The 72,089-nt window shown below is 32.4% G+C and overlaps 4 protein-coding genes and 1 long non-coding RNA gene across 6 annotated transcripts in view; all 5 read right to left on the bottom strand.

Moving 5' to 3' along the window:
* Positions 1 to 12,534: 12,534 nt before the first annotated feature.
* LOC139481755 (uncharacterized) lies at positions 12,535 to 15,837 on the bottom strand. Its single transcript, XM_071265246.1, has 3 exons — positions 15,498 to 15,837; positions 13,505 to 13,642; positions 12,535 to 12,782 (listed from the first exon to the last, which is right to left on the bottom strand). The coding sequence occupies exons 1-3, from the start codon at positions 15,712 to 15,714 to the stop codon at positions 12,574 to 12,576; spliced, it is 564 nt and encodes a 187-aa protein (XP_071121347.1). The 5' UTR covers positions 15,715 to 15,837; the 3' UTR covers positions 12,535 to 12,573.
* Positions 15,838 to 22,343: 6,506 nt separating this feature from the next.
* Positions 22,344 to 23,975, bottom strand: LOC139483206 (uncharacterized). The gene has a single exon (XM_071267238.1). It carries the CDS (start codon positions 23,973 to 23,975, stop codon positions 22,344 to 22,346), a length of 1,632 nt encoding a protein of 543 aa, XP_071123339.1.
* Positions 23,976 to 29,384: 5,409 nt separating this feature from the next.
* On the bottom strand, positions 29,385 to 45,102 carry LOC139483098 (uncharacterized). The gene is made up of 3 exons (XR_011655006.1): positions 44,842 to 45,102; positions 30,778 to 30,951; positions 29,385 to 30,124 (listed from the first exon to the last, which is right to left on the bottom strand). It is a non-coding gene; the product is annotated as an uncharacterized lncRNA (long non-coding RNA).
* Positions 45,103 to 50,082: 4,980 nt separating this feature from the next.
* Positions 50,083 to 56,702, bottom strand: LOC139481754 (uncharacterized). The gene is made up of 3 exons (XM_071265245.1): positions 56,058 to 56,702; positions 50,855 to 50,992; positions 50,083 to 50,401 (listed from the first exon to the last, which is right to left on the bottom strand). Exons 1-3 carry the CDS (start codon positions 56,275 to 56,277, stop codon positions 50,208 to 50,210), a joined length of 552 nt encoding a protein of 183 aa, XP_071121346.1. The 5' UTR covers positions 56,278 to 56,702; the 3' UTR covers positions 50,083 to 50,207.
* A 6,454-nt stretch (positions 56,703 to 63,156) lies between these two features.
* LOC139481753 (uncharacterized) overlaps positions 63,157 to 72,089 on the bottom strand; it is a 10,892-nt gene continuing 1,959 nt past the window's right edge. The window contains exons 2-3 of one of the 2 annotated variants that reach the window (XM_071265243.1): positions 67,528 to 68,026; positions 63,157 to 65,181 (exon numbers count right to left, since the gene is read on the bottom strand). In XM_071265243.1, coding sequence (XP_071121344.1) covers positions 64,580 to 65,181; positions 67,528 to 68,005 — 1,080 coding nt within the window. In that variant the 5' untranslated portion in view covers positions 68,006 to 68,026 and the 3' untranslated portion in view covers positions 63,157 to 64,579. The remainder of the gene's footprint in view (positions 65,182 to 67,527; positions 68,027 to 72,089) is intronic. The other variant, XM_071265244.1, reaches the window with a different exon arrangement.

Genomic DNA, 72,089 nt, shown 5'->3' with positions numbered 1-72,089 from the left:
CACCATTACAGGTGATCCAATGGATACAATCTGTCGTAGAATTGTCACAGAATTAGCCGTACTTATAATACAATTATATCTGTGACTGTATCCTAAATTAATTTTTAAGATCCTTTATGGTAGGTAATTCAGCTAATCTGTAATATTCCATCAGTATGTACTGTGTTACGACGCTAAGTAAAGATGAAGAGAAAAGGTAACACCCGGCCTCCGAACGCTTATTTTTTTGTCGAGACTAGGTTGTCGAGTGGTGTAGCGTGCCGGGCATAGTGCAATGCGATTGGTGCGACGATATGTTTGATTCCCGGCAAAGGGGAACAAATTTTTGCTTTCGCACATTTATAGATCTAACATTGTTGAGCTGTTATTTAGACGAATTCTATATACAGCCTGAGATATCGTGGCACCAAATCGCCTTGCACTATAAAACTATAATGCAATTTTTCATACGTTTCGGCCATTACGACCTTTTTCATTGGCATAAATTATAACAAAGAAACAACGATTACGTCGCTTGGATACATTATATTACAATTACTACTATACCGTTCATTTGTCGCGGTTTTTTTTTGGTTCTCTTTTGGGTAAAAAGTACTCTTAAATATTATTCACATTTTCTTGATGATTAACGCTACAACATACAGCAGTTATAAATTGACAAATTTGTGAACGTTTGCTCTAATTTCAAAAGACGATATATTAATTAAAACAATAAAATTGTACACGTTTATCTATAACGTCAATAAGAACAGAAAATAGTTCCCTGACGCCGCTTAATGAAAAGGGAATTATCGTAACTGTATCATTTAAACGAGAACCCTTACTTACAAAAGGAATGCCAGCAAGTAATTTCATCATATCTTAGCAATATGAGAATGACTGAATAGCTAACTACAAGCATGTTTTAAAAAAACTAACTCATTGAAATAATGAAATAACTGTAGACTTATAAACATTGTGATCGAAATTCTTGCTCACTGATAACGGAATTTTACTATTATCGGAACTTCATCAATGCGATTGATATTATGTAATGTCATGATAACTGTTGAAAACGGAACAAAAAATAAAAATATTCAATTCGATCTCTATAAATATAATTTGCCATTTTGTCTAAGTGCATATACATATCAGCGATGACTGTTACTTTTCAAGGTTTACAATGTTGATCCCAAATTAATTTTGAAATATTAGATGGATTTTTTCCTATATCATTACTGGTTATACTATTGTCTATAACAATACTTTCATTTAAACATTTGATATTTGTGATTTATGCCTTTGCATATCTGCTAAAATGGCTTTAAAATATCAACAATTTTACCGTACAGAATAATAATAAAATTGAGAATGGAAATGGGGAATGTGTCAAAGAGACAACAACCCGACCAAACAAAAAACAACAGCAGAGGGTCACCAACAGGTCTTCAATGTAGCGAGAAATTCCCGCACCCGGAGGCGTCCCTCTGCTGGCCCCTAAACAAATATATACTAGTCCAGTGATAATGAACGCCATACTAATTTTCAAATTGTACACAAGAAACTAAAATTAAAATAATACAAGACTAACAAAGGCCAGAGGCTCCTGACTTGGGACAGGCGCAAAAATGCGGCGGGGTTAAACATGTTTGTGAGATCTCAACCCTCCCCCTATACCTCTAACCAATGTAGAAAAGTAAACGCATAACAATACGCATATTAAAATTTAGTTCAAGAGAAGTCCGAATCTGATATCAAGAAGATGTAACCAAAGAAAATAAACAAAATGACAATAATACATAAATAACAACAGACTACTAGCAGTTAACTGACATGCCAGCTCCAGACTTCAATTAAACTGACTGAAAGATTATGATTTCATCATATGAACATCAGGCACAATCCTTCCCGTTATGGGTTTAGTATCATACCATCATAACATATATGAGAAGAACATAACCCGTGTCATGCCAACAACTGTTTTTAGAATAAATGTGTTTAGTTCCGATGCAAAGACCTTATCAGTGACTCAATATTAAGGCCAAAATATGCAATCTTTAATGACTTGACAACAGTATCGTAATTATATCTCTTCTTAATAAGTCTATTCAAAGGTTTTGTAAGTTTCTGAGGTGAATACTGACACCTTTGTGCTTTATAAAGAATATTTCCATAAAAAAAATGGATGTGAAATACCTGAACGTATTAGAAGTCTGCATGTTGAGCTATATTTACGAATGATGTCTTTATACCGATGATAAAATTTAGTAAATGTTTTGACTAGTTTGTGATATCGAAAACCCTAGTGTAATAATTTTTCAGTAATACATAAATTTCTCTCGTTAAAATCTAAAACATTGTTACATACACGAGCGAATCGTACAAGTTGAGATATATAAACACCGTAAGATGGCGACAAGGTAACGTCACCATCTAAAAACGGATAATTAACGATAGGAAATGAAAAATCATCCCTTTTATCATAAATTTTAGTATTCAGCTTTCCATTAGTGATATAGATATCAAGATCGAGAAAAGGGCAGTGGTCAGGATAAATTTCATTGATATACATACTGAAGTCGTCATTATTGAGAGCCAAAATATCATTCAAATATCTAAAATTTTATTAAATTTGTTCATCAGATGTTGTTTCGATGGGTCTTTGCTTATTTTTGTCATAAATTGTAACTCATAACAATACAAAAACAGGTCCGCAATAAGTGGTGCACAGTTAGTCCCCATTGGAATTCCGATAATCTGACGATATACGGAATCCCCAAAGCGAACAAAAATGTTATCTAGTAAAAATTCAAGGGCATATATAGTATCAAAGCATGTCCAATTAACATAGTTTTTTTGTTTATTGCTACTAAAAAATTACCTAAAAGAGTTTGAACATATATATTCACATTCTGATTTTAATTTTTGAATGCCCATTTAATTAGGTGTGTGAATTTTTTCTTAATGAGAATGTGAGGCAATGTGGTATACAGGGTAGAAAAATCAAAACTTTGAACAGATTCAAAATCACCAATATTAGCATGCAATTTATCAAGTACTTCCAACGTGTTCTTGACACTCCAAAAGGAATTTGTTCCACTTTTTTCGAAGGCCTTATTTGAACAATTTATTATCAGGTTTTTAATTGTACCAAGTGTGCTGGTAAGAAGAATAGACAATTTAGTAGTTGAACAATGGCTTGAAGACGAAATAAATCTATATTTGTAAGGGGTTTTGTGTAGCTTCGGAATAAGCTGATTTGTATTATTCAAGTAAGGACGAAAAAATTATAAATTATTTTTTTAAATTAAAATCGAGTGTCTCGGTACCTGCACGTTACAAATTCATACTGCCACCTTCGTGCTATTAAATGATGTGTCGTTTATTTTGCATTGCTTTATTCTGGAAGAGAGTAGGCAGTATAGGTAGTTTTAGTTGTTCTATTTGGTCTTTTTATGTATCTTTCAACATACGTGTTTGGTATCATGTCATCCTTGCTGATGAATTTAATTAATTTTGCACTGAAATTGATATTATTCATGTATATTCACATATCCTTATATTTATATACATAATAAATAAAAACCTTATATTTCATGCATCCGAAGTGCTTCTTTTGGATTAATCGTCATAATAAACGTTTAAACAAAAATTCCATTTTTAATCCATGTTTGTATATTTACGTAACAACATATGGAGCTCATAAAGGACCTTAACAAATAGCCAATTTCGACAAATGTCAATTTAGGCATGATCAAACTGTATTATAATGAACTTCAGACATTTTGTTTAATTCTTATTTTCATTCATTATTTTTTTTTTCATTTCGAATTGGAGTAAGTTTTAAGAACGTAAATTATAAGTATCTTAATTATCATATTTATTTCCCTGAATTGACTTTAAAAATTTTTTTTTTTTGTCTTCTTCTGATTTTACAAAATAACAAATGTATTTCAAAACATGTCGTTCAGCAGATATCTACTACATTTTCGTATTACAGGATGTAAAATACAATTTCCATAAAAATTAAATGTTTTAGTTCGAGTTTCTTTTCTAGTGTTGCATGCACAAATACAAATTAAAGTTTGTACTTCAATATTTATTATGTAATTGTTTAAACAATAATTCAACCTAAGATCTTCAAATTATGCAACATTGATGGGAATTTGCAGATGGCACATATCATTTGATCGGGTTTTTTTTTTTTTTTTTTCATTTTCTATGATTGCAGTGCTATTCTTTTTCATATGTTTGTTAAAACTAAAGGTACTTATTAAATCTAACCTATTTTGTAAAACGCAATAATTCTAGATAATTTTCCTTCGAAATCAATATAATATTGATTACTAATGACAAATGTTTTGTTCTGTGTATAAGCTAACATTTCATATTTAATACAACTTTCAATATTTCTTAACTTGTATATGGTTTCCAAAGTATGGATTACCCTTCACTTCCTTTTACAATATTTGCGGGATTGATATGTGATTTCGGGACCGTTATTTGAACCTCGCTTAATGTTGATATATATTTGTTTTTATCTTTATTCAAATAACTAGAATATTATAAACTGAGTTATTTCAATTCTATTTTCACAAAATCAGCCCAAGAAACAACCAAAGTGTTGATATTCAATATCGATAGTCCTGCGGTTGTACTTAGTTATATTATTATGTGCGGTACTTTGATACTGATATGATTCATAACAAATCTTTCTTAAATGAGGGTGGTAAAGGGGGAGTGCTTGCACGAAAAAAACGTAAAATAAGACATAATTTCACGTTGAACGTGAAATAATTTCTGTAATGAACGTTGCACGAAAAATAAATACTTTTATTTGAGCCTTTTGTCACTGAGTCACTGTCTTCTTGTATATATTAACTCTTTGTTTTACTTGATATTCCCGATTTAGTATAACGTGACGGTACCCAAATTGCACCTATTTTGACAGTTTTTTCATCTACGTTTTTTTATGATGAGGACAAAAATGTCCATTCTGTGTTTATTTTGTAGCCCTATCCTTCTTTATTATAAAGGTACACCAATTTGATTTTTATTCCATATGGAATCATAGAAAAATTGGTCTAAACTGACCTCCAAACCATCAATGATTCTGAAATTAGGAGTACCCAAATTGCATCCATGCTTAAATTCACATAGTCAAAAGTCTAATAACAGAGCTTTTGTTTAATTTCTTTAAATATTTTGAACAATTGGATATTAGTCCATGCTTACTCTTCATTATTTTTTAAATGGATACTTGTAACATATTGTATTTGCTCATTTTGAAAAGATGACGTTTTGATGACGTCGCATGGCGACGTTTCAGTACATTTTGCTTTTTCAGTAAATACTTCATCTGTTGATAGATGGGTCGTTTTAAAAAAATGTCGAATTTTCAGTACACCCAACTTTTTTATTTCTAATGGAAATTTCAGTTGTAATGGTTTAAATGAAAGCTTGTCGGATTTGTGATTCAGAACATTAATAATAAACACACCTTACATCTATTTTGATAAGATTAAACTGCATTTAAGACCCATTTTGGGGGTATTTGTCTGCGTACAGTGTCAGAAAAACACATTTCAAATGATTTTTTTGCGATTTTCTGATCGCCTTGATATCTGCAAAAGGGACTTTTTAAGAACGTTTAATATTACTCTAACGAAAAATCGTAGCTTCTATATCATTGTATGTAACATATTATCTACAAACTAAATTGAATCTGCGTACAGGAGGTTCATGTCTTTCCTGTTACCGCTACTTAAATCAGCCGTGAAAATTTTCTCCCTATGAATATTGAATCAGTCAGTGTTGATCTCAAAAGTGCAAAGTAATCTTTACATTTAAAACGCCTCGTTTCTTGAACGACAGTGTAGAGAACAGAAATTTCAAGAATTTAGTGAAAAAAATATAGCGTACTTTTTTTCATGTCTATGCTGTTACCACCAATTTTGATTAAATACACCAACAGTATACTTGTAAAAAGTGCAATAACGTGTTGGAAACAAAATTCACAATAGAAAAACGTAATCACTTCACCAAAGGGAGTAGTTATTTCACAACAGCAATCAAAAACGAAGAAATTTGTCTATCCTGTTATGTCTATCCTGTTACTATGGTTGATATGGTTACAGTAACAGGATAGACAATTGTAGACAAAAACGTCGTTATTTTTTTTATCTTAACATATAGGTGCAAAACGAATGAAATATTTCGTTGTTTGAAGTCATCTTAAGGTTATAACGTATTAATCTTCCCAATTAAGCATTCGCAGGTGCAATACTGATATCGGTAACAGGATAGACAAAAAGGTAACAGGATAGACTTTTATATAGTAATACATCAGAAACGTACGTTCCTGTTACCAATGGAATATAGAGAAAGGTAAACTAACTTATGAGGGATTTACTTGATGTTGGGTTCATTTGAAAGGGTGAAAAAATGCCGAACAATATATATTGCTATCTTAGACTTGCATTACTGGTGGTAATTTTTACAACCTTTGAAAACCAATTTTTAGAGGCATTTTTCAGTACAACCTTTTAAATTGGCAAATAATCTATTATATTACAGAATGAATATATATAGAAGTTTATTCTCTTGAAAACGATCTAATTGTCTACTTAAAAAAAGCTTAACATTTTATCTAAACCTTTTCTTAATAACCCAAAATTTCTTTTGAAAATGGTAACAGGATAGACAAAATAATGTACCACCGATCAAAAAATGTTTCAACATATTTTTGTATGACATCATTAAGATTGCATCTTTTAATATGTTGTTCTTAAAGTACTGTTTGTTTTGATTTGCTTATGTAGAGGGTTGTTTGAACAAGTAACTTTTAATAATTTTTTCAATTTCAAAATTCGACATTTTTTGAAAATGACCCAGATACTGTGAACGTTTTGTGCATATCTAAATAGTTTTACCTATGTTGAAAGATGTGATTAGTATCAAATCATAAAAAAAACAAATTGTTTAGTCTCTAGAAAATCTTGTAAGATTTTCGCTGCTAGTTTTGCTAAATAGGTGCAATTTGGGTACTCGGTGCAATTTGGGTACCGTTACGTTACACATTTATGATATAATTGATTTACGGCTTTTAAAAAAGTATTTCTTGATGATCCCTGCCAAGTGTTTGAATTTTATTTGAAAAATACCGAGCACGCAAAATAAGACTGAAAATCACGATGCACGTAAAATTAAATAAGCAGAACACGTTGAACGAGGCACCCGTCTTGCACGACTGAACGTCAAATAAAAAAGTAAAAACACGTTGAACGTGAAATAAAAATCGGCGATCACGTTGCACGAAAATAACCCTTTACCACCCTCTTAAATTGTCCGTTGATTAATTTAGAAATTATTGAGAAACTAAATTGTTTCAGTTCCCTCATACAATTGACCGTAGATGGGTGTGTCTATTATATTGAGATCCATTTTGGTCATATAGCTCTTCAACTGTTTCAGTTTTTTTCATCCTTGGCTTTCAAATATACGACTAGGGGTAAATCCAGAAACGGAATAAGGGTGCATGAATTTATAAAGTGCTTTCTTTATTGATTTTCATCACAAAGTGTGAATATTTGACCCGTTTAAATGTTTAAATGTTTGCACTTCTTTTTAATCTGTCGAAGTAGTAAGTTCTAAATAATGTTTAACCATGGATGTTCATAGGTAAACTAAACTTTCTTTACCTTAACTTTGGTAATGTGATATTACAAATTAAATTTATTTCTCAAAGATATAAATTTAAACCAGATGTTATATGTTTAGTTATTAACACATTAGTATAAAACTATTAAAAGAAATACACATTATTATACATTACATATATACACATATATACACATATTCTCCATATTTTTATAGTATATACATATATATTTTTATATCATTTATACATACATACACATATATATTTTTTTTCACCCTTAAGCAGCATCATTTGAAACTACACCTCATTTAACCGTAAGACGGAAAATTTAAAACTATAATTGTGTTATCATGAATCCAATCAGAGACAAATACCGTTTCGATTCCTAACATCAATGAACAGACATTAATTATCGAAATCCGGATATGGTGTACCAATGTTTGCACCTCATGTTTGCGGTATACCATCTTTTCGTCAAATTTATTGTTTTCTGTTTGGTATTAAATTAATAATTAAGATATATATTTTGTAACATCTGGTGATCCGTCTATTTGGCAATCGACATTGTAGTCAGCAGGGTTTAAGAACATTCGTTGTTCGATCGGATAGTCAAATCCGCTTTGTTAAAATATTTTTTTGACTGTTTTGGTCATTTGGAAAATGTTGTTTGTGCTGTATTTATACCCCTCTACCAAGAAATTTGTTGTGCATGCACACGTATAAAAATTGAATTTTTTATCCAACGCAATCATATGTTTGAACGTTGTTTTCAATTTAGATTTGTCTATATTTTATCGTTTGGTCTTATATTATATTTGCCTCCATGATTATTTGATCCGTCCATCCTATTTCGCCTCTTAAAAATTCAAAAGTCTATCCTAAATTGTGGTTAATGATATGGCTTTCCAAATACTGTTTTAATTCCTAATATCACTGACGAGACATTAATTGTCGAAATACGGATATGATGTACCAATTTTTTACCTCATGTTTGCGGTACATCATCTTTTCCGCAAGTTTATTGTTTTCTGTTTGGTATTAAATTAATAATCAAGATCCATTTTGTAAAATCTGATGATCGTTTATTTGGCAATCGTCATGGCAGTCAGCAGGGTTTAAGAACATCCGTTGTTCGACCGGTTAGTCAAATGCGTTTTGTTAAAATACACTTTTTCACATTTTTTATCTTTTAGAAAATCTTGTGTATGCTGTATTTAAGACCCCTCTACCAAGAAAATTTGTTTTGGTATGCACATATTCACAAATTGTGGTTCTCATCCAACGCAATCATAGGTTTGAACGCTGTTTTCAATTAATTTAGATTTGTTTATATTTTTTTGTTTGGGCTTGTATTATATGTTCCTTCGGGTTTATATAATCCGTTCATCCTATTTTGACTCTTCAAAATTCAAGAGTCTATCCTAAATTGAGGTAAATTAAATGGCCTTCCAAATATCGTTTCGATTCGTAACAACACTGAAAAGACATTAATTGTCGAATTCCGGATATGGTGTAACAATTTTTGCACCTCGTGTTTGAGGTTTACCATCTTTTCCGCAAGTGTATTGTTTTCTGTTTAGTATTAAATTAATAATTACAGGTTGGTGTATCTTTGATGTTATACTTGCACTCAATGGTACTAGAATAGAAAAATAGAGGAATATGAGTATCCATCCATGACACAAAATCAGTACATGAAAGGCAAAAAACACATAATAATTAAAGGTAGATTTTATAGCTGGTCTTCATCTCAAAGTCACAGTGAGGCCTTCAACACAAACCCCAAAGAAGCCTCTCAACTCACTACAAGTTTAAGACGTCCCCTAGTACTGGTTTGAGCGGAATTCTTTGCAAAATGATTTGGATAGACTTTGTAAGAAGTAGCACCACCAAATCGGACCCGTCAAAAATAACATACTTGAACGTAGTTCATTTTTAAAACAAAATAGTTCCTATGCGTAGATGTAAATATAAAACAATATAAAATATGTTAAGTTATTTTAGGTATCAAAAATATGAATGAATTCTAAAATTGAGGGCATATATTGCCTGTTTCTCAGACATGAATGACACCGGGTTTGATGTATACAAAGTTCTGGTAACCAGCACGGTCTGGTGTATAAATAACGGTATATTGATCCCTTCACAAAATTTTTTTTTTTACTTTTGTACAATCACAATACAAGTTAAATTCTGACACATTTCTGATTGGAAATTTCTCAAACTCATGAGCATAATGCTTAAGTGTTTATTCGACCTCTATATATAGATTTCACGTAAATATAATGCTCTTATCACGCTGTAAAAATCATACGTTATTTACTCTAAGTATATGATAATATCAGATTTGTACTAGGTATTTTTCGTATCAAATGTATTATCAGCCCAAGCTTCAATATCAGTCCTTGAGCCGAAGGCTCGAGGGCTGATGATACATCTGAAATGAAAAAGACGTGTTATGATTTTTTTTATCATATATATTCTTCAACAAAGGAGAAAAATAACAGTTTATATTTACGCATGGTCCTCAGGTAAAAGTTCAAAAAGTGAAAAGTTTACGGATAACGAACGCCAAAGGTAATACTTCGGATATGAAATCTTTCTATCATATGCCTCAACAGAGGAGAAAGACAACAGTATAATATATTTTTATATTGACGATAAAAAAATCAACAAAAAAAAATGAACACTGTTTGGAAAAGTCAACATTTGTAATGTAACTTGCCTAATTATGCTGGAAACTTTGAAAAATGCATTTATTGTATCCTTTGATTTGTATTTTACATATTGTCCTGTTTCCTGTATTTGTTTTGTATCGTACTTTGTTATATTTTTCACTGATTGTGGTGGTTTTTAACGACCTTGTCTATCCATGAGGGTCTTGCACTGTCGTTTTTTCACCATTGAGGTGTTTTTCTTTGAATTTGCCGAGTAACGTTGGAATGCCATGCGATAACATTACGGAAAGGCATGTGAAAAAAACGGAAACAGTTGATAATGTGTCATATCAGCCCGCTAAGCATCTTTCGGAAAATATTGAATTCACATATAAATGTAATGCTATTACCATACTAGTTGTAAAAGTCATAAGTTATTTACTCTAAGTTTATGATAAACTATCTTATTTCATATAACAGTTATCTACGGACATGATTGATATTTCAAAATTAAGATATATATATTTATTAGTTTAATAATATGTATAATTTATTCACAAATCTTAGATTTGAAACGACTTAATTTTTGACACGTTTTATAGACACATGTGTACATGTAGTGTTGAAAATTGTGTGTTGTCCATCTTGATGTTTTTTGGGGTTATTTTTGTTGGATGCAAGCTTTCTTATTAACTTTCTCCCTTGATTCCCTAGTATTATATACGGCTGTATCAGCCAGCAGTAAAACAAATTGTGCAAAGTCAGGAGACTGTAATTACATGGTTGTCGTTTATGGCTGTATATCATATTTGAATTTATTTCATTGTTTTTACATGAATCAGGCCGTTAGTTTTCTCATTTGAATTGTTTTACATTTGTCATTTCGGGGTCTTTTATAGCTGACTATATGCGGTATGGGTTTTGCTCATTGTTGACGGCCTTACAGTAACCTATAGTTATTAACTTCTATGTCATTTTGCTCTCTGGTTGAGAGTTGTCTCGTTGGCAATTACATCTTTACATGTTATACTGAAGTAAGACATGCGGTTTGTTAATTATCGTTATTACTTAAGAATTGAATGCTCTTTTTTGTAAATTTATTGGGGTGTAAAAGCGTTGACCGAAGTACATTTTGTATGAAGCGCGGAAGCGCTTCATATTTAAAATGTGCGCACGGTCAACGCTTTTACAACCCTATAAAGTTACAAAAAAAAGCATTCAATACTTATAATTACATTTTTACCTATAGGATCAAGAAAACACGCCTTTTATCAAGTTTTTATTTCATTTACCTGAGTGTGCACTTTATTGTGAGACCTCGTGTCATTATGAATGAGAAGTTTTAATGAGTGATACAACTGCTTAAGGAATAAGGATGTGCCGTTAGCCAATCAGAATAACGTATAGTAATGAATCATACATCTAATGTAATTATAAATGTATATAATCATTTTATGAGTTTTTAATTGTGCGAGATGATGATTTGAGTTATTTCTCTTAGAATAAAGAAATAATTGTCTTTGATCTGTGTATTGCAGTGTTGCTTTTTGTTTTGAAGCGAAAACTTAATGACATCAGACTCGGACTTCTCTTGGACTGAATTTTAATGTGCGTAGTGTTATGCGTTTACTTTTCTACGTTGGCTAGAGGTATAGGGGGAGTGTTGAGATCTCACAAACATATTTTACCCCGCCGCATTTTTGCGCCTGTCCCAAGTCAGGAGCCTCTGGCCTTTGTTAGTCTTGTATTTTTTTAATTTTAGTTTCTTGTGTACAATTTGGAAATTAGTATGGCGTTCATTATCACTGCACTAGTATATATTTGTTTAGGGGCCAGCTGAAGGACGCCTCCGGGTGCGGGAATTTCTCGCTACATTGAGGACCTGTTGGTGACCTTCTGCTGTTGTTTTTTTCTATGGTTGGGTTGTTGTCTCTTTGGAACATTCCCCATTTCCATTCTCAATTTTAAGTCTGGTAACAGATCTTTTTTAGTTATTTCTTGCATATAAAATGGCAATCTTTAAGGTCAAGGTACAGTAAATGGGCTATGTCACGGATTGTGCTAAAATGTTGCATACAACACTTGCTCGTTGAACTATAAATGAAAATCAATAAAATAATGCATTCTTTTCTTTTATCATCTGAAATATTTCCATCAACAGCATATAGTTTTATACGAAGAATCTATGGATCAGAATCTAGAGAAAATATATGTTTTACAAACTACAACAATCAAGTGTTTCAAATATAGATATTTTATTTGTGTGCTAAATCAGCTCTAAACAGCATTAATAATATAATAGTCTTCGCCTTTTCGTACGGTGACTGCTCCTGTGACAATAGCCGCTGCCATAGCCAGTAGTCCCGAAAAGATGCAAAGTCCAAATCCAGGACCTGTTGTTTGTTGACCTTTATTTTCATTTACAGTAGTTACAAGTTTGGTATGCATCACAGCAAAAATGATAGAACCAGCTAATATGAAAATACCTGGTTTATTGAAGAAAAAAAACCACATTACTAATAATTACATTTTCCATGAATGTGACCAACAAAGTTAGACTTATCACAGGGTTTGTACTAATATGAGCAACAAGATGCCTGCTACATGTACAACAGGATTTGCTTATCCTCCCAAGGCACCCGATATCACACCGGTTTCTGATGGTGTTCGTGTGACTCAGTCTGTAGCTTTGTATTACTATTGTCTGTCTTATGCTCCCTTTCTTTTTTTTTTCCTTTTTTTTTGCCATGGCATTGTCAGTTATTATTTTACTTATTGGCTTGCATGTATCATAGGTATCTTTTGCCTATCTTTTTATATTGATGTAAGGAGCGAACATGTTTATCAAATGATTTTTGAATGATAAAAATAATAAAAACATACATGCATTGTAAGTTGTAATACTGTAAAATATTTATGTTAAAAACTGTTAATGTACATGCGTTTATAGTTCTTTCAATGTTTCTTGGTTGTGTGTGTGTGTGTTTGTGTTTAAGACGCTTATTTGTGCTGAAACTTCGGTGCAAAAATATAAACTGAACCCTGCATGTTATTTTTTTTTTATTAGACTTATTTCGATTCAGTTATGATACATATGTAATGATAAACCTTTATATAAATTGAGATGTCAGCCTACACATTTTCAAAATTAACTTCAATATTTAGTACTATGTTAGACTTAATACTTTAATTATTAAGAAACACTTACTAGCAGCAGCAAGTGCATATATGGCTACAGACCGAATGTCGAAGTTTCTGGTTGGAAAAAATGCTATGTGAACAATGGTAGATAACAAACAAAGTATCACTCCAAACAATTCAAAGATCCTTGTCATGAACAACCATTCTGAAAGAAAAATGACAAATGACAATTTCATATCATGCACTGGTTTTTTATGTACTTCTTGTCAAATAAAAAAGGGTTAACTTTCGTTATGCATACAAAACAATGCTGTACCTGTTACGAATGAGTAGAGATTATTAATTAAAGAGATTTTGTGTACTTTCTCTTCGACCGTTTTAGTTTTACGGTTGATTTGAGGTTTCGTCAATGGTGTTGCTAAAAGATGGAAGTGTGTGTCTATTTCATCACAGGGTAACATAATGTTTGGGGAACTATAGCAGAACATCTATTTCTATTCGAGTTGCTGGGTTATTGATAAATATCATTTTTTTGTTAGGTCGATATTTTATATATTTTGTCGTAATGAAAGCTGTTTATGTGCTTCGTGTCGATCTGATTGGTCAAGCCAAATGCACACTGGTCTTTACAGTTTGTTTTTATGCTGTGCTGTTAAAGCACTGTTCTACAAAATAGGGAGTCAAATACCACGAAACAGATGTACAAATGAAAAAAAAAACAAGTACAAGTACACACATAAAGAGTACAAAAAAAGGCTTACTTAAAGACCGGTAATGGATCAATTTTAGTTTTGAATTACAATTTGCTTTATATTTAAATGTTGTGTATATTAAATGTTTTACATAATATAATCCGGGGGAAATACTAATACAAGTCTTCCTCCTTTTTGCAGTCTAATATTTTTCAAACAAACTGATAAAAAATCAAAATAGTAAAGGTCAAGGTCAAACCCTCAGGATATACTTCAAGCGTGCAGTTTATATTTGTTTCCTCGTGTAATACTATTCAATCAATATACTTTTCACATTAAATTTACAATTGAATTTGACTATTCGTTCTGAAAATAACTATTCGACAACTAGATTGCATACCTGCCAACATTTCAAAATGCCCAAGGGGGTTTTAAGTGCAAGATGGCTGTCAAAGTTCTACAAAACCTTTACAGGGGCCATCAAATTAATTTTGATGATGTTTATTATCTTCTTCGATCTTTTACAATCACATAACCACAGTACATTGATAGTTTGGACAAAATTGCTCTAATTGGGATCATCCATGGGGTAAAACCTCTGCAAATAGTGACAGTTAGCGAGTATGAGATTGAAGAAAATAATTATTTTGAAAAATAAAGACCAACATTGAAGTCACTTTCAACACTCTTATTGATATCGTGGCAACAAGATTGTGTATGCTGGAAAATTGATAACCGTAGTCATTAAGATTATAGAATTTGAACTCACCTGCCACGAGATCAAGGCTGATCCGTGTGTGATAGCTGTACATTAACTACTTAGACCACTTGGCCAATTAGAGGAGTGAAAAAAAATATTTTCAGATAATGTTTGTCATGTTATGCAGGCATCACCAACCATGTGAATCAATACATTTAGTGTTTGCTCATTATTGAAGGCCGAACCATAGTTGTTTAAAATTTCTATGTCTTTTTGTTGTCCTGTGGAGAGTGAATTGTATCATTGCCACACCTCTTTTTTGTATCTAAACATCTAAGACTACGACAACATGTCGCTAATTAGACTGGTTCTCTGTCCTTTATCTGTTTGGCTCTGTCATAACCGTATTTTGCAAAGAAGAGGACCAGCCTAGTCGCTAGTGAGCTGAGTGACAAACATCGGTTCATCAATTGTCGACAAAAGTGCTGGATCAAACCTTGTTATAGAAAATGTTAATGAAAACGTGGAATGTTTCAAAGAGACAAAATCCCGACCAGAAACGGCCCAAGGTCACAAATAGGTCTTCAACGCACCTAAAAAATCCTGCTCCCGGTAAAAACAAACTTAAAATGAATTATCTCAAAAATATCCCTGGAAAATCATCATACCTGTACCATTATCAACGTCAACAAAAGTTTTGTCACATCTTGTGAACTGGTCGCACCCGTCTGACTTTAGTATTCCAATTATTAATGTCCTTCCGTCAAAATATTCGAATGTCCACCAATTCGGAATACCAAATCCCACTAATTGTACTATTGTAGCCATAATGGTCAAACAAAAAGCTGCTAAATCTACGTGTCTGATCTTTGGTTTTGGTGCCATGCTATTTTAACTTTTGTATGATATTTCTTAATAAAGAATGCTGATTTTTGTATCCTTCACAAATGATATCTAAATACTATTATAATATATGCCAATTTGGAAGAGAAAGTACTTCCTCAATTCAAATTAAATTTCAGATTATTTTTTTTAAACCGGGAATCAACTGAGGCTATAAACGGTATAAATTGCATATATTAGGTGATTTGATTAGAAAACAGATTTTTTTTTTTTATAATGTGATGTCAGTATTTTAATTCTGATCTGTACAATAAATTTGGACATCACAGCAAAATCAATTGTCATTTTCAATTTTTATGTTATTATAGGATTAATTAAAACGCCTTTTTAAAGGAATTCATTGGTGTATAAACTCGACCAATTCACTTGACAAATTCACTTACAAACAGGTTTTTTATGATGTTTGCGAGTGACTTGGTCCAGTTTATGCACCAATAAATTCCTTTAAAAAGGGACTTTTATTTGTTTGTGAGTGAATTAGTCGAGTTTATACACCAATAAATTCCTTTAAAAAGGCGTTTAATCCTTATAATTCTTTAAAATTGGAGACAGGGAATATATTTTTCCACACTCGTTACCTCTATCACACGTAAATTGTATATTTATGTCCATTGAATAGGCCTCGTCGTCTATCGAAAAATAACCAACCGTCAAGATCAACTACCGAAAGTCCTCTCGACCAATCATATCAACGTATTCCCTAATATGCAAATCATATTAGAATTATTTTCTATTATTCAGATGGTTTAAAATGGCAAAGAAAAATAATAATCATTACGTTAAGATCATACGCTTGACTATGTATATATATTGATAACTGTACATGTTGCCGTGCATGTATTGATGTATATTTGAGTTTTGTTTTGTCGTTTGGTTGCTGTCTAATTGGTAAATACCTTTCATCGAATTGTATTCATCTTAATGTTAAAATGTCTTATTACCATATGCAGATTCGGACATGTCTCCACTTCCCCACCGCCAAATTTACAGGTAAAATTAAAGCCATTTTTTTTAATCAAATTGTTATGATCATGATCACCTCTAAACACCTTCCCCAAATCTTACCCGTGAGCCACGCCTGACTACCGACAGATAGAAAGATTTGAATTTAGATTAAAGCATGAAAATCCCATTTGCACCATCATAAATTAACATATATGTATACATACGAGGAAATAAAGCTTTAAATATACACTGGATGTAGGTACTTTATATTAGTAGAACAAAATTAACATCTGGTTACTTTAATAGCACTAGAAATTCATAATCGTATATACTTAGTAAGAGGCACTTAGTGTCATATATATGACGTAATTCGAAAGAAGAAATTATGATTAAAAGATTTTTTGATTTTTTTTAGCTTTAATATGAATTAAATATACAATGTTTTTGAATAGAAATAAAGGATCAGCAAACCAAAATCAACTATACGTTATTTTTACTACCCCAGTTCAATAAGTATACACTATAGTTTTAACCTTTTTTGGTGTAGTGGGTCCTCTATATGCTATTCAGCTCAATTCGAACTTTATTTGGCCTTTTATTTTTTTGATATTCGAGCATCATTGATGAGTCTTTTGAAGACAAACTGTGCGTTTGGTTTAAAACAATCTGATCCTGGTATCTATGATAAGTTTTCCTAGATTGATTCCTTGTTGAAGAATGAAGGGGGGAAATCCGAAACGTTTTAATTTGCCAAATACAGATAAAATAATCTATAAAAGTCAATTGTTAAACAATTATGTATTTTATAAATTATCGATTATGCCATAATTGAAAAGTAAAACCAATAACAACAAAAACGATCAGCAAGGGGTCAAAGAAATAAACCACTTCCATGTATGAATAAAGAACTGAGAGGGGCCATATATAGAAAACAAATGCTTTATTCACAATATACTAAAAACCGGAGTGACAAAAATTGGGAGAAATTTAGAAAACAAAGAAATTTGGTAACAAAGATACAGAGAAAATCAATAAAAGTATACTTTTTAGAACGTTGCTCCGGTGAGTCAAAATCTTGCGATTTTTGGAAAACAGTCAAACCATTTTTCTCAAAAAAGGGGAACTGTGGAGAGCAAAAAATTTTATTATGTGAAAATGACAAAATTGTAAATTGTTCAAATGAAGTTTCAAATGTTTTTAATAATTTTTTCTCCACAGTAGCAGACAAAATTGGAGCAGATGTTGTATATGACCCCTCAAATCACCCTAGTATAAAAGAAATTTTGGATAACAGAAAGCATAATTCTGATTTTAAATTTAAAAAAGTATCAAATGTACATGTTGAAAAAATTTTGAATAAAATAAACATAAAGAAGGCTACAGGAGCTGATGGTATTCCAGCAAAAATAGTGAAAAATTGTAAATCTTATATTGCACCACAACTGACAACTCTTGTAAATTTGTCAATTGATAATAATTGTTTCCCCGATAAACTTAAAGAAGCCCAAGTGACCCCCCTTCATAAAAAAAGTGACCCATTATTAAAAACAAATTATAGACCAGTTTAGTGTCTTACCCATATTTTCTAAAATCTTTGAAAAAATATATGAAATTCAATTAACTGATTATTTTGATAAAATATTTAATCCATTTTTGTGTGCATTTAGACAAGGACATGGATGTCAGACCACACTTCTCAGAGTGTTAGAAGACTGGCGAGAAGCTCTTGATAAAAACCAGTACATTGCAGCAGTAATAATGGATCTTTCTAAGGCTTTTGACTGCCTGCCTCACAATATTATGCTAGATAAATTATCAGCATATGGTTTAACCCCCAATGCAGTTGCTCTTTTAAAGTCCTATTTATCTAATCGAAAACAGCAAATTAAAGTCAACAATGTTCTGAGTGGTTGGGCTGACATCCATAAAGGCGTACCACAGGGTTCGATACTAGGGCCATTGTTGTTTAATATATTTATAAATGATATTTTTCTTTTTGTTAAAAATGGTAGTTTATATAACTATGCAGATGACAATACTTTATCTTTTTGTACTCCAGATTTCGATTTATTAATTTCAACTTTGGAATCTAATTCAAAAATACTTATTGAGTGGTTCAGGGTAAATAAAATGCAAGCAAATCCTGACAAATTTCAAGTTTTGGCTGTTGGCAAAAAGACCTTTGAAAAGAACCCATCTATACATATTCAAAATTCGAACCTCACATGTGAAAAAACAGTAAAATTATTAGGCATTGAAATAGACTACCAGCTAAATTTTGATGTTCATATCAGCTCAATCTGTAGGAAGGCATCACAGCAATTAAATGTTTTAAAACGTTTAGGCTCATTTTTGGATAGACTTAGTAAACTTACTATATTTCATACTTTTATTCTTAGTAATTTTAATTTTTGCCCTTTGGCATGGCATTTTTGCACTGAGAAAAATTCCAAAAAACTAGAAAAGGTGCAGGAAAGAGCACTCCGTTTTGTTTATGAGGATTTTACCAGCTCCTACGAGGACCTCTTACTTAAAGCTAAGGTGCCTTCCTTGCAGATCAGACGGATAAGAACAATGGCTCTAGAAACTTTTAAAATTATAAACAACATCGCTCCTGTGTGCTTACAAAATTTGGTGAATGTCAAAAAATCTAAATATTCTTTCAGGTATGTAAATATTCTTGAAATTCCACAGGTAAAGTCAACCCGTTACGGTAAAAAATCGTTCAAATTTGCTGCTGCTACTTTATGGAACAATCTTCCAAACCATTTCAGGACTGAAAACAGTTTTTCACATTTTAAAAGTCTTGTTCAGTCCTGGAACGGTTTGGAATGTCACTGTTCTGCTTGCAGATAATTCTTAAACTGTTTTATTATTTATGCTGCTTTTGGTTGCTCTGGTCAAGCATGTTTTTTACTTCATTCTAAATTTGTTGATTATTTTTATTGCATGCTATGTATTGTGAGATTTCAACTTTGTATTACAGGTTGTTTTATATGTCAAAATGCAATGTTTTTATGTTATTTATATGTTTTTATATTCGGTCAAAAGCTCCTTAGAGCTTGTGTTGCTTATTTGTACTCATGCCGAATCAAAATAAAGTTTTCTTATCTTCTTATCGTAGGTCTACGAAGAAATAAGGTGGCACCTAACACTTCAGGGAAATAACTCTAAAGGTCGGCTAAATGTTTTAATCACGCTGTATTGTTAATGATATATTAAGCTTCTCAATGATCTTCTTCTTCTGGTATTCTTTTTCCGTCCACGTTGGGACAACCTCAATTGAGTACAATTTTCCTTCTTCACTATCTACAGACAACAGTAATCCGTCATCACAATAATGTCAATAATATCCATCACCACATTTATATACACTATATATATACAACATATATATACACAATATCGATCACGGTAATTATCACCAATTATGGAATAAATTCAAAGAAGGTAGTAATAAAACAATAGATGATAATGTACCAAGCAAAATCACTAAATCTAGGTACACCAACCCTTGGGCAAATAGGGATATAGACCATTTATGTAAAAAACAACGTAAAGCTTACAACAAAGCTAACAAAAACTGGTAAACAAGAACATAAAGATAAATATAAAAAGCTAAAAGCTACTGCTCAAAGAGAAATAAGAAGAGCCCAGAGCACATATATGCAAGAAATAATTAGCCCCCAGTTAGAAGAAAAACCTTAATCTTTCTGGCAATTTATTAAAAGCAAAAAAAACAGAAACATCTGGAGTGTCACCATTAAGAGGAAAGGATGGTTTATTGTATAGTGAGCCAAATACACAAGCTAACATCCTAAATGAACAATTTAAAAAGGCTTTTACTACCGAAGATACATCCTCTATGCCAAATAAAGGTACAAGTCCCCACCCCACTATGCCAGACATATTTATTAGTAATAATGGCTTATTAAAGTTACTTAAAAACTTAAATCCACATAAAGCCACTGGCCCTGATAATCTGCCAGCATATTTTTTACATAATTTTGCAGAAGAATTGTCTCCATTTTTGACATTCTTTTTCCAAAAATCTATTGATACTGGTAAAATCCCAAATGATTGGAAGCAGGCTAATGTTGTACCTATATTTAAAAAAGGTGACAAGCATAACGCTATTAATTATAGACCAGTTTCATTAACTGCAATATGTTGCAAAATTTTAGAACATATTTTAACAAGCAACATAAGGAAACACCTTGCAATTAATAACATATTAAATGATAGTCAGCATGGGTTTAGAAGCAAAAGGTCTTGTGAGACCCAACTTATCATCAGCATACAAGACCTTGCTAAATCATTGGGATATGGTAACCAAATAGATGTCATACTTTTAGATTTTTCCAAAGCTTTCGATAAAGTCCCCCATAAAAGATTAGCCCAGAAATTAGAATTTTATGGTATAAGAAATCAAAATTTAAATTGGATAAATGACTTTTTAGCTGACAGGCAACAGCAAGTACTACTAAACGGTGTAAAATCTTCAAAATTAGCAGTTGATTCTGGTGTCCCTCAGGGAACAGTTGTAGGCCCAACATTATTTTTACTCTTTATAAATGACCTACCCGAACATGTAACTTGCAATGCAAGACTTTTTGCAGATGACTGTTTATTGTATAGAAATGTAAATAATAGTTCTGATGCACAATTACTCCAAAAAGATTTGTCTAGTTTAGTAAAATGGGAAGAGGATTGGCAAATGAATTTTAATCCTGAGAAGTGTTATGTAATTCATATTTCTAAAAAAAGTAAACCTTCCACTTTTGATTATATATTGCATAATCATATTTTAGAAGCAGTAAAAGACAGTAAATATTTAGGTGTAACTATAAGCCATGATCTTGATTGGGGAACACATATAAACAATATTACTTGTAAGGCAAATAAAACCTTAGGTTTTCTTCGTAGGAACTTAGAAAACTGCACACGTAAGGTTAAAAAAAAACCTTACGTACACATCACTTGTCCGTTCGGTCGTCGAATACTCTTCCCCTGTCTGGGATCCGTACAAAAAACAACACATCACTCAGGTTGAGCAGGTACAGCGTAAGGCAGCCAGGTTTGTCTTCAATGATTATAAAGACAGATCACCTGGAGCAGTTTCAAATTTAATAAAATCATTGGAATGGGAAAATTTAGAATTAAGAAGGAAAAAGGCTAGATTAACTATGCTGTATAAAATAAATTGGGGGTTAGTTGAAGTTCCTAAGGACAACTTAACAATATCTGATAAACGCACTAGGGGGAAACATAAATTTAGGCAAATATCAACAAATAAAGATTTTTATAAATTTTCATTTTATCCTCGCACTATTTCGGACTGGAACTCACTACCTGAAGCAATAGTTATGTCAGACACCCTGGAATCCTTCAAAAGTGGCATATCCACTCTAACATTTGAAGGATCCACAGCAACTTATTAAACTTTAAAGCCACTGTACATAATGTATATATGTTATTGATAACGATTTTTCTTGTCATATTATTTTTAAATTAAGTCCATATGTACATAGCACACAAGTTCCGGGAAGTTTTACACTCCTACCTAGGAGTCTACTCCCGTATTCGGAAGAAGAAGAAGAAGAAAATTAGCACTAAATGTTCCCGGCACACTAACAATATACTTATTTCCTGTTAAAGACGCACAATTATCTCTTCTTAATGTCCAACGTTCTATACCTAGCAACGTGAAGAGCATAAATCAACTGTCTTGATAAATCTTCTATCCTTTGAAGTACTGTATTATCACTTGTATACCGAGAAAGTAACACGGTGCAGTCCAAGATAATTTGTAGTTGGTCATCAGTTGGTATGTCCCTCATTCTAAAGTTCAAGAAATCAGAGATAATTTCATCGATTTGGTTAAGATATCTTTCTCTAATGCATTGGAGTATTTTACATGTAAGCAAAAAATGAGAACGATCTTCGATATCTGTATCACATAATTTACAAGTAGGAGTTTCATTTAGATTATATCTTGATCTATGAGATTGTAAAATGTACGTATCAGTAATAAACTTTAGTTTCACAGATATTCGGACAGCTTCTCTAGTTGGGTCACTTGTATTTCCAATGGATAATAATGTATGGCATTTTCCCGGTGAAATGTTCGAGGTCCCAAGATATTTCAGCGATTTATAAGTACAGCTCTTTTGTATTAATGCATTTTTCCAGTAATGGTCAATTGCTAAACGAACGGATTTCTTCCAAGAATATTTTGTTGGTGGGTCGTTTAGAAGTATGATTGGTGATTGTATATCGTATTTGAATAGTACCCTCTTGATCGCTATGAACCAGCTATTACTTTCTTGATTTTTTGCTATTAATAGCCTCCTAGCTATTTTCTTTTCTAAATGATCTTCATTTTGGTTACAGATGTTGTTGAATAAATTTAATGATTTTTGATCAATTTGAGCTTCTATAGGTACAATGCCAGACATGATGTAAACACTAGGATCAGGAGCTGATATAGGAACGGATAAAATTTGTTTTAATATTTTCTTCTGAAATGTTTCCAATTTAAGTAGGTTTTTTGAAGTTGGTAGTATGACTTCGAGACCATAGGTTAAGATGGGTTGTACGAAGGTTTTGAATAGTTGAATAGCAGTATTAGGATCAAGTCCATTTTCTCCATGCATACCGGCTGACATTAAGCTGTACGCGGCTCTTCTTGATTTGGTGATGTTCTGTTCAACGGTAGCATCTTGTGTTTTTTGACTGGTTGTTGATCTTAAAATGCCCAAGTGTGGAGATTTATCTGAAATTGGCATTGCATTGTTGTTTATAAATATTCTTACTGGATCCTCAGATTTTTTCCGGTTTGAGGGTTGTACTTGTATAACTACGCTTTTTTGTGGCTGTAAGAGATAATGATGGTCTTCACTGTATTGTGCAGCAATATTCACAAGGTATTGTGATTCATGTGGGTTTTCACTAACAATTGCTACGTCGTCAGCACATGCTACTGCATTAATTAGCGTTTCACCTACCTCACATCCAGATGTAGTATTTTCAAATGTATTAAGAAGATCTTCGATATATACCTTATATAGATCTGCGCTCAATAAACCTCCTTGTTTAACTCCTAGTAGAACTGAGATTTCGGTTGACCATTTTATTCGAGATTCTGTGTTCTTATGGATTTCATCAATCAGTAGCCAAGATGATGGATCAGTGCCTGATATATATACTTTTCTTAACAACATTTTTAGAACAACAACATCAAAAGCTGACTTTGCATCCAATAGTACTATAATATAGAAAGGTAATTTTTTGTCCATATATTCCCTATACACTTCTTCTAAAATAATAGCAGCCAGATCTTAGGTCTATACGTAAAATAAATTCAATGATCTTCAAAAGTATGGGAAGGACTGTTATTCCACGATAATATTTGGCATCGTTTTTGTCTCCCTTGTTTTTAAATACTGGTGATAATAACCCTGTTTTGATGATGTCAGGAAGTACCCTATCTTGGAACATTCGATTTATCAGTTTATGCAAAAATAATTTAAATTGTTGTCCGGCATATAACACATTTTCAATAGATATACCAAATACATCTTCAGCTTTTCCTTTATTGATTGATTTTATAGCTTTCTCGATAGTGTCTAAATCTACATATCTGGTAGCATAATGTTCACTTATCCTTTTTATAGAGACATAGATATAGGAAGATGTGGTGTGAGTGCCAATGAGACAACTCTCCATACAAATAACAATTTAAAAAGTAAACCATTATAGGTTAAAGTACGGCCTTCAACACGGAGCCTTGGCTCACACCGAACAACAAGCTATAAAGGGCCCCAAAATTACTAGTGTAAAACCATTCAAACGGGAAAACCAACGGTCTAATCTATACATAATCCATTTCACATAGTGCTAAATGTTGATAGTTAAAGTCAGGATGTTCAGATGGAATTGCAAGTTTACTAAAATGTTGGTTCCAGCCTTTTAATATATATCATTTCTCTCAAATATTTCATTTTCAACGTGTAGATCATTGATGAAAGTGTTACCATTTTGCCTCTGTTTCCGTATTAATTTAAAAAATTTCTGTTTATCATTTTGATTGTAATTAATAATGTCATTTCTTTCGTTATGCTTTCTTCTGATTTCTTCATTTCTAATGGCTGTCCTGAAGTTTTTTCTAGTGAGTTTCTTTTCCGTTAAAAGTAAATTATCAATATTTGGGGGTCTACCGGCTGATTTCCAGTTTTTATATGCTAATTTATTTGCTTCTAATTATTCCGAAATTTCTTTGTTCCACACATTGAGTTTTAATTTATTTTTCCCATACGTTTTCTTCTGGTCCAGCTGTTTTGCAGTATCAGACAAGAGGTCCATTGCTTGAAGGGTAATCACTTCTATATCAACCTTATCGGAGTTTACCCTTTCTATAAAATCTCCCATATTTCTACTGATAGTCTCTTCATATCTAGATTTGTCTACCTTATTCCATCTAATTTTGTGTTTTTGTTTTTCAGAATTCCTTGATTGTTGTTCTCGAGTTATGTTACATTTGATTCTCATTGATATAGGATGATGGTCTGATACATTAGATGGTAAATCAATCAGTCTTTTCGATGGTTCACACTTCGGATCAGTATATAGAAAATAGTCAATTTCAGATGTATCAATACCATTTACATTTATAAATGTGAGGCCTTTAGAGTTAGTTTTCAGATTACATTCCACCATTAAATCGTTGAGTTTATGTTTGCGTCTGCTGTTATTGGATGGATTGTTTAGATCTTCATTAAGGTCTCCTCCGATTATAATTTCATGGGTCCCACCATACTTTTGTACAATTTCGTCAATCTGGTCTAAACTGTCTAAAAATATGTCGTAGCTATCATTTGAGGATTTTGTAGGAAGGTATGCTGATATAATTATCTGTGGTTTATCTATGGCTAATTCGATACATTGTAATCTACTTGATCCGTCAGGCAGTGGTTTAATATAACGGTCTATTGATTTTTTCCAAAGCACTGCTACACCACCATATCCACGAGGCACATGAGAGGCCGCAATTGGGTTATCTGAATCTACTGCTTTTCCGACACCTACTAATTTCGGGTGTAGTTCTTTTAATTGTTCTAGTTCGAAATGAAATAGCCAGTGTTCTTGAACTAATATAATATCTATGGATTTCTCTATTTCTTGGAAGAATTGACCTGTAGTTTTTATGACGATAGAATGTTTAGAGTATCTTGATTGTTGTTGTTGCACTCTATATTTCTTTCTCGGTGACTAGAGGTTAGGTCAGTCTGTTTACCATGCGACTCATCTCTAAAAAAGAATTGGTAGTTGTCGTTAGGTAATCATGACTTGCATGAGAGTTGGTCATGGTTTGAGCAGGTTGGGGCTGTATATTTTGTTTCTTTAGAGGATGGTTAATGTTCGGAGGCGGATGGTTGATGTTCGGAGGTGGTTGGAAATATATTGGTTGTCCCATTATATGAAGTGTTTCTGGTCTTTGAATATTAAAAGGGCCGGTATATTGTGGTAGATGGCCATTTCTAGGTAGTATGGGAGTGTTGTGCTCCTCAAAGTTCATATCTGTATCAATTTGGACAGATGGTTTAGCTTTATTTTGCTATGGTATATGTACATTTTGGTTTTGACCTGATGATGGTGCCTGTGTAGCCTTAGGTTGTGATTTATCAAGCTTTTCATTTTCAAAGTTAAAATTTTCTTCCATTTTGGATAACTGTGTATCTATTTGACGTAAAATATAAAGTTGGAGACTCTGTCTTGCAAGTTGTTTAATAGGTAATTATTATCCTTTGGGGTACTTCTAACATGTTGATCATCTTGGTTAGTGTGTACTATTGACGGGTTGCTGCTTTCCGTTCTATGTATTAATTGTACATCTTTTCGTAATATCTCTTTTGATCTCTCGAGCTCTTTGATTCTAGTTTCTAATTTATGTATGTGAGATTGAAACCATGTTCTTTCATTCTTCGTCTCTTCTAACATTCTTTCTCTAAGTTTTACCTCTTCCTCACGCTTACGTAATTTTGTCTCTCTTTGCCTCAATTCAGCTTGTTTAATTTCCTTTGGATCTACGATGTTCTCTTTCTGTGTTACAGCTGTGTTGTTGCTACTGTATGTATTTTTCACAGTTGTATTTTCTTCATCATCATTCCTTATAGAATTAGCATTTAGCGGAGTAGCTGGAGTACTATAATATCAACAACATCTTGTTCATTAGTGTTTGACGAGTCAGTTCTTTGATCCATATTGCCTATACAGTTGGTACATATGCTTGTATCATCGCTCTCGTTGTTACGTGTACTACACATTTGGTGACAGGGTAAGGTACATACTTCACAGTTGATAATAACACCATTTATCTGTAGATTACATATGCAGCAATCCAATTGTAGCTCTTCGTTTAGAATGTCCCTTGCAGAGTGTAAACATTCAATTTCTGGAGGTGGCTTTAACATCAGATTTGGTGTTCTATTTTTACTAACACATGGTTCTGTACATTTTTTACATGTGTAGGTATTGTCACTAGTATTATTTTCTATTTTGTGAATGTCATCTTCGTTTAAATAGTCACATCTGTAGTGAATCCAGTGTTTACCAGTAGTACAAAGAACCCCTCTTGTCTGAACGTTACGTCCGCATTTTACACATTTAATAGAATGCAGGTGCGGGTTGTTTGAAAACACAGCAGCCACGACAAATTGTAATAGAAACATAAATATGCCGTGTGTTCTCGTTCGTTTCTCAACCTAATATAAAGTATTAAATCCTAAAACCGCAACACTTATAGGCTAATACATAAAAAACACCATTATCAATTTGGGGTCAGTTCGCTAGTTGTTCAGCTAACTATAGTAGATTTATTAAACAAGCATAGTCTTAGATACATTATTTTTCTCATTAGTTTTTATTGGCTTTGAACTAGCTATCAAAAACTACGAGTTTTCAAAGGTCGGTAATTAGTGTCTTCTTGTTTTTCAGATGTATAAGTACCCGTTAACGTCCACTGTGTGTTTTTGTTAGATGTATTTCTATTTGTATCCATCTGCGTTTTTCATTAGATTGATAGTTTGGTTCTTATGTTGTTTTGTTACACGTACCACTGTCCCAGATAAGGAAAGAATTGAGCGCTCCCAAACCTTTCTCAATTTAATTGTTTCATACTTTTCATGTCGGGTTCTTTTATAGAAAAAATAAAAAAAATCTCAAAAATCCAAGGAAAATTCAAAACGGAAAATCCATAATCAAATGGAAAATCAAAAGCTTAACCTCATCAAACGAATGGATAACAACTGTCATATTCCTGACTTCGTAAAAGCATGTTCTTATATAGATAATGACGGATTACACCTGGTTCTATAGCAAGACGAACCTCTCACTTGTATGACAGTCGCACCAAAGAGCTGACCATATGGTATGGGTTTTTCTCGTTGTTGAATCCAAACGGGTACCCATAATTGCTTAGGCAGCAACCATTTGATTTTCGGGGGGGGGGGGGGGGCTATTGATTTTTTTTCTGGACAAACTTTTTTTTTCGGCGAAAAACAAAAACAATCTATTTTTTTGGCGAGAAGTCAAAAACAACTTTTTTCTTTCAATTTTAGCATTACACATAGTGGCAGCTGAGGGTGAAACAAACAAATTTTTTTTCTCAGGATCAGAAACAAATTTTTTTTCTCTCCCAAAACTGCAAAAGTGGAAACAAACTTTTTTTTCCAAAAAAATCCATAGTGAAAATCAAATGGTTGCTGCCTTACATCCACTTCATTTGAACTTTGGTGGATAGTTGTCTCATTGGTAATCATATCAAATCCCCTAACGTTTATGTTTTATATGCAAATAATTACATTGCATATATGTATTATGATGATATGTTATTTTGATTGGCATACAGCAATCTCGCCTCCTTCTGAAATTGACATTCATTACACAATAAAATATAACATTCATGATGACACGAGGTCCCACAATAAAGTTGACACGAGGTCCCACAATAAAGTGCACAGGTAAATTATAGAAAAACTTGATAGAAATAGTGTTTTCATGCTCCTAGTTAAAAAGACGTAATTATAAGGATTGAATGCTTCCTTTTGTTAATCCATAGGGTTGTAAAAGCGTTGACAGTATGCACAGATTTAACACGAAGCGCTTCCGCGCTATATACCAAATGTACGTCGGTCAACGCTTTTACAAAAAGAAGCATTCAATTATTAAATATAACGCGAAAAAATCGTAACATATGACATCTGTACTGACCGCTGCCGTGATAAAATATCTACGAAGACAAAACAGAAACAGTCAACATACAAATAAATGAAAACAATGTAAACATTCTCCATTTCAATAGTTATGAAGGCTCGGTTAGCTGCACTGAAAACTGAGGTGCTATGTAACGTCAATTAAAAGAACTTTACCTTTTTTAATGTTGGTATAATTATTCCCTTGGACAAAAGAAACACTGCAATTTTTTTATGTTTATTTTATGTTTTTTTTCACAGACTTAATTTATTTTGGATGTAAACGTTTTCGTCACTTTTAAAAGAGTGGATACATAATATACATGTACCATTCTTTCCATATATTTTATGATGGTATGATACTAAACCGCTTACGTGAGGGATTGTACAACTAGTGTTACCCTAATTTGCATTACTGTACTTAGATTGATTTTTTCTGATCGTTCAGAATAGTCAATATTTATTTAGTATTCCTTTGAGTCCTTATTTGAATTTAGCAAAACCATCTGGAATTTTCGGTCCTCATTGCGGTTCAACTTCATACATTTTTTGGTCTTTTTTTTATTCGAGAGTCACAGATGAATCTTTGAATAATTTGTAGACGAAACGTGCGTCTGGCGTAAATATAAAGTTCAATCCTGGTATCTCTGATGAGACAATTTGATAGAGAATCCGACGCATGCAGATCTTCTTCATTCGAAAGCAATAGCGCGAAAGTGAAGTTTTCTTTTTTATTTTGTCATAATGCAAATTTTATTGACACTGAAATAAATGTTCGTGCTTTTGAAGTAATATGCATCGCTTTATCGGTTTTTAAATGTTTGTGCATTTAAAAAATCTACATCATTTTTATTGATTTTGCCTACAATATACCAAATGAGCTGTCGGTATTTTTTTTTAATAATTGGGTGTGGGAAGGGGGGATTTTTTTTTTTGCAAATTTAGTATGTGTCAATTTAGTAATATGTTTTTCTACGCTTGGAGTACTATCTCGCAAACAAAGTGTTTTTCTTCCCGAAAGTTACAACTTCTGTCCCTCAGTCTAGTCGATTTAAGTATACCACATGAAGCATCACTGTCCTGTGTGTATTCGGCGTCGTTGTTATTCAATGATACAGATATGTTATATACATTCATAAAGATATCTCCTGTCATCCATTGTCGTTGTCGGAGACCAATCCAAACTTGGTCGGTTTCTGAAATAATTGTGGTTCCATATATACATGAATACTAATTTCACAGATAATGAATGCATATTATTTCATTTGAAAAAAATGATATATAGATAAAGGATTTTTTCAACTTGAATATTTTTGTTGTTGTTGGGGTTGTAATTGTTTGGGGTGCTTTACAATTGCGGGCAAACGTCATTTAAAATTGCGCATAGCTTTTGATTACATTCGCGCGCCTTTCTGTCGAGGTAGATTATACTTATTTATTAATTTCTAACTAAAATTTTCCAGCATGAAAAGTCCTCGAAATGTTTACAAGTAAAATTAGTAAATCTAAAGATTATATGTAGGGATTTTACATGTAGTAACGTGCACAAATTTAAATACATGGATAAGCTAAAAAAAAACCGGTCTTTTGTAGTAATCATTATGTTTCCGGGCCATTTGTAGTACTAAAAAATTCTACTGACGGTAGTGATGCTTAAAGACATTTAAGAAATAGGGAATTTGTTGTAGTACCTTTACAATTATTTACAGTGCATCGGCATGAAATATCCGCCGAATTCTGTCGATACGGAAAGTAAATCCATCGTACACAAATGGTTATTCTCCTGATTTGTTTCCTTTGTGCCTTGACGCAATTTTACGAACTTACTTAAATGTAACTAATCGCATACCTCTTATAAAATCCAGCATATAATCCATCTTCTCCACAGTTTTTATACTGGCCAAATCCCCGCCGTTTTCCAAGCATATTGTTCTTGCATTCACCCATGTCATTCCTGGTGATTCTATTAACCTCAAGCATGCATCAGCTTTCGTATGATATATATATCCGTCATGTTCGCATTCTTAAACACAACAAAAATATGTAAAAATCGTTAAATATAACTAAAGGATAACACAAAGTAATATCTGAAACTGTAAGCCGATGATTCAAAAACTATGCAGTTAAGGCTAGTATAGGTCGAACGTCGAAATTGGGCCTTTGTTTTGTGGGAATTAGGGATTGAGCCTTTAGTTTCAGGAATGGTCAGGATTTACACTTATCAAGACTCGGGAATTTGTTTATCAGAATCCTTCGGAAAAAAATATTTTGTTTGGGGGTGGGTGGAAATTCGGGATGATATCCCTTCCTATACGTACCGCCCCTCTTCACATACCTCTTATAAAATCCAGTATACAATCAATCACTAACCAAAGAGGAAATCCTGGATAACCACATGTCTGTTCTATGTTCCTTTGAAATTTCAACCAAAGATGAAGAACTAGATCTTCCATCACTGCATTGGATACCTAAACTACACAAGTGGCGAGGTAGATTATACTTCATGTTGATATATGATATATTATACATATGTGTATATTCCATAACGGTCAACCAACAAAAAAAACAATGATATATACACATAATGTATACCATAGGTGTTTTTGTTGTTGTTGTTACATTACTTTATATACCTCTATTGTTTACATGTGCGGTGACTGAAGGCAGATTTTTTGGAATTTAATCTCCCCGACGAACACACACCTACATAATATATCATTGGAAAGAGGAAATCGTGTACTATAATAATATGCCTGTCGTCAGGACTTGATATGGTCACATTTTTTTTAAATTGAGGTCAAAGGTCATATGTAAAAATTTGTGAAAATTTGGGTGGGTTTCAATTTTGACATTTTTTTCTATTTCTAAACTCTACCTAAATACAAATGATACTGTTTTGGCTTTAGTAATGTTTGTTATTATACATAAACCTTAATCATTGAGATTTTTTTATCAAAAAAAATCCTAAAACGACGTTATATAAACAAAACTTCAAAAATCAAGTTTTCAACCTATAAAATGTTGAGAGCACCTTAATCTTATGAAAAATATCAATTTCAGGTAAAAATCAAGTGTCATGCAGGACAATACTTTAAAATTATTTTTTAAACTATCATATTGGGTGAGGTATCAAACCAAAGCCATAGAACACTACAGTCAAATATGACCTCAAATTGAATTTGTGGATACTTCAAGTTTTTTATAGACTACTCGTTGCTATTTGGTTTTTTTTCACAATTATTACAGCTACCATAGTATTATCTTTTGTTTGTATTTAACTCTGGTTAATATCTATTACATTATAGGTTTTGTAACTTTATCCCCCCCCCCCTTTTTTCCCTTGCAACGTATACCACAAACTTCAAAAGTATTCCATATAAAAAAAGAAGATGTGATATGATTGCAAATGAGACAACTCTCCAAATGAGACCAAATGAGACACAAAACAATTATAGGTCCCGTACGGGTTTCAACAATGAGTAAAAGTCATACTGCAAAGTCTTCAATTCCCGAAACGAATAATGTAAAACAAACAAAAAATCTAACGGCCTGATTAATGTACAAAATAAATAATAAAGAAACTAATATAGTATATAGAAACAAACGACAAACACAGCATTACCGTCTCGTAACTTAAAACTGACACATACAGATAGTGGCGGGGTTTAACTTTTTTAAGGGCACGCCAACAATCCCCTAACCTCGGGACTGGATTCGTGTGTACCAGTGCAACAAGCTTTATACCAAATCAACCCTTATCTCCATCATGTTCATTTTCATCAACTGTCACAATGACAATAACGGTACCATTTTTTCTGCACCAGATGCGCATTTCGACAATACATGTCTCTTCAGTGATGCTCGTGGCAAAAATATGTGAAATCCAAAGCTTATATTAAAGATGAAGAGTTATAATCCAAAAGTTCCAAAAAGTATAGCCAAATCTGTGAAATGAATCAGAGCTTTGCATGAGGGAGATACATTCCTTAATTTATAATAATATCTAACATTTTGACATGTTTTAATATTTCTACACATTTCACTCATGGCCACAGGTCTGCACATGAAAGGTTCTGCTCAAAGCAAACACGTTATTTTGAGTTTTTCTTTACAAGTACAGACAAGGTATTGTAGGAAGTCCGAAGACATTTGTTCCTAAAAAATACCAGCTTCAAACCATCCCTATCAATTCATGCAAGATTTAACAGAGATCTATAAGGGGGTTTAGGAAGGTGGGATGACATCCATATGCTTGTCTGCAAAGATGCTGGGAAAACATCATACGAGAAGTACACACTATCTTGAATTCGCTCAATTTCATGGTTAGTAACACATTATATAGCGTCGCACTTTATTTTAAGAAGCATACAATCCATTGGCATTCAATGTTTCAACAAGGTGTTTTGAACCAAACTCACGGTACATTTGTAAAGCCAATCCTAAATAAAAAGGAGTAAAACAAAAATGATTGCCTCAACAAATTGCTTAGCATTTCCACAATTTCTCTGGTGCCATTTCCTGAGAATAGTCTTGGCTGTATGCAGTTTCATTGAGTAAGCATAGAATGAATTGCAATAAATACGAAGACATTGACTGAATTAAGAAGGAAGAAACAATTCATCCAAAGTTGGGTAGTCTTCTTTAGAGTTTCGATGTCTTTTCTAAGTAAACTTGCAGCGGAATTAAATATCTGTCTTTTTTGGTGTCTATTACAGTTGACATTGAGATTTTGAGGTCAGTTTTTAATTGACTAGAAGCTTATACATGTTATATGGCATCTAAAATAGTTAATTTGCTACTAAATAATATGTTATATTTGCCTTGAACTTGTTAAAGTTGTTTGACAACTGAATTTCTATAAAAATAAATGAGTTTAGACTGCATTTTACATGTAGACTATTTTAAATTAGAATCAGCCTGAAGAAATGATCTATATTTATCAAGTAACGGTTCCATGAGGAATGACCATGCATTAAATTGTTGTCAATAGCCAAAATATAATTAGTAAAAGCAGTATCGTGTTCTGAAATATCTGCTTCCACGGGTTTGGATTTATTATTTTTCGTTTTTAGCAAATATTTTGTAATGCAACCAAAATGACAGAGTGCTTGAAGTTGAAAAGATGGACGGGAAACTATTTCAACTTTAACTTTATCTGACACGGATAAAACATTTTTAATGCGCTCATCTGATTTAAACTTGAGTAATTTTTTATCTTTCTAAAATGTTTTGTTGCAACAAAATATACAAGCGCTCCAGATGAACGACTGCATTCTAGAACGTGTACACTGAATACCCGAAACTGAGGGACAACAGTCAGATAATTGTATGTCGTCAAACTTCCTGCACGGCGTTCTTCAAATTAACAGCTATCGCATGAAACATCTTGATGTTCCCCTCATCCAATCTTTTATGCAATGCAGATACAAAAGTCGACTTCCCTAAACTGGGTAAATTGACTCAAAATTTCAATCGAGGTTTTTTTCAGCATATTTTTTATTCACTGCATAAAATTTAACGACTTTTGTCTGTTCTTTGGACTTAATCTAGCAAGTTGCAAAGGACTTGACATATCACGGAATATTTACTGAAACTATCCGTCAATTATTCTGATTTTACAATAAGACTTTTCTGACAAAGTATATTTGATGTTTTATAACGAAAAAACATAGAATATAAACATATATAAAGTATGTGGCATATATCAGTGCACTTTGATTGAAAACATGTGTATATAATAGCGAAAAAGGTAGTAATTTCATATATCATTTGAGAGCAAATTATAATGACTAATACACAAAATGGGACGGAAGGCAAGTGATTGAGTTCCGTGTTGAAATTGAAGATTTTTACTCCATTCTTTTTCCATTGATTTCTTAAGGTTTTTTTCATATTTTGGTTCCGAAATTTTTATCACTTATTAGTTTTATTAAATACTATATGCTTAAAATATTATGGGATAATTTTTATTACTACCATGAAGAAGAAACTAAAGTTTGAGTCTGAATTTGCAATTAAAATTACCTCAATTTTAAATAGTCTAAACTTCACAAATTTTATAGATTAGAAGAAAATAAAATACTGAATAGCATATTTTGACATGTAAAAATAGCTTCAGGAAAAACTATTTCAATTAAATGTAAGCAAACATACCCATTTTTTTCATTTTGAAAAGGGGGGTGTAAACTCTCCAATATACTACCAGTCATTAAAACGACTTTTTAGAAAAAAGTGACCGTACGAAATTCTGACGACAGGGCAAAAACTAAAGAAGACATATTTGTCTTTAAGTTAAGACCATTTTTAGCCGTGTGTTATTTGGGGAGATTAAACTCGCGATCTAGACGACTTTTTACACTTCTGTCACCGCACTAATAGTAGATTAATTATTTTTTATTCATATTGTTAACATTGTATGTAGAGAGCCTTATTGAAAATTGGTTTAATCCAAATGAGTTACTCTCTTTAAATAAAGATATTATTATTATCATTATTATTATTATTAAGTGTCCTTACAAACAACGGTATATTGATGGGTCTTCCAAGTGCCCCTAGAAATTTCTTTCTAAATTATTAACATCTATTTTATCAGCAATTAAAGACGGGCTGGAACGTTATTGTGAAACTGCATTTTCTACAGGTGGTGTGAATTAGATGTGCAGGGATACTAAAAATTAGAAGATCTTTTAAAGTACATTAAATCTAAGACTCTTTCATCTTGCAAAAGTATTAAAACATTTGACTTTTCTACACTTTACACAAGTATTCCCCATTCCAAAATTTCAAAACAAAACTTTACGACAAAGGAGATGATGTCAGCTTTCCAATTGTGAACTTTCCATTCCTATGTAGCAACATTCCAGTAGCGCCTAGATACGCAGTATGTATCTCCCAATTGATACGATATACCCGGGCTTGTATTTCCTATCATGATTTCCTTGATAGAGGATTGCTACTCACAAGGAAGCTATTAAACCAAGAGTTCCAAATTGTGAAGTTGAAATCATCCCTTCGTACATTTTACGGACGCCATCACGAGTTGGTTGACCGTTATGGAATAACCGTTTCACAGATGATATCGGATATGTTCCTTATGTCGTTACTACAATACCCTTCCCTTTCCACGAATGTGACCTACCAAATTAGACAATTTACTGGATTTGTAACAACATGAGCAACACGACGGGTGCCACGTGTGGAGCAGGATCTGCTTACCCTTCCGGAGCACATTCGATCACCCCCAGTTTTTGGTGGGGTTCGTGTTGCATAGTTTTTAGTTTTCCATGTTGTGTCATCTGTTCATGTACTATTATTTGTCTGTCTGTCTTTTCATTTTTAGCCATGGCGTTGTCAGTTTATTTTTTATGTATGAGTTTGACTCTCCCTCTTGAATCTTGCATCCCTCTTTCATGTGGTTTGGCAAAATACAAGTATATGACATGTTGACCACAAAAAATCAAATGTTTTTCTATCTTTCGTTCAATATTTAGATTTTCCCGCCTTTTTTTCTATTTTTATCTTGAAATTGCTTGTTTTCAAAAGTATGGTATTTAAACTATGGAAAAAAAAACGGTGATGAATAGGTACTTAAACGGTTTTTGTGTGTATTTTGGATAGCCAATACGTAGGGTGGACTTTCAAATTTTCTGATGAACGTATCAGCTAAGCTATATGATATGATATAATTGTGTACTATAGGTGGCGCTCCACTGTCGAAGCTTAGCAACCCTATATCTCCGATACGCTTGTATAATGCCTTATTGTCCCCTTTAGAACCTCAAATTCCTTGTTCCAACATGGTTCTCTTAAATGTGTTTGTTCCTTTTCAAATTCACCGGATGTTTGACAAGATCCGTCTTTTGTGTTTAACATGAACCAGTACTGTATATGTATGTACAGTCTTGTTGGACCGATCGAACAAACACTCAAATCTAAAACAAATCTCAATATGCTAACTGTAATTATAGTAGTTCTATTGGAAAAGTCATTAAACAGCGTAACAGTACCTATCGTCTTTTTGTTTCTACTTTTCTATTCATGAAAACAAAATTTAAGTTTAATCAATTATATCGACTGTCGTATTATTTTGAAACAATTCACATGTATTTGATTAAAATGGATACTTTAACATTCCAGCAGCACCTGCATACGGGGTATATATCTCCCAATTGATACGATATTCCCGTGCTTGCATTTCCTATCATGATTTTCTTGATAGAGGGTTACTGCTCACAAGGAAGCTATTAAACCAAGAGTTCCAAATGGTGAAGTTGAAATCATCCCTTCGTAAATTTTACGGACGCCATCACGAGTTGGTTGACCGTTATGGAATAACCGTTTCACAGATGATATCTGATATGTTCCTTATGTCGTTACTACAATACCCTTCCCTTTCCTCGAATGTGACCTACCGAATTAGACAATTTACCGGATTTGTAACAACATGAGCAACACGACGGGTGCCACGTGTGGAGCAGGGTCTGCTTACCCTTCCGGAACACCTGCGATCACCCCCAGCTTTTGGTGGGGTTCGTGTTGCATAGTTTTTAGTTTTCTATGTTGTGTCTTCTGTTCATATAGTATTATTTGTCTGTCTGTCTTTTCATTTTTAGCCATGGCGTTGTCAGTTTATTTTCTATCTATGAGTTTGACCCTCCCTCTGGAATCTTGCATTCCTCTTTCACGTGATTTGGCAAAATGTAAGTATATGACATGTTGACCACCAAAAATCAAATGTTTTCTATCTTTCGTTCAATATTTAGATTTTCCCGCCTTTTTTTCTATTTTTATCTTGAAATTGCTTGTTTTCAAAAGTATGGTATTTAAACTATGGAAAACAAAAAACAGTGATGAATAGGTACTTAAACGGTTTGTGTGCGTCTTTTGGATAGCCAATACGTAGGGTGGACTTTCAAATTTTCTGATGAAAGTATCAGCTAAGCTATATGATATGATATAATTGTGTACTATAGGTGGCGCTCCACTGTCGAAGCTTAGCAACCCTATATCTCCGATACGCTTGTATAATGCCTTATTGTCCCCTTTAGAACCTCAAATTCCTTGTTCCAACATGGTTCTCTTAAATGTGTTTGTTCCTTTTCAAATTCACCGGATGTTTGACAAGATCCGTCTTTTGTGTTTAACATGAACCAGTACTGTATATGTATGTACAGTCTTGTTGGACCGATCGAACAAACACTCAAATCTAAAGTAAATCTCAATATGCTAACTGTAATTATAGTAGTTCTATTGGAAAAGTCATTAAACAGCGTAACAGTACCTATCGTCTTTTTGTTTCTACTTTTCTATTCATGAAAACAAAATTTAAGTTTAATCAATTATATCGACTGTCGTATTATTTTGAAACAATTGACATGTATTTGATTAAAATGGATACTTTAACATTCAGCAGCACCTGCATACGGGGTATATATCTCCCAATTGATACGATATTCCCGTGCTTGTATTTCCTATCATGATTTTCTTGATAGAGGGTTACTGCTCACAAGGAAGCTATTAAACCAAGAGTTCCAAATGGTGAAGTTGAAATCATCCCTTCGTAAATTTTACGAACGCCATCACGAGTTGGTTGACCGTTATGGAATAACCGTTTCACAGATGATATCTGATATGTTCCTTATGTCGTTACTACAATACCCTTCCCTTTCCACGAATGTGACCTACCGAATTAGACAATTTACCGGATTTGTAACAACATGAGCAACACGACGGGTGCCACGTGTGGAGCAGGGCACGGTCTGCTTACCCTTCCGGAGCACCTGCGATCACCCCCAGTTTTTGGTGGGGTTCGTGTTGCATAGTTTTTAGTTTTCTATGTTGTGTCTTCTGTTCATATAGTATTATTTGTCTGTCTGTCTTTTCATTTTTAGCCATGGCGTTGTCAGTTTATTTTCTATCTATGAGTTTGACTCTCCCTCTGGAATCTTGCATTCCTCTTTCACGTGGTTTGGCAAAATGCAAGTATATGACATGTTGACCACCAAAAATCAAATGTTTTCTATCTTTCGTTCAATATTTAGATTTTCCCGCCTTTTTTTCTATTTTTATCTTGAAATTGCTTGTTTTTCAAAAGTATGGTATTTAAACTATGGAAAACAAAAAACAGTGATGAATAGGTACTTAAACGGTTTGTGTGCGTCTTTTGGATAGCCAATACGTAGGGTGGACTTTCAAATTTTCTGATGAAGGTATCAGCTAAGCTATATGATATGATATAATTGTGTACTATAGGTGGCGCTCCACTGTCGAAGCTTAGCAACCCTATATCTCCGATACGCTTGTATAATGCCTTATTGTCCCCTTTAGAACCTCAAATTCCTTGTTCCAACATGGTTCTCTTAAATGTGTTTGTTCCTTTTCAAATTCACCGGATGTTTGACAAGATCCGTCTTTTGTGTTTAACATGAACCAGTACTGTATATGTATGTACAGTCTTGTTGGACCGATCGAACAAACACTCAAATCTAAAGTAAATCTCAATATGCTAACTGTAATTATAGTAGTTCTATTGGAAAAGTCATTAAACAGCGTAACAGTACCTATCGTCTTTTTGTTTCTACTTTTCTATTCATGAAAACAAAATTTAAGTTTAATCAATTATATCGACTGTCGTACTATTTTGAAACAATTGACATGTATTTGATTAAAATGGATACTTTAACATTCCAGCAGCACCTGCATACGGGGTATATATCTCCCAATTGATACGATATTCCCGTGCTTGCATTTCCTATCATGATTTTCTTGATAGAGGGTTACTGCTCACAAGGAAGCTATTAAACCAAGAGTTCCAAATGGTGAAGTTGAAATCATCCCTTCGTAAATTTTACGGACGCCATCACGAGTTGGTTGACCGTTATGGAATAACCGTTTCACAAATGATATCGGATATGTTCCTTACGTCGTAACTACAATCCCCTTCCCTTTCATGAATGTGACCTACCGAATTAGCCTATTTACCGGATTTGTAATCACATAAGCAACACGACGGGTGCCACATGTGGAGAGGGATCTGCTTACCCTTCCGGAGCACCTGAGATCACCCCTAGTTTTTGGTGGGGTTCGTAATGTTTATTCTTTAGTTTTCTATGTTGTGTCTTCTGTACTATTGTTTTTCTGTTTGTCTTTTTCATTTTTATCCATGGCGTTGTCAGTTTGTTTTAGATTTATGAGTTTGACTGTCCCTTTGGTATCTTTCGTCCCTCTTTTAATGCAAACCAGTAACATGTTTAGGTGTTTTTTTTTTGGCTTCCGGTCCTTTGTCAATTGCAAACTAAAAGTGCATAGTAAACAAAACTCACTTAAAAGACCCCTCTTAAAAGATTCTATTCAAACGCGATGAATATAATTTTTGACATTTTTATCTATTTTGTCCGTTTGATTTGTTCACACATCATTGTCAATTTAATGGAATTTTATGCAACTGTCATACAAATGTACAAGTGAGAGATTCAGATAGCTTTAAAACAATGGCGGATCTAAGGGGTAGGGTTTCGATAGTTACGATTTTTTTAAGACCTATAGCTTCTGAATGGGGCCATATGATTAGAACACTTCCCCTTTTAAAAATGGTTGGATCCGCCCCTGTGGTCTAAACAGCAGACATACTAACGATTTATTAACATTGGCCCTGCATTTGCGATAGTATAACTCTTGAATAATACACTATTTTCTTAATAACAATATTTGACTTCTAAGTAGATAATTATTCGACAGGTTACCTACTTACTTTATGGTAGAATATTCTGGTGCTCTGTCAAGTTAGATTAACTTTTAAAAAAAAATTAAATTAAGCTTAGTAAATACACTCGGTACAATTATTTGGGAGGAATAGGTTTCGACTGGAAAAATCTTTTCCCCTAAAAGCTAAGTGGCTTATACAACCCTTTCAAAATAAACACGACTGTATGTACGAGGACACAATACAAGATGAATATGAAAAACCAATGTCATGATAAATGTATAAATCAGTCACTTTAAGGGCATACGATACTGTTTTGGTCCCGTATTTAAATTTTGCTGAAAATTTGCATATTAGCTATTTTTTGCCTGATTAAATCAAATATGTTATGACAAAAAATATACCTTTATGTGCTACTTTTTGAGTAAAATGAGGTCCAAATTTTATATATTTGCTCAAAATTCGGTTTTGTGAACGTAAGTTTCTTTTCGACAGAAATACATAACTTTTTTGTTTAAAAAGATAAACACAGGCTGATTTTTTTAAAACTATTTGTAAATTCTGTTTTATATAAATGTCCTTAAAATGTGCAATTTGATTATAAAATAACTCATATTTATCAAATGTTCACGAATGTAGAAAAAAACAGTAATTTATCAAATTTAAAAATAATGCACTATTTATGTTTTCATGAAAATTGGCACACATAATTCTTCTAACGTAATCAAACCAAGCGGAATTTTAAAAAAAGAGGGGCCCATGAACTCGTTTTCAAGTTAGATAAGTTTGAGTGATAAAAATCAGTCGAAAACTGAATCTTTTCCCGATAAGTCATAGTTTGACGTCGCGAAAATAATAATTTACGTTAGCAACGTCATTATCTCCCCTGTAACTGTATCGTATGCCCTTAAATGACCACCAAAAGCTGACTGAGAATCAATACGACTGTAGCAATACTAATAACCTGCTTTTTTCGGGTTGCTGTCACTTTGCCATGTTTCCCGTTACCTCATGAATGTTTCTAATAAATGTATTAGTTTGTTTCGTAAATGTGATGTCTAACTCAATCGTCCTAAATTGGTGGTATACCTTACTTTAATCAAAACTATAATCAAAGAACTTCCACTCTAAAGTAAATCAATTTTAACAAGGTCAATGTAGGACAATGTAAGGCAACAGTAGTATACCGCTGTTCAAAATTCCAAAATCGATAGAGAAAAAACAAATCCGAGTTACAAACTAAAACTGAGGGAAACGTATCAAATACATTTGTATAAGAGAACTACGACACAACACCGAAAAGTAACACACACCGAAACGAGCTATAATGTAACAATGACCATTTTCCTGACTTGGGACAGGGCATTTTATGAAAAAATGGTGGGTTGAACCTGGTTTTGTGGCATGCCAAACCTCACGCTAAGCTTTAATGGCAGTGTTAATTATAACATTAAAATGACAACATTACACGACAGGGTTACAATAAAATAAACAGATAAATGGGAGAAAAAATAGGACAGAGAAACAAAAGAATAATAGCCATCAAAAGGTAACAGGTTAAAAAATATTTGTATACGTCAGACGCGCGCTACGTCCACACAAAACTATGATCAGATGTAAAAAGTTTGAAAGCCATAACAACTACAAAGTTGAAGATCGCCGAGAACCAACATTTCCAAAAAGTTGCGAGTCCAGGGTGATCCACCTGGGACAAAAACAAGTCATCATTATTATCAAGAATAATACATAGTTTTCCAAACAGTAAATTTTATAAAATGACTGTATAATAGATATACATGATTAAACTGAAGTGGTGACTAGCTATAGAATAAAAACGAATACATTACAAAATCACAGCCCTGTTAGCCATAGTCAATGCAACGCCCAAAGTGACGTCACATTTAAATTTCTAAAACGTGTTCCGAAAATTAAGAAAGAATTTGGATGAAATTCTCAAGATTAGATTTGTATGAAATTCAGGATTAGATTTGTATGACTTATATTACTTATATTAATAACAGTGACAATTATAATACTAATTAATATTAAATTGTAGTAGTAATTATATAATTAATTGTATTATCTAGCTTTGTTGGTGTTTCTTGATAATGTCCCCGCAGATTCAAAGTGTTATTTCAATATATACAAAGCTGAGCAATGGAACACATAGCTTATTAGGTATATATGAGTCACTGTAGGAGGAGTTATCCAGAAACGCTATTAACCTCCTAAGCAAGTATATACTCTAAAAAGGACGAAGTACAACTCTCTAAATAAAGGAAACAAAATATTAATTTAATTAAGATAAAATTAAAACCCTGACCATATGCACACCTTCCTTCAAAATATGTATAAACAGACAGCAAAGTGAAATCTTCCTTGCATTCAACTTGTACAAATGCTGTAGTGGCAGTTGACTTGTATGGTATAGCTATATATACCCATAATGGAACGGACGGACAGAGGTAAAACAGTATGCAACCTATGGCAAGCCGTTCTCGTCAAAACTATGTTTAAAACATTTTTCGAATAATTTACACACTGAGAATTTCAACAAAGCACACTAAGAATTTCAACAAAGCACACTGAGATTTAAAAACTTCAAAACGCACACTGAGAATCGAAAATTACACACTGAGAATTGAAAATTACACACTGAGAATTAAAAATTACACACTGAGATTTCATAAAGACGCACTGAGATTACAAAAATGAAAAACGCACACTGAGAATTGAAAATTACACAATGAGATTTCAAAAAGACACACTGAGAATAAATAAACTGAAAACACACACTGAGAATTTGAAATTACACACTGAGAATTTAAAATTACACACTGAGATTTGTGCGCACTTTTTATGCGCACATATCTAATTAACATACTTCATCTGAATCTATTACAAGCTAAGGGAAAACAACAAGGGGACAGAACTCGTTAGTCCTTCGATTTGGTTCCAAATTATTAATAAAAAAAACTTTAGAAATACAAGAACAAGAAAAATACCCACTTATTTTTATTACAAAATATAACCAAATGGTGAAAAACTTTATTAAAATTATAAGAAAACATTGGAACAATCTGCAAAAGAATGCAGTGAAATTTTTACTCAAGTGTCTATTATAGCATATAAACGTAACAAAAATATAAAAGATTAACTAGCGAAATCAGGGAAACAGTTGGGAGACTTTTGAAAAGGGACCCATGTTTAATTACTGGTAGTAATGATCTGAATTATAGGCAACAAACTAACTTATGAATATAAGCGATGTTAAGTCTTGAAATTTATTACGAATGTTGGTTGAAGGAATCGCATTTCATTATAATGACAAGAGTTCTTGAGATCAAGATATTAATCAGTTGAATTATTCATCTCATGAATATTCATTAGTAATTTGCATATTAATCTCAGTGTGTATTTTTGAAATCTCAGTGTGTAATTAACAATTCTCAGTGTGTAATTAACAATTCTCAGTATGTGTTTTTCAATTTATTTCTTCTCAGTGTGTCTTTTTAAAATCTCAGTGTGTAATTTTAAATTCTCAGTGTGTGTTTTTTATTTCTTTTAATCTCAGTGTGTAATTTCGATTTCTCAGTGTGTTATTTTAGGTTTTTAAATCTCAGTGTGTATTTTTTTTTCGAAAAAAGGGTTTAAACATAGTTTTGACGAGAACGGCTTGCCATAGCAACCCCCATTTTTTCCCAAATTTTTCAGTTGCTAGGGCATAAAAACACTTCTTCAACAATCAACTTGCTTAACATTTAACATTTGAAATACATAAGTTCATGCTTAACGGTCGATCTGTTTTTCTATGATTTGATAAAGATCCATGATACAAGGCAATAGAACCATAAAAGGCAACCATAAAGAAGGCAAAGCAGCCGTTTTAGAATCTAAAGGACTTTTGTCAATTATCCATACCCGAAATGAAAATAACGCCACGTTATTTGTTTGATTTACTGTGTAAGACATTTTTAACCAATCGGAACGTTTTTGTTTAAACACTTTTGAGAATAATACCCAGGATGCATTAGAGTAGAAATGCAATAAAGTACAATAATATTACGAAACAAAAACGTTTATCGTTTGTTTTCTTCTTTTTTTCAAATTTAACAAAAATGATTATTTCACGCGTACTACATGTAATTGAAGTAATATGTACAGATTGAACAATTAACTAAAAAGTGGAATAAAACTATTTTAAACAGATACCTGATTTTCTAATAAATGTCTTGGAATTGGTATCATTTTCCATTTCGGGTGGGCAATCGTTGTTCAAATAACAGAACATAGTTTTCTCGTAGTAGCTGGCAGAACAACAGACACCATTGGTGGTACATAAAAGTAAACAGTCTGCCCTTGTTGGAGCTATAAGTATTGTGTTCCATGAAACTAGTCTTTTATTGGTCTCAACTACAAAAGTTCCGTTCCCAACAAAAAACGCAGCAGAAAATGAAATGGTTGTTAACAGAATCCATATTAAAGTCAAGAACGGTGAAAACATTTCTAACTTTCTTTTTTTTGAATGATTTTAAAATATCTGTTTTATATTGAAATATTTTTTTTTTTTATGTTTAAAGTATCAACTTATAAAGGATTTTACTACAATTAGACACTGATTATAGATTTCCAACATCCATTAACCAATCTGATGAATGTTAAACAATTCCTTTTACAGTCAATACACCAATTAGATATATATATAGAGTCTATAAGATTCTACCAACCAGTAAACTTAATAGGTATTGGATCATCAAAGTTGACAATACTACACAAACAGGAAAAATTATATGAGTCTAAAAGATTGTGTAACAATACCGATAAATATTTATCGGTATTGTTACACAATCTTTTAGACTCATATATAAAAATCATCATGAATCACACGTTTCAGAGAAAATCAAAAAGGGTCTTATAAATATTAGATATAAACAGTAGCCTCTCGAAATATACATGTACCTAAGATCACTAACAGATGTGTTGGTAAGTAGAAAAAAGATGATGTGGTATGAGTGCCAATGAGACAATTCTCCACAAGACCAAATGACACAGAAATTAACAACTGCAGGTCACCGTACGGCATTCAACAATGAGCAAAGCCCACTCGTTTTTCTTATTATTGTCTGACATTGCCGGTTTAATTTCAACTTTTGCGCTTGAATGTAACTTTGGTATCTTTCGCCTCCCTTTTGTATCACCAGCCCAGTAGTCAGCACTTCTGTGTTAACATGAATTATCTCCCTTTTGTATCACCAGCCCAGTAGTCAGCACTTCTGTGTTGACATGAATTATCTCCCTTTTGTATCACCAGCCCAGTAGTCAGCACTTCTGTGTTGACATGAGTTATCATTAATATGGTCATATTTATAAATTAACTGTTTACAAAACTTTTGATTTTTTTAAATACTAAGGCTTTTCTATCTCAGGAATAGATTGCCTTAGCTTAATTTGGCAAAACTTTTAGGAAGTTTCCAACATCTGATGACTTAACTTAACTACGGTTATTCGTATGCTATCTTTTGAAGCACTGTGTTATAATATGCCGAGTAACCTCTAAACTAAATAAATTTGTGTTTTAGATGGTTATAGAAATACAGTCGTATAATTAATTATAAACTCGATCATGGTAGATACCAGGATCAAAAGTTGTAATTAAAATAGCTACACTTTAACATGTAAGATTTGTAAATATTGAAAGTCAATAAACTATGACTGAAGGTACATGGCTAAACAATCTTCATGGAAATGAGATGTGACAATGCTTATACAACGCATTCCAAATACCATCGATTTATCATATTAAGTAGTCCCCTTTAAACAAACCTAAACACAAACTAATACATTTAAACTAAGCAAAGTTTCAAAATCAATAATCCATAACGTTCAAAAAATCTGCACTGTTGTCTTTAGTCATGACTGAAGAGACGGGTCAAACAATCTCCCTGGTAATGAGATGTGCCAATACTAAAACAACTGCATACCAAATATCATTGACCTACCACTAGTGGTTAACCATAAACTAGAACTAATCACAAACTAATACATTGTTGACACCGTCGTCGTCATCGTCGATTCCGTCAAGCGAGACAAAAACTGACAAAACTACAAAAAATGACGATAAGACAATAAAAAGCCTTCCAAACGATACAAAGACTGAGCTATAAGAACACCGTTTGAAACAGGGTGTTATCTTAAAATATTTCAAATTGGAATATTTGAATATTTTTCTTGACGCTGGGGAAAAAAACTATTTCAAATCACATATTTTAAAAGCGCATTTAATTTGACGTCAATCAACTTGAACTGTGATGTTTTTGTGAGTAAGTACTGACATCAATTTCACAAATCACTCATAATGATGGAATCTTTAATAAGTTTATAAAAGATTACACACTTTACTGTTAGAGACAGTCGGTATACCTCAAAGAAGAAATAGTTTATAAAACGGAAAAGAAAATACTAGATATAGGAAGATGTGGTCTGAGTGCCAATGAGACAACTCTCCATCCAAATAACAATTTAAAAAAAAGTAAACCATTATAGGTCAATGTACGGCCTTCAACACGGAGCCTTGGTTCACACCGAATAACAAGCTATAAAGGGTCCCAAAATTACTAGTGTAAAGCCATTCAAACGGGAAAATAAACGGTCTAATCTATATTAAATAAAAAAACGAGAAACGAGAAACACGTATAAATTACATAAACAAACGACAACTACTGTACATTCATCCGAATAACTTATTATAACTGCCTTATACATGTACCCCTAACACAACTAGAAGTTAACCATTCTTGCATTTTCAACTTGATTTCTAAGTATGAGCCGTCTATTATTTCCTTTTTACTATAAGTGGCAATTCTGTCATTTAATAAAGTTCCACTGAGCAGGATTTTCATTGTGAGTTTTAATTAATTTTCACAACTTTGTCTAGATAAGCAACAAGTTCAATTCCCCCATTTTGTCCAAGTACAAAATCTATCTTTCACAACTGTACGTTGTTTGTCTATTTGTACATTTTTTTCTGAGAAAGTCAGTTGTTTGGAGGTTGGTGTGGTCTCTTCTACTATTCAAGATTTTATTCAAATTCTTGCTAACAGCTGTCAGCTGTTCAGATATTTACAGAGAACAAAGGTTGAGCAACACGAACTCCACAAAACTGACCTTACTGATAAGAAGGCCAAACGTAATCTAAGAGCAACTTTACAATACACGAGAGAGTCGCAACAAACGTTTTGATGCCTATTTTGTTATCATAAGAAAATATCATGATGCCTATTAAAATAATTTAAAGACAACCAGAATTCAAAAGACCTTAATGCTCACGTTATGGTTCGAACATCTTCGCTAGCCAAGGGTTACGATATGGATCGTAACCCTTGGCTAGCGAAGATGAGGTTCGAGTTATCGAACGACTTCAATTGAAAGTTAGATTATGAGGTTGATTAAATTACGGTGTTCAATTATTATAAAATCTGACATGTCTAATCTATTTCAATCTTAAATCTTGTGTTTTTAGGTATAATATGCATAATTTCCAAGTTTTTGCTCCGATGAATTCCCATAGCATATCTAATTTATGGTTACAGGATCAAAAGATTAAAGTTGAGAGCATATTTTAGAAAACTTTTGTGATAATTGTTTTATGTAGTTTTACCATGATGAGATAATGCTCCTTTATTTGATACACACAATTAACACTCTTTGAATTCATAAATGCTTTCGTACATTCCTTTTTAGTGTGGTCATACTGCAATTCCATACCTACATGTATAGCTATCCTTAAATGAGTCTCAACGAAAAATATATAAAATAACTCAGACAGAAATAAAACCCGTTTTAAGGATGTGCTTAGGTCAGGCTTGGGAATCGTGTCAGATGTTGGGTGTCCTCCCCCCTTTACGATATGGGGTAAAATGTTTTGCTCCATAATACCCATTTTTCTTTTCATATAAGACTTCAATAACTCATAAAAGGTCACTTTTTTAAGTTTAAGGAGATTCTAGATTCCTTTTCTTTCAACTTGCATTTGAGGCCCAAATAATACCAATGCAAATATAAGGTAAAAGTCCGAGTCAGCCTTTTCTCGCCTGTTTGCCAAAAACATATCTCGAAAAGGAGCTCCATAACCTATCAATAGTTTTAGCGTAAATTGTTCCTTAACTAAAGCTCTTCCGATTTAAAGTGTTAATTCTATATAAATTCGATTTTTTTCCGCCTAAATACGTTCTAGCTCAAATCATTTTCTTCCGTGTTAGTAACATATACATTCAAATTTATTCGGTAATAACTGTCCTTTCCTGGATTTAGATATTTCTGTTTTAAATGGGAAACTCCACACTAAAATTTACGACAAAAGAGACGATTTTTCGTTCCCTATTGTTAATTTTCCATTTTTAGTTGGTGATGTTCCTTGGGTACCATCTTGCGGTGTTTATATTTCACAACTTGTTCGCTATGCCCGTGTCTGTTGTGACGTTTTTGATTTTAACGAACGCAACCTATGTATTACTGGCAAATTTTTAAACCAGGGATATCGTTACCATAAATTACTGAAAACCTTTACTAAATTTTTCCATAGATATAAAGATTTGGTTTTGAAGTTTGGATGTACCTGTAGAAAACGTATTTCAAACGGGATAGCACATCCTCATTTTTATGGAAATGTTGTTAACCGTGCCCGGAAATTTAGAAATGATCCATGTAAACTTGTCGCTCCTTTAAAAAACTTATTCTAAAAGGTTAATTTTACTAGTATGTTATATATATACATATTCATGGATCTAGAATCTGTTGATACCTGTAGCTTGGCATTGCACAAGGTCATGTTTTTCTCTGGCTGTTTATGATGTCTTTACACTAAATCCATTGGATGTTGGATGTGTACGGATTGATAGTTTAGTCTTAGATGCATGATTTTTTTTTAGTTGTTAGTGGCTTTGAACTAGCTGTCAGATAACTGCGAGTACTCTCAGATCTGTTCATTGTGTCTTTTTGTGTCGGGATGTATAAGTATACGGCCACGTCCACTTATATTTTTGTCCATCTGATGAGTTAAGCCTTTTTCAACTGATTTTTATAGTTCGTTCTTATGTTGTACTGTTGTACCACTGTCCCAGGTTAGGGGGAGGGTTGGGATCCCGCTAACATGTTTAACCCCGCCACATGTTTTATGTATGTGCCTGTCCCAAGTCAGGAGCCTGTATATTCAGTGGTTGTCGTTTGTTTATGTGTTACATATTTGTTTTTCGTTCATTTTTTTTTACATAAATAAGTCCGTTAGTTTTCTCGTTTGAATTGTTTTACATTGTCTTATCGGGGCCTTTTGTAGCTGACTATGCGGTATGGGCTTTGCTCATTGTTGAAGGCCGTACGGTGACCTATAGTTGTTAATGTCTGTGTCATTTTGGTCTTTTGTGGACATCTTCTTTTTTATATGTATAGCCGTAGAAGGAATTTGTCATATCTTTATTTATTTTAGTCCTAAATTTTATATATAGATCATAGAAATGTTATAAAAAAATACACTACGAAATTAACAATTGTATAAAATAATATCTCCTTTCTTAAGAAAATGTTTAATCATAATAATCATCTCCTTTCTTCACAGTGGCGACCCCTGTAATAACTGCCGCTACAATGGAGAGAACTCCAGCTAATATACATATTCCAAAAGCAGGACCTGGCGATCCTTCTTTACCAGTGGGTAACTGGGAACCAAGATCGCTGTACTTAGCAACAAACAGGAAGGCTCCTGCTAAAGCAAAAAGACCTGTAATAAAAATAAATAATAAATAGTAGTCCAACATGAGAAATTTCATTTGTTAAAATTGACACTCCTTTATGGATCATGACATTGTGAGACCCTCGTGGTCGTTAAAACCCTCCCCTTTAGAAATAGGGAATCATGACATGTACTTTTATGACATTTCGTAGTTCTGTTTTATGTTCTGTTTTATGTTGTTCATGCATAAATGTCAATGGGGATGGGGTATAGAAGGCAGATCCGTAAATTATTTGAAGTCATTGTGGATAATAGTACAATTTCATTGTTTAGAACAAAAAGTAAAATGCATAAATCCGCCCTCTTGTTCTCAATTTTTACATAATGAGAGTCACTTATCATTATTAACAAATTTGTACTTGTATAAGCAACACGACATGTATGATGTCTAAAACCATTTGCATGTGTGTATCTAAGTACGTGTATATACAAACGACGTACCTGCAGCACCTAGTGTATAAATAGAGGCAGCTCGTACTGCATACTTCCTAGTAGGTAAAAATACTATATGTACGATTAATGCTATTAGGCAAAGGATCACTCCAAATGCTTCAAATATTCTGGTAAGAAACAGCCATTCTAAAAAAGAATAAAGAAGCATTAAAACATGAAGAGCTGTCTTTTAAACATATAAGGATACAGAAATGAAAACCAAGTGATACAGCCACTCATAAAATTAAACTAGAGCGTAAAGCATATAAAAATCAATATATTTTATTAATAGTCTTTGTTGGTCCAGGGGTTGGGACCACTTTTTTTTAAAAGATCAATGCCTTTGAAAAGGGACATTTGGTTGGAACCACCCCTTTGAAAAAGCTGGATCCGCCCCTGCAAAGTCTGTAAGTTTTTCTATCTGCAAGTTCTATAAAAGGAGAAAATAACCGATTTTTTTTAATATTTATAGGTAAATTGGACAGTTACTTTTTACTGAAGTTAATTGTTTATTAAACATCTAGAGGCAAATGTTTAATGGTTTGGTGTGGTCTATAGAAAAGGGACCAATTAGGCAAACAATAATGCCTGAGTAATTAGGCCCAAACATATAGGAAATAGAGAAAAATGGTCAAGTTTTTCTTACAACTAGCTACATACGAAACCCTCCACATAAACATTGTTGCATTGTGTTTAAAATGAAATTTAATGCATGACATTTTTCTTATTACATCTCTTGCATTGAGCCCTGACGTATATAATCAAACCGTTAAAACTAGCCCCAGTCACACTTGGGATTGTGCTTAATAGTGTCAATAAAGTGTGACAATCGTCACAGAAAATGGCATTATCTATGGAGTTTTCAATTAGTTGTTCTCTAATGTCAAATCGTTTCAGAAATTTGGTAAAGAGACTTTTAATGATGTAAACTGATAAAATTTTAAGATGCATAACCCCACATGTCTGGAAAATAGATAGCGGTGATACGTGTAGGTTGATTAAAATCCGTCCAATGTGGACTTTGAAGTGTTGATCAGAAAACAAAGGGTAGGACAACATAACATTGAAGTTGTTAAGTATCCATCAAGGGTCTACTTATTATGAAGTTACTGACAAATTGAGGTTTAACTAGTCATCTTTGCGTCACTGTACTAATGTGTTCAATTGAGTCAAATGTGTTATTTTGTCGTTTTTCGTTGTTAACCATGACGTACATTGGCATGCAGTTTATTTTCAACTTATGGGTTTGCGTTTCCCTTTATAGCATCTTTCGGCTCTCTTCTTATCGTTTATATTCAATTATACTGATCACCAGTGTTATAAAACAAGAAATAAAAGATGAATATATCCGCAATAAATAATAGCATTGAATTATATATATGTTGTTATTTCGTGTGAACTATGTTTTTCAACAGATATATGTGTGCAGTATACATATACATATTTTTTTGTTTATTTGGCAATCGCCAATCACAGTCAGCAGGGTTTATGTGGTTCGACCTGTTAGTCAAATGCGTTTTGTTTAAATTTTCCCTTTTTTCCCTGTTTTGTCTTTTGGGAAATGATGTTTGTTCTGTATTTAGATCCCTCTACCAAGAGATTTGTTTTGCATGCAAAAAATTGCGGTTTTTATCCAACGCAATCTTAGGTTTGAACGTTGTTTTCAATTTAGACTTATTCATATTTGAGTATAATATATACATATTTGAGTTTTCTTGTGTAAATTGATTTATTATGATTGAAATGCTCAAAACCTAAATCATATTGAATATTCCGTTTAAATCTCTAATTTCCAAGTTTTTGTTTAAAAAGAATTAAAAACTTCCAAAACTTGTTCCTATTTAAAAAGTATAATTGTAAAACAAATATAACGACAAAAAGTTATTAATGTTTATTTTTACGTAATTTAAGTTACGATTTGACAAGTTGCCGGAAGGAGCTATTATATGTTAGACAGAAATGCGTCGTTTACAAAGTTCAATTTATTTCATTGGTAAGAATGAAAAAAACACAGACAACAACTCAATTCGGTTTATTTCATTGACCTGTCCCTTGACAGCATGTATAAAACTGAAAATTAAAATGGGGAATGTATCCAAGAGACAACAACCCGACCAAAGAGCAGACAACAACAAAGGCCACCAATGGGTCTTCAATGCAGCAAGAACTCCCGTATGGAGGCTTCCTTCAGCTAGCCCCTAAACTAGTATGTATACTAGTTCAGTGATAATGGACGTCATACTAAACTCCGAATTAAATTAAAAATCATACATTGTCAAGATATTTATGAGAATTGAGTATTTCATTCGACATACATGTACATGACATAAGTTTAGTCCTAAATGGTTTACAGAATTTCAGTGAAATGAGGCATGTCCTTATTTTTGCCCCCATCTTAAACATCATAATTCCTGTCCCATGCATTCCAAGACTTATATTAATGATGGTGGACCATTTGTATACTGTAACATGTACTTTACAATTTTACGACTATCTCTAAGACTTCAGTTTAATATTTAAGAAAGAATTTATCATGTTGATATTGATAATGGCGACACAATTAACTTATGCGGATTTTATGAATAATAGTTTAACATGATTAACGGTGTGACCTTTTTCAATATTCAACAGTATGACCACATTCCGTTATTAGTATCATTTCCTGTATAAGTACATGTAGTAGCAATGATTTGATATGTACTAACTTGTATTACAAAGTATTTCAAGTATATATTGGTTTCAAATAAGTGGCTAAAAATTTCATGTAACTATACCCCCGTATTATCAATAAATGAGAGACGGAGTTTATCCGTGTTACATGTAATTTACGTTTTATATTAAATTATCATAATGATATCGTCAACAATTAAAGTCAAAACGAATCCGTCTGGGGAAAAGTACTGCAATCTATATTCACGGTATCTATATATATATATATACCGGTATTTCTATGTTCAACATATGTACTTTGTAGTTGTGACAAAATATTTCCATTCTTATAAACTGTTAAATAAAAATAAAAGTAAAACATTTTTGATAGATTTAAGTTACGAGTTCATATTAAACGTGGAACAAGGACAAATATTTATCGAGAGAAAAACTTATTGTTTTTCAAAAGCAAAGGAATTGTTTTGTGTTGTCGTTTGTTAGGTCGGATTTCCTTCAATTTAACAAATATTGAACAAAATCAATCCACTTAACAACAGCTGTGAAGGACTGAGTGATGTTTTCATATGGTGGGCATTTGTGAATATTTCATGTATAATTCAAACAGGAGGTTCCAAATTGAATGTTTTATGATCTTTCATCAGCAACCTAGAATTGACACTGATGTGAATGAAATTTTTAAAATGCAAACACAGATATATTCTGCGCGTATGAAAATAAGAAGATGTGAACTGTTTGCCAATGTAACAACTCTCTACAACAGATCAAATGACACAGACATTATCAACTGTATAGTTCACCGTATTGTTTATTTGTTTGCACTAGCTACGAGATATATAAAAAATCTAGTATGATTTTTTTTGTTCAATCATAATGAAAGTGAAATAGTGGAATAATAATTTGCTTTTAGCAGCCAGTATGGTAAAATTTTGTCAAATTAAGCTAAGAAACATTGACGATGAATTATTCACTTGCAAATGGATAATTCAACCTTATTGAATCCATATTCATGTGAACTTCAATTTAACCTCTTAGCTTATGAATAGTGCGTGTTCTGTTAGTTAAAGGTAAAGAATGTCAACATTGAAAGTGAAACAAAGGTGAATCATTTGATTGACTGATTCGATCCACACAAAAAAAAAATCATTCTTATACAGGTAAAACGATAATTAACATATATTTTTAATATATGAAATTACCCAGACCTAGAAAAACCAATTGCACGCGTTCACTTTCTATATCTATTTTTATATTTAAATTGCTTATATGATCATTGGAGGTCAACTCAATACTTAATTAGATGGCTTCAAGACTAAAGTACACAATAAACGAAGCTACATATTATCGAGTCCATGCCCCGTAAATTGTTTATGTTAGACTTTTTATAATTTGGAATAATTTTTCATATGGTAATAAATCAAATATAAACATTTGAGTCAAATTGGTGTACATGAGTTTGACAGCTAGTGCCTCTTTTTAAATCTGTATCAGATTATCTTTTCTTTTAATCTGAATGTTGAAATACAAGGACATCATTTTGTTGTCCTAAACCACTAAGTGGATTTGATTTTGATGAAATGAGACATTTGTGCATCACCTATTCCATTTATTATTATTTCTTTTTTGTTTCAAAGTGTTGTTTTGATAGCACATTTCATATTGAAAGAGTCAAACGTTCTCTACTTTTTATTTTCGAGGTGTTCATATAGTGTTAACTTGAAGACTAAATTTCAGCCCTTATTCAAGGAGCTTTAATCTTCTACCTTGTCATCATATGCGACACATTACTAGATTATAATTGATTGATTGATTGTTGATTGCTTTACGCCACATCAGCACAAACAGACTATATCGCGGTGAAAGCTATTCTAGATATTATAACAAGACGTAACGTCGTTTATTTTATTTTTACAAAAATGGATATTCAATTTACCAAAATGTTTGTATAATGCGAATTTACTTATCCTCAAATAAAATTTCACCAATAAGATAACAGTTTAAACTAATATCTAGATAAGAGAGAATATTTTCCCGTTTTCTTTCTGAATATTATGACTGAACTGTTTGCCGCTGGACTTTTAAAAGCAAATACTCAGTTTAGATGTAAAGCTTTAATTTCAAATTATTTGTTATCATGATAATTATCTCTGTAATATTGTTCATCTTTTAAATTTTTAAATATTTGTTTATGTTTTGTTTTTGTCGGTCTTTTCTTCTACGTATGATTTTAATGTCCATGATGTTTTATTTTGAAATTGATTTGGTCCATCGACTAAACCATTAGTCATTTCATTTGACTAAATAACTACTAATATTTGCTTTAGTATAGAGATGATTTAAATTAGATAAACATTCAAATCGGTAAAATGATGAAACTGAAGTAAGTACATTAGTTAAAAAAACGCCGGGTACACGTAAACCAGGAAAAAAGAAAAATAATGAAATATACGTTAATAATGTCAGGTGAAATCATACCAGGAAGAAGGGAAGAATCATGCGAGAGAGAGAGTCAAAATAATTTTTAAATAACACGTTTCTCTCTCACCTTTTCCTCCCTCGATAACAACGGCTGTGTTTTCTTTGCAATCTCCAGCAGCACTACACTCCGTTGAAAATAGCATTCCATATTCTAATTTGAATTCAGTAGTATCAGACTTATAACTCCACCAGTTAGGTAAAAAAAATCCAGCAAATTGAACAATAGTTGCTAAAATAGTCAACACAAAAGCTGCAATATCTAGAATCCGTATCTTTGGTTTGGACATATTTAGATGTTTAAAAGATTATCCAAGACACAGTTTTCACTAAAAAAAAATATACTACAATGTTTGTATTATACTAAACATCCTCGTTGAAAAGTATATCTCTAATAAACCTGACTTCCGTATAAAGGAAGTGATCTAACCATGTCAGTTCTCGTTTTAAACTGTGTACTTATTATTTCCGTCTTTAACAAGCCTTTAACAATTAAAATTATAAAATTCGAAAATATGCACATTCTCAATGTTTAGTATAAAAGGAAATTGATAACGACATTGTTATGTCATTTTTAATTTTATATACTAGTAAACTAACAGAAATTATACACCCTGTTAAAGTAGAAAGACTACACGTTTATATGACATTTAAGTTATTTTTGATTATTCAGTAAACGACTCACGTGCCCTCGGCACTCCTACTGTAATACTACGTAAAAAAAACTTGAGTTATTATACATGTACTAAGTATTATACATGTAGGAGGACGCATATCGATCCATAAAAAAATACATAGTAAAATGTATACAATCTTTTTCAAGTATGCAAGGACATTATAACTTTTGTTGTCTCTTGTTAGTACGTAATTTCTTAATTATGATAAAAAGTAATATTTAAAATTCATAATTCTAATTCTTTGTATTCATTCGTTTTAAAAATGACACTCATTATATATTATTTCAATTTATTTTTGATTATTAATAAGTTAACCAGCAAATGTGAAGCACCGCTATTTACCTCGGCGTGAGATTCGTAATACGAAAATCGACCATGGTATACGAATCAATATAAATCCATACTATAATTTATTTTTATACAATATATGCAGATCTCGATGTTTTAATCAAAATTTAATTGATATATTTATATTTAATATAAAACTGTTCACAATTTTGTATTTTTAAATGAGGAAACAGCATACAACCGTATAAATACATTTAGAGAGCAGCGGCGGATCCAGAAATGTTCATAAGTGAGGGGCCACTTGTTGCCTAAGAGGCCCTTTCCCTATATTAACAACCAGAAAGTTTCCACAAAAAGGTGCGGGTGCCCCCTTCAATCCGCCTCTGGAGAGGTCAGACAAGTCATTCTTGGTCATTATTGATAGAAATTATTTCTTCCCTAAGTATTAAGAAATATCTTTTCTTTGATTATGAGGGCGAATTGCGATTATGTAAACTGGTTTAGAATAATTAGAATAAACAGTACTTTAACGATAGTTTTGAGCTCCTGCAAATTGCCTTTGGCATTGGCGGATCCACGGTGGATGTTCACAGGAGTAAGAGATAGAAAACTCTTGAGAGAATTCATAGAGCAGAAAAAGGGGGCAGTGGCAAATATTTCGTATATATTTCAAACACAGAGAGGATTACCCCGGCATCCGTTGACAAAAAAAACCCTTCATTTTCCTATATGTGCTTTCAGACTTTATGTAATGAAGTGTAGTTTCACTTTCCATATTAGGTATTCGTTCTCATGTAAGCTCTGCGTGGTAAAAATCATGTGATGCAGGACTATAGTATCTTAGCTATTTCTTTCTTTGCGGGCGGGGACTCCCAGCAAACAACATACATGTGTATAATGGCATTATAGATTTTCTTATTGATACCAAAAGTTGCCTGTCCGGTACATGAATAGATCGGAAATGTTAATTTGAGGGTTGAAAATAGACAGCACGAAACAAAACAACAAAAAAAAAGGGGGGGGGGGGGAGGTGGTCCAAAGGGAATATTCTTATGAACTCTTTATTTGAAAGATTTTTTTTTTAATTACTTAAAAGAGAGAAAAAACAACTGTAAGACAAATTGTGAATGGCCTTTCTTCCTTTCTCCAATGCCAAGAAAATGGTTTCGTTGAAATTCTGCAAATACCCATGGAGCTAATTACATGGATGATTAATAATGACCATTTGGTATATTGCCGTATTATAAACCACATGTACATGAAGGTCATAAATTAATTTGTTGAATGAAATCAAATCTTTAACTACTAATGGGTGCCGTAGGTCGACAGGAATTTTTAGAGAGGATTTCTTGGCATGTGAAGTCCCCTTTTTTCGATTTTTTTTTATGCAAACGTTTCATGGCGCTGAAGACCCTTTCAAAAGACCTGTTGGGGTATATAAATAATGCATTACTTTTACATCTAGTATAATTGTATGCGCGTCTGGCGTATATATAAAATTTAGTCCTGGTATCTATGATGAGTTTATTTGTAATCATTCCATATACCAAATATAATTGACCTTGAAAAATTAATTAGTGACCAATGAACCATGAAAATAAGGTCAAGGTCATATGAAACCTTACAAACCAACATGAAATCTTTACAATTCTTCCAAACACAAAATTTGGTGGCCCTATTTGGCATAGCATCTGAAAAATAGACCACAAAAACTAAAAATTGTCCGATGAACCATGGAAATGAGATCGACACAAGATGAAACCCGCCAGTCATCCATGTTCTACTTATAACTTTTCCATACACCAAATATAGGTGACCTATTGCCAATAGTATCCAAGATACACACTCTACCATGTTAATTAACCTTGATGACTGATCCATAAATTGAGGTCCAGGTCAAGGAGTCCTGTAGGACATTCAGAACATGTAAACCTAGCAGGGAATCTATATACCAAATATAGTTATCCTTTCACCACATATAAAGTGAGAATTCAACATGACCAAACAACATGTAACATGAAAAAGAGGTCAAGGACATAATACATTAGACAGATAAATGTACTTAAATGCTAAAAAAAAAAGTGTTAAATCACAACAAATGATGTGCCTGTAACAAATTGATAAAATTGCGAATGGAAATGGGTTATATGCCAAAGAGACAACAACCGTACCAAAGAGCAGTTAGCAGCTGAAGGTCATCAATGGGTTTTTAATGCAGCAAGAAAATCCCACACCAGGAGGTGGGCCTCAGCTGGCCTTTAAAACCGGCTAAATATGGACCTTGGTTATTGTTTATTTTTGTACATGTATTTTCAGTCCAAGTATGGTGTTTGTGATTTGAAGTGTTTTTTTGTGAGTTCCAATATTTTTGGATATTTCTTGTTATCCTTTTTAAGTAATATCTACCTCCATTATAAAACTACTCAATGATAATACTAAAAGGAAAGTTAAATGTTTTAATAAATCTAATCTATTCAAAGATAAAAACGTTTTGTTACAAAAATCTATCCCGACTATTTTAAAGTTTTTAAATACATAACAAAATCAAAGAGCACACAATTTTCCATTTCAGAATCTTCAGTTTGTAGGCAATTTTAATGTCATTTCAGGAAAATGAAAATAAAAATATTTTATTTTACCAATATCCAATTATTTAGGATTTAGATTACCAATGACATTATTCAGATATATCAATTTGAAATAAACTACCTAGAATTCATTAGATTCTGAAATGGCAAATTATAAAATGGCAAATTATGAAATGAAAATTATATTAGATAATTATGTAATACTGACGATAATATATATTCATGGCTTTTGAGGACTAATGAAACATACCATTATAGATTCAATTTTTTCTTCTTCTTCATAAAACAAACTTGTGGAATTATTTTTAATCAGAATTACTAAAATAAACACTTTGTTTTTACTTTTTACTTCCCAAGCACAATTTTCCTTAAAAAAATAACTTAAAATCTTCAGGTAGTTTGTGTTAATCATTTTCATAAATATATTATAAGCTTCCAGGTTACATAGATTATTTTCAATCTGCTTCAGGTAAATGCATAAAATACATTGATGAAACTTGACTTTTACAAACACATTACTGATTCAAAGAGTTTTTTATCTCCCTGAATTAAGGTCTACTCCTTTAAAATACATAAAAAGCGTGATTGACAGATAAAAGAAGATGGCACCTCAAAAGCACATTTAATTTGATCAAAATATATCAGCTAATGTACAAAAACAAAACAAAAATATTTAAAAGAAAAATTAATGAAATCTAGTAACTTTTTTCTAGCAAAACAAAAAAAATAGTTTTTTTTTTAAATAAATACAAAATAATAAGTTTAAATATATACGTGTACTACAAAAAGTTATTAATATAATAATACTGTAATTCAGAAATTGTTGCATACATCATGTACATAAACTATCGAGATTCTTGATCAATGGACAAAATTGATTTCTGAAAATGTTGTACATGTATATGAATCAAGCAACCAGAAATTTTAATTTTCCTTCTAATGCAATATTTATCCTGTCAACTAAATAATTCAATTTCTGAATTTACAATATAACAAAACAAACAATGTGAATACATGGAGTATTAGTCAATGAGACAGCAAAATAACAAGAAAACAACACAAATAGAATATGACATCTAGCTGTCAATAAAGGTTTTTAACAAAAGATCCATTTACCTTTACCTATTAAAAACTAGAATGAGATTTTATTCTTGAAACACATAAATGAACATATATAAACTTAAGAAAAATATCCAGAATTCAAAGAAAAAAAATGCAGACCACCTCCTACAATGGAAAGGTGGTCGGCTTTCAAAAGAAGGTGGTCGGCACATCAAGCTTAAAGCAAAATGGAAAACACTGTTAAGAATGGTAAAAAAACAGTTTTATGAGTATTGCCCAGCCTAGTGGGAAATACTTTATCTGTATGAAATATAAATTTTTAGTAATGATCATGATGATATTATGAAACTATTTTATTTCTTTGCTATTTTTTGTTAAAATAAACTTAAAATTTTTATCATATCATTTCAATGAAACAGGAGTATTGCCCTTTTCCAGCTCAGTTAGACTTTGCCAACCTTGACATATATCATTTTTCAAATACTGTAAAAAAGTGTAATCATTTACACATGGACTAGTAAAATTAAATTTAAATATTCAACAAACAATGACTAGCACATTTCAACAATAGAGCTTTTTTTCTGTACAAAAATGAAATTTTAGAATAGAAAAGTGAAAAAGGACTCAAGATTCTAGTTTTTACAAAAACATTTAACATGTTAAAAAGGGACAATATTTACATAAAAGTACATGTAAATGTGAATTGAACAAAAAAAATGTATACCAGATAGCTTTATGCTTTTGCATAGTTTCAGAGGATTTTATTTGTGGCCCATTTAAACCAGTATCATTTACATGCATTTTAGTACCCGACATACATTTGACATATGGAGTTATTTCCCTTTGAAAATTACATATAGGTAGTATTGCACGAAAATAACTTTCTTCTTTTCTGTTTCCCGATCTGGTAATAGAAGATAAGTTTTGTTGAAATTGACAGTCACTATAAATTAACAATTAAGGGGAGATAACTCCGTAATTTTCTTTCATTCTAATTTACCAAAACTTATAATCAGTTTTGAAATACCAGACACACAGAAACAAAAGGCATACTATTTCCAGCTTAGGGTGATAGTTCTTCAAAATAGCAAAATAACCATTCATTATTTGAATTGCCTGATCCCGACAAAGACTGGCACTTCAACAGTATTTAGTTTAGAGCAAGTAAAAAAAAAAGTAAAGTTTACATGAACAAGCTTAAGCTCGTCCTATTTTCAACATTTATCATAGCTTTTTCTTAATTAAATTTACCAGTATACATGTACTTTTTATAGAAAATAAATTATAGAGCAATATACATGATAGAATCCTTTCTATTCAATGCAACTGTTTTGTTATGAAACAAGACATGTTTTAAAAAAATATATGGAAAATGATTCTTGTATAATATTTACAAAACTCAGGGTTTCAAATACCCACATACAACCAACATCTAATATGAACACATTGTATCTACTAACACTTTTCTGTTATGTTTAAGAACATATACATGAACACATAAATACTATAAATGGCACAAAAGAATACTAAATACAACCTTTTTGTAAAATGATGTACAAATGTACATGTATAAAATGTATATTTATGAACACTTTATTAAGAACCATACATGTATATAACTTATGTATTGCACATATTCTTGAACACATTTACTATACATTGCTTCTAGTATTGTTATATGATTTAATTATATTTACCAGTTATTACAAAATAAAGTCTATAAAATAAAGCTACAACCAATATTTTTTTCAGGGGTTGATCCAGTCATTTTAAAAGGGGGGATTCCAATCATATGTTTCCATTCAAAAGCATTGATCATCAAAAATGGAGGGGGTTCAAATCCCCCTAAATACCCTCTGGATCCACCACTGAATATATAATATATATATAATTATGTTACTCTTAGTATTTGGGCCATAAAAAAGAATAGGTTTGTTTGCCCAAACGCTACCTACCCAGAAAAAAGCTGCCTACTCAAATTCTTTTATTGTCCTGATTTGAAGAAGTTTTTTTTTAATCAGATAGGCATGAAGACTAATAAACACCCGATACTTAAATTTCTCTCTTTGAAAAAAAAAAAAAGAAAATGCCTACCTTCCTACCCACTGTCTCAACCTTTGGGTAGGGTTTGGGCAAACCAAAATATTTTTAATTGTGGCCTTGTGCTATATATGCACAAATACTAAGAGTAATAAAACTTCCACAATTTGTTTCGGTTACAGTAACAATTTTTAAAAATATTTTTAACTGAAATGCTATTTCAAAAATATATTTTGACAATTTGATATCACGTACATATAAAGCTGCCTTTAATTTCCTTTTAATGGTTTCCAAAACTTGTATCTATGTTAAATAAAAGTATATAATTACATGTTCTTCCCATAATTTTCAAATAGCACTATGGATATTATATATTCAAGCACAGGTTTTCCAAAAAATATAGCACCATGGCCCCTTAACCATGTTAACATTTTACATGTATTATAAAATCATCCAAGATAGCACCATGGTAGAAAATATAGCACAAGGTACCACAAAGCTTTAATGCCTTGAATCATCATACTCATTTAAAAAATATATGCACATGTACTTATAATCATTACTTACTGATAAACATATACAACAATCATCATAACCATGCTACATGTATTTTTTTTTAATATAATCTCGAAATTTTCATGATATCATACATGGATGTTACTGAAAAACCAAAAATATAAATACATTATTCAAATATAAAACAATATTTGTGGTAGACCAAAACAATTAATTTCACAAGAAAATTTTACAACTAAAATTGATTCTGTCTTTCACAATTCAGTATGTTTATGATAAGTTTAAGTTTTTTGGTGAAACACATGTGAAACACAGCTCTGTGTCCTAATATATGTAAGAATAAGACTAAGAAAAAGTCTTTTGTTTTTGGTTAAAAGCTTTTAAAAGGTATAGCTAGTGCCGATTCTGTCCGTTTAATAACTTTTCTATTTGATGGTTTTTTTTATCTGAGTGTTTATACATGTAGCAATTTGGAATAGAATTGAAATATAAATAATTATGAAAATCAAAAGTGTACATAACTTACATGTATACCTGTTTTTAATCACAACCTTCTTATTTATTTTTCATCATATGAATAACAGTTTTAAAATATAATTGATAACTGTAGGTCATGGGCTTTTTATATGGAAAGTTGCATCAGATTTAAAAGGAATCAAGATTTCATAGAAAATAGTGTGAATGTAGTTTTTTAGAATCTCAGAAATTTTTCTACATTGACGTTGTTTTTTTTTTATCACATATTAATTTGGCATTGGGTAGAGAACCTTAATCATGGTAATTTATAATTGTCTCATTATTTCTTTGTTTATTTATAAAAATCATGAGCATGACCCTCTGCAAATTCTATAATGAGGTCTCATACTAATATTTAATATTAGGCAATACCAACATTGACCAATGTCACCAAAAAACTTATCAGCTTTTAGGTAAAAAACATGGCTGTGAAAAATTGTTTATTTAAAATTACTGATTATATACTGGGAAAAGGGAAACAACTGTATTTCTTAATTGCTATGCTGTATCAATAATCATGTAGAGTAACAATAAAAAAAATTATATTTTTGATATTTTAAAATTGATATTTTTATATGACATGTATGAATATCTATTTGAAATAATCATGATAATAAAAGATATCCCTGCTTTAAATGACAACTTTCTTATTACTTTTCATCAGATGAATAACAGGGGGGAAATCATTCATTTTGAAAACCCTTCAACATGTTCAAGCTTCAATAGAATTAAAAGAGTCTTGATGAATTAACAGGTCTTCAAAAGTTTCATAAATGAAGTGTAAAAAACTAGCTTAATTATAATTTCTAAATGAACATTGCGTAGTAAATTTTATACGACTGTTGGTGTACATTTTGAATTTGACATTACAGAATATTATTCATTTATTCCACGATTTAACAGGTTTAAATATCTTCTTTTTCTTGTGAACTAACCAAGCTGTGTTTCCTATTTTCTGTTTCTGTGTTGTGGTTATTCTGTTTTGAATCTAGTGTATTTTTGATGTCACTGCAAGAGTTGTTCAAACAGACGTTACTTCCATCTTTGTCATTTTCATCTTTTTGAGATCCTTCACCATGTTCAATACTTGATTTACTACATTTTGATGAACTGCTCATTTTCCCTGAATTTACACAACAAGCTTCATTCACAGATTCGTCATTTTTGGCATCTTTGTCGGAAGTGTTGCTTAATTTTTTGTCAGCATTTAAAACATCATCAATATCGCTGTCAGATCTTTCAGGTATTGTGTGGAGACGCAAGCTGCGAGATCCAGCACTGTCTTCCGATTCAAATACGTCATCAACACCCTCTGGTAGAAGCCGCCTCTGTGGCTTGTATAACCGTTTCCTATAGTATCGTGAGTATTTTCTCACATTTATATCTATTACACGACAGCCTCGTGTTGGTGGTCTTGGTAGCAGAGCACTAACATTTTCTTCATCGTAAGATGTGTGATGAGGTAAACGACTGAACACTACGTATTCATTTCCAAGTTCAGCATTCCCTATTTAAAGAGAGAAAATAATATATGTATAAATATATCCATGAAAAAGACACATTGTTATTCCTGGGATAGATTATTAATGTTCTGTTCTTGATAATATTGTATTGCAAGGTTACTTGCTAGTTGATCATGTTGATAGTTATCTATTATCATGATTATGTTCATGTACATTTTTTGTACATGACTGTATGTGGATTAATATTTATGCATTTTAAATATTATTTCTTGCTTCTATAGTACATTACATGTATATAACCAGAGCAGGCAAGGTTTGAATTTTGATATTACCTATCTATTGTATGTTATATAACCAGAACCAGCAAGGTTTGTATTTTGATATTACCAATCTATTGTATGTTATATAACCCGAGCAAGCAAGTTTTGTATTTTGATATTACCAATCTATTGTATGTTATACATGTTATATAACAAGAGCAGACACGTTTTGTATTTTGATGTTATCTATCTATTGTATGTTACATAACCAGAGCAGACACGTTTTGTATTTTGATATTACCAATCTATTGTATGTCATGTATGTTATATAACCAGAACCGGCAAGGTTTGTATTTTGATATTACCAATCCATTGTATGTTATATAACCCGAGCAAGCAAGTTTTGTATTTTGATATTACCAATCTATTGTATGTTATACATGTTATATAACAAGAGCAGACACGTTTTGTATTTTGATGTTATCTATCTATTGTATGTTACATAACCAGAGCAGACACGTTTTGTATTTTGATATTACCAATCTATTGTATGTCATGTATGTTATATAACCAGAGCAGACACGTTTTGTATTTTGATGTTAACTACATTTTTATCTATACACGTTGTGTAGATTGTATGTCATGTATGTTATATAGCCAGAGCAGGCACATTTTGTATTTTGATGCTATCTATGTATTGAGCAGAGCTCATATAGTCAGAGCTCAGACATAAACAAGTCCATTTTTGCTTTTGACTTAAAGAAGTCAAAACATGTATTTATTATAAAAATGTGTTTTCAATTTTAGACTTATCTAAGTCAGAAAATGACAGACTTGTATATATAATTAGGTCTATTTATGTTGATGAAAAAACTTAATTTTACTTGGTGGCCAAAGTACACCACCTATGACAGCAAAAACCTGTCTGAGAGTTCACATGGACTTGAGCTTTCTATATTTAATTATCTAATTGAACATCCTTACTAAACACAGATGTTTTACCTCATTAAGTGTGGTTCAAGGTGGTTGCATTAATTAACATTATCCCCGATTTTTTTGACTTTCATTCATATTTTTTCTTTAGAAGACAAAGCATTGTCTTTCAATGTTGTCATTATTAGATTTAGATGCTCTTGAAGTTAACCAATTTTGATAACTTTAATATCGACTTGTAGGAGTAGATATTTGCAACTTTTTGATTCTGGTCAATTATTTCTTGCTTAACAATATTTGACTTATTAAAGTCGTATTTTGTCTTTCATTTAAGGGAGACAAATCCTAAAACTTACAAATTTAGACCTCTATGAGTCAAAAGCAGATTCAGACTTATTTATGTCTGAGCTCTGACTGTTATATAACCAGAGCAGGCATGTTTTGTATTTTGATTTTATCTATGTATTTTATCGTATGTTTTTCTTTGTTGTGATGTTATGCTATTGTTTCAGAAAAAGGGAGAAGGTTTGGATCCATTAAAACGTTTAATCCCGCTGCAAATGTTTGCACCTGTCCTAAGTCAGGAATCTGATGTACAGTAGTTGTCGTTTGTTTATGTAATATATACGTGTTTCTCGTTTCTCGTTTTGTTTATATAGATTAGACCGTTGGTTTTCCCGTTTGAATGGTTTTACACTAGTAATTTTGGGGCCCTTTATAGCTTGTTGTTCGGTGTGAGCTAAGGCTCCGTGTTGAAGGCCGTACTTTAACCTATAATGGTTTACTTTTTAAATTGTTATTTGTATGGAGAGTTGTCTCATTGGCACTCACACCACATCTTCCTATATCTATTGAATGTTATATAACCAGAGCAGACACGTTTTGTATTTTGATATTACCTACTGTAAATTCAGAAATTATTGCAATGTTTCTATTATTGCAAAAAATGCAACAGGGTTATAATCGCAAAATTTTTTTTTTTTAAATCTCATTTTGATTTGTTTTTATATGAATTAAACATGATCTTTTTAAATATCGCAATAATTAAAATTGCATTTTAGTCAAACATCAGGAACATGTCTAAAATGACAAAAATGCAATAATAAATGCACACAATAATTTCTGAATTTACAGTATCCATTGTATTTTATATACATGTAACCAGAGCAGACAAAGTTTGTGTTTTGATATAATTACCTAATCTGTTCTGAAGATTATCATATTCTTTTATGTTATTCTGTCTCCTCTTCCAAAGATATAGGAGCACCAATGTTGAAACAACTCCTAGCAAGCCCAGGACACCAGTTAAAGAATATGACAATGTCTTCCAATTTGCAATGTTGACTTTTGTGTCAGGAACTTGTATTGTAGCATCTTGTCCTTTATATTTGGTGTTGAGGTTACTGTCTCTGGGTAGTTTGTCAAACCAGAATTCTAAGCTGGAGATATCTTGAAGTAGGACACTAGTGTTTTTATAATTGAGACTAATACAAATAGAGTCGTTAAATTTGGAACATTCTGAGAAAAGGACTTCAAATTGTCGACAAGTTTTACATCTGGTACATTCTGATGTCTCTAAATTGAAGAAATGGTACTCATCACATGTCTGCGTCGTAGAAGATGGCGGCAGGAATATGACTAGCATCAGTACAACAAGTTTAACAATAAAAATCATCCTGAATTATCTAATGTTCTTCTGAAAAATAAAACAAAAAGTCAATTAGGGTGTTAACCAATTAAGTCATGATTAAATATATAAATAATGCAATGCAAGTTTGCTAACCATGCTATAAACATGATAAACAAAATACATAAACTACATGAACACTGAATGTAAATAAATATATATATCATGTATATAAAAAGAATAGGTTCAAATCATGCTTTTGTTGTCTAGTTTATCATTATTCATATATGCATGAAATGGAACAGTGGTTTATTGGGAGACTGCAGATTGTGTGGTTAACTTTTTTTCCTACTAAAAAAAAACCCCAACTTTATACAAGAAATTATTGTAACAGGATGCTGCTACGAAGTCTCCGCCCAAACAAAGCTCTCAAAATTAAGTTATTCCCACGTGCACAGTGGCCTGACATTCATGACATTGGGCAAGGTCCAATACAAATTGGTCTGGTCTAGTAAAGTGATATTCACAAGTGAAGTCTAGGTATTACACCTGTATGTCATCAAATCTTCTTGAAATCATGTACAATGTACAGTAATATTCATGATTTAGGGGTGGGGATCTAGACAGTTTACAAGTTCTCGAACAGGCAGGAGGTAGGGGTAAGAGAGACCCTACATGCCCTAGGGGACTAGCCTTTTAGTTCATCTGATTTGTTTTATTATTCTGTACAACAATATGTGGTTTCAGTGTCGGGATTTCGACAGTTTTCAAGTTTCTAAAAGAAGGGGTGGATCTTGACTGTTTACAAGTTCTCAAACATCAGGGGTTCTCAAACATCAGGGGTAGGGGATGACCCAGAGGGACTCCCACTATATTTCATTTGATTTGTTTTGTTGCCCCATAAAAGAATATATATGGTTTAGGGTGGGGATCTCAACCTTTTACAAGTTTTCAAAAAGAAAGGGGGGGTCACCCCTGCAGACTTCTTCTATATTTCATTTGATTTATTTTATTGTCCCATACAAAAATATAGATGTTTTATGGGTGAGGATCTCAACTGTTTACAAGTTCTCTAACAACAAGGGGGTGGGATTGACCCCTGGAGACTCGCCTTCTATTTCATTTGATTTGTTTTATTGTCCATTACAAGAATATATATGGTTAAGGGGTGGGGATCTTGACCATTTCCAAGTTCTCAAACAAGAGGGGATGGGGCTGACCCAAAGGGACTCCTACTTTATTTCATCTGATTTGTTTTGTTGCCCCATACACAAATATATACATGTATAGTTTAGGGGTGGGGATCTCGACCTTTTCCAAGTTCTCAAACATGAACGGGTGGGGCTGACCCAAAGGAACTCCCACTTTATTTCATTTGATTTGTTTTGTTGCTCTATACAAAAATATATATGGTGTAGGGGTTGGGATCTTGACAGTTTCCAAGTTCTCAAACATGAGGGGGTGGGGCTGACCCAAAGGGACTCCCACTTTATTTCATTAGATTTGTTTTATTGCCACATACAAAAATATATATGGTTTAGGGGTCGAGATCTCAACCGTTTACAAGTTTTCAAAAAGAAAGGGGTGGGGTGACTGACCCTCTGGAGGTCCTCTTTATTTCGTTGTCCTATACAAAAATATATATTTGGTTCATGGGTGGGGATCTCAACTGTTAACAAGTTCTCAAACAACAAGGGGGTGGTAGTGACCCCAGGGGTCTCGCCTTTTATTTCATTTGATTTGTTTTATTGTACCATATAAGAATATATATGGTTTAGGGGTGGGGATCTTGATGCTTTTAAGTTCTCAAACATGATCGGTTGGGTGGGGTGACCCCATGGACTCAACCTAAATTAAATTTGATTTATGGTCCTGAGATCATTACTGAAAACCATGTGTGTCTGTCACTTACTGTTTTCAAGTTATAGTCATTTGAACAAGAGTGCACACACTGAAATGTCTCGCCTTCTTTACTAATCATTGATATTATGTTGATACTCCTAAATATAAAGCTTTATTACGACTGTCACATAAACTTAACATTAACCAAGAAAACTAAACATTGATCAATGAACCATGAAAATGAGGTCAAGGTCAGATGAACCATGCCAGCAGGCATGTACAGCTAACGATGCTTCCATACAACAAATATAGTTGACCTATTGCTTATAGTTTAAGAAAAATAGACCAAAACACAAAAACTTAACACTGAGCAATAAATGAAAAAAAAGGTCAAGGTCAAATAAAACCTGCACAACTGACATATAGATCATAAAATATTTCCATACACTAAATATAGTTGACCTATGACATAAAGTATAAGATAAAAAGACCAAAACTCAAAAACTTAACTTTGACCACTGAACCATGAAAATGAGGTCAAGGTCAGATGACATCTTCCCGCTAGACATGTACACCTTACAATCATTCAATACAACAAATATAGTAAACCTATTGCATAAAGTATGAGAAAAACAGACCAAAACATAAAAACTTAACTATAACCACTGAACCATGAAAATGAGGTCAAGGTCAGATGACACCTGCCAGTTACAGTCCTTCCATACACCGAATATACTAGACCTATTGCATATATAGTATCTGAGATATGGACTTGACCACCAAAACTTAACCTTATTCACTGATCCATGAAATGAGGTCGAGGTCAAGTGAAAACTGTCTGACGGGCATGAGGACCTTGCAAGGTACGCACATACCAAATATAGTTATCCTATTACTTATAGTAATAGAGAATTCAACATTACAAAAAATCTGAACTTTTTTTCAAGTGGTCACTGAACCATGAAAATGAGGTCAAGGACAACGGACATGTGACTGACGGAAACTTGGTTACATGAGGCATCTATATACAAAATATGAAGCATCCAGGTATTCCACCTTCTAAAATATATAGCTTTTAAGAAGTGAGCTAACACCGCCGCCGGATCACTATCCCTATGTCGAGCTTTCTGCAACAAAAGTTGCAGGCTCGACAAAAATTAAAAAAATAATCCCGTTAATCCATCCCTCTTGTTGGCCCCTGACAATACACCTAAATAGACCACAAGAAGAAAAATAATAAGAACTGAGCAAAAAAATTTGTTTAGGTGTCTTAATTGCAAGTAGTATAAGTACGAATTTTGTTAAAGTTCGATTTTCTAATGCCGAATATGTAAAAGGCCGAGTTTGTTTTGGGCTGAGATGTGATGAAATACCATGATACTTAGATACTCTCGGGCTTTTACATATTCATTTAACATTTGTAAATATGTAGTCAGCGTCGAGAAATGTTCATTCATGAAATATTTTAAACACAGTATTAATTTTCTCTTCAACCAGAGGAAGGTAGGTATAGGAAACCTTTGAAACCGGGATTTTAGTACTCACATTTGGAGGCACACACATAAATGTACATGTACATGTATGGATCTGACGCATGTCTGGAGAATACAGATAAATGCATAAAGTTGAAACTGCTGTCTTGTGTGTGTATTAATTTTACTTTCCGCGTAGCGCAGATCCGCATAGTAATATTTGTGGTTGCCATTTTCAAAAGAAGTTGAATTATTTGATTTATCAATGAAAATTCAGTACATTTTAATTCAAGCTGTATGCTATCAAAATAGAAGAGCTCAAAGTTTCAAAAGCATCTTTCTATTATTAGTTTTCAAACACCAGTACTACATTATCTAAAAGTAGGACACACTTCCAAAAGTAAGATAGTCTGTCTCACCGGAAGTTAAGGCAGATGCCTTAAGAAAGTTTATTGTTATAGCAAGCTATAGCAAACTTTCCAAAATATGGAAGATTAGAATTTATAATGTGAGGGACAGAAGAGGGTTTTATAAACAGCTGTGCCAACATGGCCACTAGAGCATGATACACCTGTCATCTTGTGTGTGAAGGTTTATGCAATAATCGTTTATAGTTTCAAAGATATGGAGATACAGCCAGACATGTGAAAAAAACCTTTTTTTCAAAAAAACTCAAAAACTAATAGTTAATTTTGAATCATCACCAAAAAGTATACAGATCTTTAAAGAAGTAAAAAATGTATACATATTTTTAAGGGGCCAGCTGAAGGACGCCTATGGTAGCAGGAGTTTCTCGCTACATTGAAGACATATTGGTG

Source organism: Mytilus edulis, chromosome 7, assembly GCF_963676685.1.
Source record: "Mytilus edulis chromosome 7, xbMytEdul2.2, whole genome shotgun sequence".
Classification (NCBI taxonomy): domain Eukaryota; kingdom Metazoa; phylum Mollusca; class Bivalvia; order Mytilida; family Mytilidae; genus Mytilus; species Mytilus edulis.
Note: the sequence above shows the minus strand (reverse complement) of the source record. Positions and strands in the feature narration are given on the sequence as shown.

Coding starts and splice junctions, on each gene's coding strand:
- LOC139481755 (XM_071265246.1), bottom strand. CDS start 15,714: ATGGCACCAAAACCAAAGATCAGACACGTAGATTTAGCAGCTTTTTGT. Junction 13,643..15,497: donor TGACGTTGATAATGGTACAG/GTATGATGATTT, acceptor TTTTTCTTTCAG/AATGGTTGTTCATGACAAGG. Junction 12,783..13,504: donor ATATGCACTTGCTGCTGCTA/GTAAGTGTTTCT, acceptor TCAATAAACCAG/GTATTTTCATATTAGCTGGT.
- LOC139483206 (XM_071267238.1), bottom strand. CDS start 23,975: ATGGACAAAAAATTACCTTTCTATATTATAGTACTATTGGATGCAAAG.
- LOC139481754 (XM_071265245.1), bottom strand. CDS start 56,277: ATGTCCAAACCAAAGATACGGATTCTAGATATTGCAGCTTTTGTGTTG. Junction 50,993..56,057: donor TGTTATCGAGGGAGGAAAAG/GTGAGAGAGAAA, acceptor ATTCTTTTTTAG/AATGGCTGTTTCTTACCAGA. Junction 50,402..50,854: donor TTATACACTAGGTGCTGCAG/GTACGTCGTTTG, acceptor TTTTTATTACAG/GTCTTTTTGCTTTAGCAGGA.